Below are 72089 nucleotides of genomic sequence, written 5' to 3' on the forward strand. Positions count from 1 at the left end.
AGCTACAAAGGCTCTTCCTAGGTCTGCTCGTGGCAAACAAAGCTGGAGAGAACCTCCTGACCCAAGGTCTGGACTGAGAGTTACACAACTTGCTGTCTCAGTGCATTTGCTGATATGTGTAGTGGTCCTCAACAGGACTTTTGCTGAGAAATTCAAGAGAAAAAAAAATGTCCTTTTTCTGTTCATGTGTGGTGGTGGACCTCTTTCACAGCTGGCGGCCTGGCAGCTCCTAGAGGAGCCCAGGAGTGCCCAGACCTCTTGGTTGCAGTCTTGCGTTGAAGCAAGTCCCTTGTCGTGCCTCCAGCTTTGAGACCACTTGAGACTTTGGTGTGGTGTTTCAGGTCAGCATCACAGCACCCTTCAACTGCCTTCATGCAGATGCTACAAGTTCACCTCAACACTCCTCCCCCACTGTTCAGCTCCATCTGAGGAATGGGTTATGTCTGAGCTGTATCAGGAGTGCTAGTGCCTCAGAAATGTCCCTCTGGTCACTTTGAGCAGCCTGAATTTTACAGAGAGAACACTTCATGACCACCACCCATTGCACATTTCCTGAGGGAAATACTCTGGGGACAAAACTGACGGGCACAGTGTGCTAGGACTCCTTCTGGCCCGTAGTGAGGATGTAGTCCCTGATTAACAGGTATCAGAGAATCAATTCAGTTAGAAAATGTTTCAGAGAAATTGCAATTTTATTTTTTTATTTTGATTGAAAGACTACATTCAGTTTTCTTTCTTTGTTGATGGAGTAGAGCGTAGGATGGAGGGCCAACCCTGTTTAATTCATAAAGATCTTCAGCCATGGTGGGAAAACTCCCCCAAAGGAGAGGAACATTCCAGAGATATGGCACTTTTGTTTATGTTCTTGCACTGTTATTCATATTTCCAGTGAAAAATCCCTGCTTCCATCTCTATATATGGTTTGTAAAAAGGTACAGCTGGGGGGGAAAAAAAAAAAAAAAAAAAAAAAAAGAGTAAAAATCTGGAAGCCCACGCGTGTGACCACATGGGATGAAAGTCCCATTGCTTGCCCCAACACACCCTCTGAAAAGTGTTTCCTTCCCTCCGTGCCGGACGGAGGCGGCCAAGGAGGCCACCTCTACGCAGAGAAACTGTTCTGCTTCTCCCTGACAAATGAGGTGCTGAGGAGTGACGTGGGCGTTCCAGCCGCAGGGAGCTTCGTAGCTGCCAAGGGAAAAAGGGGTTGAAAATAAACTTCTTTCCACGTACCTGGGCTTGAAAGGGGTGCAGCGAGAGATAATGTTCTCTGTAATCCTGGTGGTGTGACACTGTTCATTTGGGTCAAGGAGGGGAAAACACAGATATTAAGGGAAAGTGGAGGGGAAAACACCAATGTCAAGGGAAGGCAAATTATTCAAACTCATGCGCTGTGGGCAGCTGGCAGTGTTGTCAGGTTTGTGGCAATGCCAGTAAAATATGAGTGCCTGATCCCAGTGAAATAAGTGGAAGATATTCCACAATTTTTGATGAAGTTTGGACTCAGGCCTCATTACACCACACTAGGGTGTGGGATTGTGGGTGTGGATGACAAAAAAAAAAAAAAAAAAGGCTTCTTTATATCTTGATAAAAGTCAGGGGGAGAGTGGCCAGCAGTCTGAGGGGCGTTGTTAGACCTGCCCGTTTGGTGAGGGTGAGGACGTATCTGGAATATGGTGCCTAGTTTTGGCAGAAGAGAGGAGAGTGGAGTGGAGGGGAGAGGAGAGGAGAGGAGAGGAGAGGAGATTTCAGTTGGAAGGTACCTAAAATCATCAGTCCAAACGTCTGACCACTTCAGGGCTGACCAAAAGCTGAAACAAATTATTAATGCTTCTTAAACACTGACAGGTTTGAGGCATTGACCACCTCTCTAGGAAGCCTGTTCCAGCGTTTGACCACCCTCTCAGTAAAGAAATGCTTCTTAATGTCCAGTGTAAACCTCCCCTGATGCAGATTTGAACCATTCTCACATGGCCTACCCCTGGATACCAGGGAGAAGAGTTCAGTACCTTCCACTCCACTTCCCATGGGGACTACAAAGATGCTCAGTGTTCTGGGAAGCATGACCTGTGAGGAGAGGTTGAGGGAGCCAGGCTGGTTTAGTTTGGCAAAGGGAAGACAAAAAGCCTTAGTAATGCCAGATAATATATCCAGGAGCTATTCACAGCCATCAACTGCATTTTAAGAACCTGATGATGGAAGTTAGGAGGACCTTTTTCACTTGGAGGGTGATACGGCACAGGAACAGGCCATGGGAGAGTATCTCAACCCTTTCCCTGGGGAGCTATCAAGACTTGGCTAGAGAAAGCCATGGCCAACCTGATCTAGTGCCAGTGACAGTCTTCATTTTAGCAGGAGGATGGGCCTGAGATGCCCAAGGATACAGTTCAGCCAGTATACATATGATTCTTTAACTCTTTCAGCCAAGGATTCAGACTAATTAGAGGGGAATGTTATTAATAATAATTTAAATAGCACCACTGTAGTCTCAAGTCGCTCACTTCTCAAATATTCTGCAAAGTGGAAAACAATCCTTAGTTATGAAGCCAAATTACTCTATTTCCTAAGCTAACTTCTGGCAGCTTTGCTTAGCTTAACTGTGAGAATTGACCAGCAGAACAATGCTTTTTCAGCATATCAGGATGTGTCTGGTTATCACTGCATAGAAGTTTATATACCAGATAACGTGCTTTGCCTGAGATTTTCTGGGGAGGCATTTTGGTGTCGTCTGAGATGCAACTGCAATGATAACAGCTGCTCAGTGTCAATAGGGAGACAGGCACTTAAAATGCCATTAAGAGAGAGCAAAGATGAGAATGAAGCAATATTGGTCAGCAGGGTAAGCAGCAACACGCGACTTTATATACGTCATTGTTTCATTTTTCTAATTCTGAAACAATGACCGTAGCAGAGATGGAGAAAGCAGAAGAAAGAGTAACAGCAGCTGCCGTGAGTCACCAGAAACATGGGTTTGGTGGAACTCTGACTGCACAGGTTGCTAGCAGCCCCACAGAGACCCATTGGTACATCTAGAGGACCTTCGGGGATCAAGTGACACTTCTTCACCTTTGGCAGCATGTGTTGGGCAGAGCTGCTGAAAAGGCAATGGGTACCTCACCCTCCTTTTGACCTCCTTTGGGGCAAGGGAGACAGAGCTTCACCGTGTGGATACTGAGATACACGTAGAGGACACGCAGTCTTCCCCAAGGATGTTAGAATTCCAGGGAGGCAGGAGGCTTCACCTGGGCTCTGTGATAGCAATTGGACTTCCCTTCCTTAGAACCCCACTTGCCAGCTATGGCTGGCAGCAGCCCAGGCACATGAGAGTGAGGACCTGGAGGGGATCCCCAGAAAGATGTGGGGATGGGTTATCACCAGCAGCACAGTGGAACTGTAGGAGATGAGGAGAGTTGGCTGGAGCAGGGGAATCCCAGTACTTCCTGCAGTGTTTTCCTACAAATCAAGGTCCCTTCAGCAGGAAAACAAGTGTGGAAAAGGCTAGTTATTTCTGGCAGCTCATCAGGGGCACTTGGGTCAGGTGAGGCAGCAAAACCACGTCTCCAGAGCTGAAATACCCTTTTGCTTTTCCCCCCTCTTTTTTGGTGGGTGCAGTGTGAGGGTGTGCTGAGTTGTGTCATGCTGCTTAGGATGGATCTGGACCCAAGGGCTGTGTGAAGTAATTTATTAAATGATGTTCAACCTTTCTTTTCTTAAAGTTTTTCTCCCAAAAGCCAGTCTTCCCTTCCTGCCAAAAACAGGCTGTTTGCTGGATTGGCCCAAGTCCTGGAGTCATTCATATCCCTGGCAAGATTCCATTCATTTTGCAATATCTAGTAGTGCCTGGCCAAATGTCGTCTTTCTGATTAAAGAGCCCAACGTCTGTGTGTTGCAGAAAGAGGCCAAGAGCAGCAGGAGACAAGTGCAGGGCTCCTTAATGTGCACAGCACAGACTTAGGCACAAAGGAAAGAAACTATGACGGGAAATGTAATAGGTCCTTGAGGTCTTGCACTAATGTTAATGAAAGTATTACCATAAAGCAACGTCAAGTGTGTGTTGTTAGCTATTCCTCTGCGTCTTTGGTTAAGGTGAAGACTCTTTTTTATTTACTATTTCAAGCCATCTGAAAAGGGGAGAAGCTGTTTCAGGGCACTGTGGTTGTGGTGGAAGGCAGCAGAAGTTAGATGGTGAACCTCACAGGCATGTCTAAACACGTGGTGAAATAGGAATGAGCAAGACCTGGGCTGTGAGGACGTCACTGTGCTGTTAGGAGATTATGTAAGTTGTTTTCTTTGATCCTGAGCAAGAAGGCAGACAGACAAAGAGAGTGTGGAAAACCTAAGACAAATTGGTTTAGCTCCTGGGCTTGTGGTCTTCCCTCTGGTGCTTCTCACCCCCCTTTTCTTTGTAAAGGAGCTCCCTGTTCAGTTTCGGAAGAAAGAGGGAGATAGTATCATCACCTCCTGCGTCACAGGATGAAGCCTGAAAAAGGGAGAACATATTTAACCAACCTATTAGGAGACTGCATAGCAATTGCTGACTCGTGTCTCATAAGAGAGATACACTCATTCTCTAATCACTTTCTGCTTTCAGTGGTACCTGGTAATGTCAAATGTTACTATATCAGGCACTACAGGTTTCTTCATTGCTTGTGTTCAAACACATCTTCTACTTGCTCAAGACTTGGTCATAGGCCTTTTTACACTACTGAGATGATCAGAGATTCCTGACCGCATCCTCTCCTGCGTGGTGTGCAGGTTGCCACGAAAGCCTTGCTGTTGAACTTGTGATAGGCTCCAATGCCTGACAAAATGTCTATAAAAATCACTGCTCGGTGTTCTACCTTGAGTGGTTTCCTCCTGTTCCTTACTCAAATGATTCACTGTGTGAATCAGAGCCTGGGGTTTTTGTTGGTTTATCTGGAAACCTACAGCATCTCTTTTAGAGCCTTGCATTGGTAATAAAGATTTGCCACTTAATCTTGTGGCTCCATTTGACCCATGGCAATCCTTGGCATTCACAGGAAACAGGGTGCAAAATATTCTTTCCTTCACACTGTGGAGACCTACAACAGTGATAGGAGAAATGCCAGCAGTCCTGAAGAAATTCTGTGGGTGGTGGCGTCTGGCTCATCAGAGGAAGGGAAAGGCACAGCTCTAGGGGTTTTCCCCTCCTCTCCATGGCCCTGATATGTCCAGTCCTGACTGTAATGAACATCAGGCTGCATGACTTCATTAGTGACTTGCCACAAACAAGCATCATGCTGAGCCTGTGTTGCAGCCAAGAATCAAATAGGAAAGTTGCTATTCTAGGTTCAGCTGCATCCTGGGTTGGGATGGTTCCATGTGGCTCTGCTGCTGGGCAGCCTGGGGACTTTGTGGGGAGAGTGTAAAAATCAAAATGAGTCTTGAGCTGGAAAACTGTGCTTGATGTCTGGTAACTGTGAAGGGAGGGGTGATTTTTTCCTTTTTGCAATTAAAAAAAAAACCCACAACAAAAGTGATGAGAGTAATGCTTGTAGTGAAGCACATGAATAAATGCATAAATGTTTGCAAGGTTTAGGGCATTCAGCAGTTCCAGGGGAAGCTGACTGGAGTCTTCTTTTCAGTGCTTATGATTGTTTAAGACCTGTAATTAATTTTTCTTAATATTTTCTAGAAAATAATTAGAAGAGGATTTGAAAAACCTTCCATTATACGATACAGATAATTATTTTCCAGCCATAAGGTTAGATTTTTTTGACTCCATCTTTCTCATTATATTGAGTCCTAACTTCTGATAGCACACATGTCAAGATTAAATTATTTCAAATAAACTGAAATATTCTGAATGTCAGAAATCATTATTAAATAGCAGCACTTTGAATAGAGGAATGCACAATAATTTAACTTTCAGCCTAAGAAGAGAAGTAGACATTTGCAAAATTAAACTTCTTTCTTTACAACACTTTTCATTATGATTTGTTCCTTGGAAGGTATCTCTTTATTTGTGGTTGAGATGCATAATCCAATATGCCATGTATGTTTAAAATGTCTCCAAAGTATCTTAAGTCTAAGCTGTCATTGTTATAAGTTCCTCTGTTGATGTCATTGCGGTAATTTTGGAGCATCTATCTGATGATGCAGAGCTCAAGTAATGTTCAGCACGTTATATTGTGGGTCAGGAAACATAAACCTCAGATAGGAAATGGGCAAATGCTTTTGTAGCTGGTCACTCATTTTGTATATATGCTTTTGGAGGATGGCGAGGGCAAGGATACAGCTCAAGCAGAGCTTGTGAAAATGGAGAGAGCCTAAAATGATTGCCCTGGACATGACAGAGCTTGGAGAGGATGCATTTACATGCATCCCAAGTCCAGCTTTGCCGTCCTGTGCTTTCAAAGCAGGGACTGAGATAAAACAGAAACAAACAAAAGGAGATAGTGTAAGATTTGGTGAGGGATGGGAAGGCAAAGTAAGCCTTAATATGGGCCAGGAAAACACCTGCCTACAGGTGAGCCTGGCTAGCCCCACTGCCTGCCTTGTAGCAGCATCAATGGTCCCAGAATCCTTCCTGGGATGGCCCCAGCCTCACACCAGGGATGGGATTTGTCACCCCCTCACCCCCCCTCCGTGGGTGTTGTTCCACCAGCATCCAACACAGTGACTGCCTGATGCTGGCACCATGTCCAAGAGAAACCCTGCCCTTAAGTTGGTGTAGGCACAACCGTACTGAGTCAGTGGCAGAGGTGGGAATGACAGGAGTATGGTATTTTTTAAAAGCCGCCATTCAAACATCAGTGAATTTCTAAGAAAGCTGTACATTCACTGTTTTGGATTCCTTGGAAAACCCCAGCCAGAATCTATCCTGAGATGTGACAAGTTAAAAGATGATTCTTTTCAATTTGCAACAAAATTTTCTTGTTTCTTTAACTCCTGCAGGAGTTCCTCCTAAGAAGAGGAAGCAGGCAGTTGTGTCCCAATGCCCTTCTACTAAAGAGTTTCTGTCTGTCTCCGTCGTTGAGACAAGGTGCCTCTCAGTTGCATGACACTTCCCGAGAAGCCGCAGAGGAAGGTGGCAGAGACTGGAACGGGCACACCACATACCAGCGGTAGGAGAGAAACATAATGGAGGAAATGGAAAGAGGAAGCTCTGGTCACTTTCCACTTTTCTTTGTTATGAAAGAAAATAGCAAAGGAAAGGACTGGAGCATATTTTCCAGGGATTTCTACGTGTTCAAGAGAGGAGTAATGGCCTCAAGTTGCGCCAGGGTAGGTTCAGGCTGGATATTAGGAAAAATTTTTTCACCGAAAGGGTTCTCAGCCATTGGAATGGGCTGCCCAGGGAGGTGGTTGAGGCACCATCCCTGGAGGTGTTCAAAAGACGGGTTGATGAAGTGCTGGGAGGTATGGTTTAGTGATGATCCTTGTTTGTTGTGTGGGTGTCTATTTTTGTCAAAGTTAGGTTGACGGTTGGACAAGATGATCTTTAAGGTCCCTTCCAACCTAGAAGATTCTGTGATTCTGTGAGTAAGAGGCTGATGTCAGGAAGAAAGTGAGGCATAGCTGGAAAAAAAGTGTGAATGTGAGTGAGGGGGAGTACTCTCGGTGTGGCTAAGTTGACTGATGCTGTTCCAGGTGCTCTTCCAAGGGGATGATTCGTAAAATACAGAAGGGACGGGTACCACCTCCTCTGAGGAGTTACACAGCCATGGATTTTCCAGAGGACTCCCATGACTATGGACTGGGTTGAAAATCATTCCTGTGTGTTGCAAATATTTGCAGTTCTCCAAGTCTCCCTTCGGAGCTTCTTCCATCACCTCCAAAGCCCCAAACCAAGTAACTGAAACCCATTTACTAGACCTCTGGTAGAAGGATAAGCCATTCTGGTTCCCTGGGGTGAAATCAGTAATATTTGCACCACCAACCCTTCCAGCAGAGGACTTGCATGAGGCACCTTGAGCAGCAACTCCCAGATTTGTTCTTCAGCACTCAGATCTTTGATTAGTGCTTTTGTGCTCTTCAGAAATAACCTGTTGTCAGCCAGGAAGCATCTACTCTGCAGCCAAGGAGAGGGACACCCCCACAGGGTGTTATTACCCACAATATAATTCTTGTAGTAACCAACAGAAATTTGGGCAGCGGGGCTGTACTGGTGGTACTGGGGAGGGTAGCATCAGGGACTGGAGCTCTCTGCTGGGCTCTCTTCCATCAGAGGGGATCCAGTGTAAAGCTCTGCAGCCAGGTCCTCCTGCCTCTGGAAAGAGCCAGATCGCCAGGATATTTTGTGTTAGTGTCTCTGGTCTTCCTGTGGTTTTGACTAGAAATTTCAGCCTGGTCATAGCAACTTCTACTGATAAGTTGTTCAATGAAACTGGTAATTCCCAGGTAAAAAAAAAAAAAAGAGAGAGAAAAAAATGTGGCTTTGTTGAAGAATTTCTAGCTTGCACTTTCTGGGACATGGGTTTTCTTTGTGAGACTGAGCCCTGCAAGCTTTGGGAAAAGAAAGGAAAAAAAAGAAATTATTTCAGTTTCTTTGAGGTGATATTCCCTTTTGCCTTTAACATAATCTATTCATTTTGATTCTCTGGTGGGCAGTCACTAATGCAGAGTTGAGAAACAGATCTTTTTCTTCCCCTTTGGAGCCTGTTCTTCCAGAAAAAAAAACCCCAAAATGTATTATGAATTACGTGAGTTTACATGTTCTGCAATACAGATTCCCACCAAACAGGGGTGTATATGCGATCTGAGTAGGCTCAGAATCTTTTAAAATCCTAGAGGATGAATCAACTGTAGCATATTAACTAAAAGCCATTAAAGGAAAAAAAAAAATCCTTGCTGGAATTTTTGCTGATGAATGGGTGCGGATTTGAGTATATTTTCCTGGATTATGTGTTGTAGTTACTGATTTACATCACATTAATTTTGTCAACTTGACAGGATTTGGGGTCATATGGTTAAAACCAGACAGTTTCTAAGAAACATTTATGATGTGTAAAGCCAGATTAGCTGAATTATCTCACAAATTAAGTAGAGCAGTGTATAACTTGGCTTTTTTTCACCCAGAATTTCACTGTTTTCTTTCATTCTTTATTTTCCTCTGTGCACAGTGTAGTTACAGATGTTTCCTACTGGTATTTACCCACTTTCCTTTGTTTTGGTGAATGGCTCAGATAGCAACAGGACATAAACCATGTGATATGGACTGTAAATTAAACAAAATCAGCTATGACACCTTACGTGAGGGACACATGAGTCATTTTTGCTTTGGCAACACATTAAGGAAAGCCAAGCAAGAGTGTGTCATTCTGATATAAAGGACATAAATTAAAAACCATTAAAAAGACAGATTTTTCTCTCTCACATTTCTGAATAATTAGTCTGGGGTTATTGCGGTTCTGGAGGCTTGTGAGTTACAAGATTTTCATCCGATCTCTGAGAGCAATGGGGCATTGATATATTGTCATGGCTTAACCCCAGCTGGCAGCTGGGACCATGCAGCCACTCTTGCAGTTCTCCCCCTTCCACCCAGAAGGGCAGACAGAAGAGGGAGAAAAGGAGGGAAAAGGGGGGAAAAAAATCAACTCAGGGATTGAGATAAAGACATTTTAATAGAACAATAGCAGAAAAAAAGAAAATACCAATAATAATAATAATGGTAAAAGAATATACAAGATAAAGTAATAGTGACAGTGGATTCCCACCCCCAGCCAACCTCATTTCTATACTGAGCATGATGTCTGTGGTACAGAATATTCCACTGCCCATTCTGTTGTTCTATCTATGCTGCTATGGGAAGCTGAAAAAAGCCCTTGACAAGTATAAACATCACCTAGTAACAACTAACACAATATGTATTATTGACATTCCTTCCATACCAAATCTGAAACACAGCAACCACTAGAAAGCTGAAACCAGGATATATACATACAGGATGTTCAGAAGAAGTGAAAAATCCCATGTCAGAGGTCCAGGTGATCTCCAGCAGTTGCTGGTGGAATGTTATGGTGCACGGGGACATGGTCTTGCCCTTTGGCCTGGCGTATCCATGCTGGCCACTGCAGATGCCAGGCTAACATCTCTTGGTTTTGACTCAAGCCAGCAAGTTTTTCTTTCCTCTGCCATACATGAACTGTCTTTACTTCATCTTTTAAAAGGATCAGTCTTCTAGCTGGCAGTGTCTAATAATTAATGCTAATGAAGTGTATCCTTAATGAATAACATTCTAGTGAATCTCCTACAATAAATCATATTTTTGTTCCATTACAGTCTTACTGGTGGTAAATCTTAGACTTCAGTAAAAGAAAAAAAAAAGACCCTTCTGAATTGTACATGGCATGTACCTCATGGGGTAGATAATTTGTAAAGCTATTTTCTGATTTCTGTGTCTTTTACAATAAGGAAGTGATTTTGTCTTATCTGCACAACATTTAATATAAGAGGACTTGTAGAATGAGTCACGTCTATTTTATTTTCTCAAACTTAGAGTTGCTATTAGTTAAACTTTAAAAAAGATTTTTTCTTAAGAAATTTTTTGATCTTTGGCTGTTCAATTCCTTTTGTCCTTTGAGTGACTTTATGTAATCCCTGAGCAAAATGTACGCTGAAGTCCTTGTTGCTTATTGAGTTTTACAACCTTTAACTTGAATTGAAGTTATTTGGAGCTCAAAAATCCCCTAATCTGTATGGTAATGAAAGATCATAGTCTAAGGAAAAGCTCAAGTGTCTCTTTAAAAATACTGACACTAGGCAAACGTACATTACTGAATTGTTCATAAAATGCCATGACCCAGAATTGCTTAGGCACCTAAACTCATGCACTGTGTCTGTTACTGCTTAAAAACACTCAAGTATTTAAGTGGCCACATATTTTAAAAGCCTCTTGCAATTAAACACCTGCTTGAAGTAAGTGTACGCTGAAGTGTTCCTCTGAGTCAGAGCAAAAGTACTGAGCACTTTCCAGGAATGAATTTCAAAACTTTAATCATCATTCAACTAAAATGTTTAAATCATTGAATCGTCATACAGACATCTTATTCTCATCTGAGAAAAACAAAAACCTACCAAGCACTGAAAGATGCTGCTAACTTTCTGCAAACTTCTCTGCATCTGTGAAGTGCAGCTCTGTTAAATTTTCAGGCCCTATAACATCGACCGATACTTGCAGCCGCCTGGATTCTGATGCCACTGACTCAAGACAAGCACAGACTCAAAGCCAGCCTTTTGCTCCAGGAATGGCTGCACAACCTCATCCCGCTGCTGAGGGTCTGAGCTGGGCATCGGGGACCAGCCCACCACCTCCATCCACTCCAAGGTGTGTTTCAGCTCACAGAATGGTTGGGGTTGGAAGGCACCTTCAGAGAACACCCAGTCCAACCCCCTGCAGAAGGGTCACCCAGAGCAGGTTGCACAGGAATGTGCCTAGGTGGGTTTTGAATATCTCCAGAGAAGGAAACTCCACACTGCCTCTAGGCAACCTGTTCTAGGGCTCTACCACCCTCAAAGTAAAGAAGTTCTTCCTCGTGTTCAGATGGAATTTCCTGTGTTCCAGCTTGTGTCTGTTGACCGTTGCTCTGTTGCCAGGCACCACTAAGAATCATAGGATCATAGAATCATCTGGGTCAGAAGTCATCTAGTCCGGCCCCCCCGCAGTCAGCAGGGACACCCCCAACTAGACCAGCTTGCCCAGGGCCTCGTCGAGCCTCACCTTGAATATCTCCAGGGATGGGGCCTCAACCACCTCCCCTGGCAACCTGTTCCAGTGCTCCACCACCCTCATAGTAAAAACTTACTCCTAATGTCTAATCTAAATCTGAAGATTTAGAAGAAAAGAGCTTGACCCCATCCTCTTGCTACCCACCCTTTAGATATTGATCAGCGTCAATCAGATCCCCTCTGTCTTCTCCAGACTGAACAGCCCCAGGTCTCTCTCTTTTGTCAGCAGAGATATGCTCCAGTCTCCTGATCATCTTCATATCCCTCCACTGGACTCTATCCAGTAGTTCCCTGTCCTTCTTGGCCTCGGGGGTCCAGAACTGGACCCAGTGCTCCAGATGTGACCTCACCAGGGCAGAGCAGAGGGGGGGGATGACCTCCTTCAACCTGCTGGCTCCCCAGGGGACCACCACAACACTTTTAACCCAGCCAGCATTTCATAAACACTTCCCAAGCTTCAGGGCCATAGTCAGTAAAAGGCCAACTAGACCCGTGCATGAGTGATGCTACAGCTGTTCCGAGGGTCCACGCTCCTGGAGAGGGGCAGATGCTTGCCCCAGTCCCCTGCCCGAGCAGGTAGTCCAAGGGGCTTCTGTGGTCCAGCATCAGGTGAAGTCACGCATAAGGAATAGGTTTGTGTTTGGGTAAGCTGCAGGCTGAGGTCTGTGTGGATGTCTACCTGGAGACACACTCTGTGCCACGGCTGAAGGTGATTAAGGACACACTTACCCCGGTGTTACCAATCAGATGTGTTTATTCAGGAAAACACCCACTCCCCAGTATTTAAACTGCAATAATTAACACAGAACTATTTAATTTTACATAACATAATTATTTTGACATTTCATATGTGTCTATTGCTGAAGCCCCCAGTGAACTGTCTCACAACACAGTCGGGTTTATACATAAGAAAAAATACCCTTTAAATATAAAGGCTTTGCTATACTGCACACAATTCTGCTTGCCAGAGGCAGAAGTTCTGCTCTTCTACCACTGTCAAGCTTGAGGAACTTGGTTGAAGCCCCTGGAATTACATTCATATAAAGTATTAAAAAATTACATAAAATTCTCATTTTTAAGCATTAAACTTACTCACCCTCTAAAGCATAAGCTTTAGAAATACCTATTTTCAGATTGCTGCATATGCCAATATTAACTCGCATCCTTGGAGTCAGAGCTTCTGTAGAGCTCATTTAACTGTTCAAACAGGGTTTTTTCCCCCCAATTTTTCACACTTCTTTGGCTCCCTCCTTCACCCTCCCTTTATTTTATATTTTATTTGCTTTTTCCCATCCATTTTTATGCAGAAATAGAGACAGAAAAATAGAAGCAAAGAGAGGAAGATGCAAAGTAGCAGAAACACACAGGAATTAAAAATATGTAAACTGGAGGGATGAAAAAAAAAAGTCAAATATTTACTAAACAGTTTTAGATGAGGAAAATGTTGCTTCAAAACCTAGAGGGATGAAAAAAAAAGTCAAATATTTACTAAACAGTTTTAGATGAGGAAAATGTTGCTTCAAAACCTAAGTATTGAACTGATGCCTAATTTCAATATTTTGCTCTCTCTCTCTCTCCACCAGCTCTGGACAAGTCCAAGCAATAGGTGTTGATGGGAATGAAAATGACCTAAGCAGAAAAATCTTACTCTTTTGCATCCATAAATCTAACAACTTAGTTGGTAATTGTGTTTTACCTTACAAATACATTCTGCTGGAGAGCCATGGGTCTCCCATTAGCCTCACGCAACCTCGGAGCACCGGCAGCATTCTGTGGGAAGCTGTGGAAAGTGTCCCTAAACTATAAATCCACAGCTTAAATGATCTTTTATTTATCTTGAATGGGATGAAGCTGTTGAGACTGAGGACTTGGTGACCGCACTGAATAAAGACTCACTCGGCAGTTGACGATGTCTGATCTAGCAGCTATTTTGGGTACCATGACTCGCCTCCTGGGAGTTCTTGCTTCACACTGGCTCTAGAGCAAAATAAGAATCCTAAATTTAGCTGCTGTGGACATGGCTGAAAGGAAATGGTGTGCCAATACTGCAGGGTATGGCACCTCAGGAAAAGCCGATGACTTTACCCATGGTGTACGTCCTCATCTTGCAACAGAGCAGGATGGATGGTGCCTGCAGCCCAGAGGAGGTGCTGAGCATGGAGGGGGTGATGCTCTGGCCCTGATGAAAAGGTCAGGCTCTGGGGGTTCACCACCTTCACTCTCCTTGGAATAACCTCAATTTCAGAATGTGCCACACTGCCTTTCTTTGGGCTCTACCCTCCTCCACCCCAAATCTTTGAGCTCCTGGGATCAGTACTGAAAAGAGAAATGGGGAATCCAAACCACTGCAGTGGAGCTACCCCAGGAGGGGAGGAGGACATTTTTCCAAGCCTTTGTGTCCATCATACTTTCTTGAAATTAAGCCTATTATAACCGTAAAAGGTCAAGGCTGAAAGATGTTTTGAGGTCACTGAGTGCAACTCCTGCTGTCGCAAGTGTTCCTTGTCAGAATTTGCATTTTTACAGTTATTCCTCCTACAGAAACTGCCTTTGCTTTGAGGTTTTTTTTTCCTTGCTATTTGCACCAAACACAAGTTGTATCACTTGCAGTTTCTAAAGACCTGTCAGTAAGGCCCAGTTAGGGGTCCCAAAAAGCCAAGGTTTCTAAGTTATTTTACTTTTTGGTTGGTTATTTGTGTTGACTAGTCCCTTTCATACTTTAACTCCAGGATAGAGCGCTTGAAAAAAAATAGAGCTGCTCGTAATTTTCATAGGTAATAACATTATGAATAATAATATTAAGTTAAGACCATGAGCAAGTGGCCAAGGATATTGCAGAATGCTGTTTGCTCTCCAAAGGAATCTGAGCACAGAGTCAGGAAGTCATCTTGCAGAAGAAGGTCAATGTTCTGTTGATGCAGGTGGGATCTTTAAAATAGATCTGCTGTGCATTTTTAGGCAGGACACAGCCCCTGGTTTGGCTCATGGCACAGTAAAGGATCTCACTCTAAGTGCCTATGATTTTTCCTCCCTGTGGGAAGCGCTGAGGAATATAAAATGAAACAAAACCAGAAGTGAAATGAATGCAAAACTCCCAAGTCCCTCAGTAAGCACTTGCATAGCCTAAATAACGAATCTGTGTCAGATAAGCCATGACCTATTTGTCAGATCTGAGCTTTGAGGAGTTTGGATTCAGGCCAATTTCATGGGACGCGTCATCAAGCCTTGAGAAGTCTAATTGCAACCCTGGTTTTGAAGTCTTCACAGCTTTGGTGAAGTTGAGATCCAGCTCTGTAATCTCTAATACTAACCGTGATCTGATTTTGGTTTGCTGCCCCCGGGTGAGCTCAGATGGAAGTGTATAGCATTGACTTGACTTCTATTAAAGTTCCTATTAAAATTTTTCTATAGCAATTAACAACGGCCGGAATTAAGCCAATAATAAGCATTTTTTCCTGTCAAACACAATTACGAGTAACGGCATGTATTAACTCCCATTGACGCTCTTTAGCCAAGCAGAAAATGGTTTAAAAGTGCAACTTTTTCAGTGTCTGAGAAGGGCCATGAAACCTCAACAGAGCAGACCTGCTTGTGAGATTGCCTATGCTTCCTGTTTCTGGTCAAGTTAGCAATCGAGCATACGCACAGAAAGCCACACATTTGCCACATCTGAGGCCAAGGGGAGGAATTTTCACAATTTCTCCATGATTTCAGTGCTTTCAGCAGTGGCTCCCCCTTTCTCGTGGCCAGATCCCCATGGTGGGGACCTAGTCTGAGATGCTCCTCAGAAGAGCTGAGGATCCTACTCCAGAAAAACTCATCTGCTGCCAGCAGTGACGAAGCTGAGACCATGGGAACAGGTCTTTCCTGAAAGTGCATTGCTGTTGATATTGCTGAAAAAACACAGCATTGTGTGAAGGATCAGCCTGGACTTATTTTCTTTTTTTTTCAGTACAGGTTTGTTGTCAAAAATGACCTGCTTCAAAAAGACTAGGAAATAAAAGAAGGAAAAAAGAATGAAAGAGCAAATTGACTTGGAGTCTGCCAGAAAGAAGGGAGGCTGCTGCTTGGCCCAGGGCCTTGTCTCAGTGAAAGCTATTTAACATTTTTATAACTGATGGCAAAATTGCACACTATTAATGGGCTCTCTTTATGGCTATAATTTATTCTTATTTCTCAGAGGCAACAGAGTAGGGGCCAGATTGCTTTATTCTGCGGTATTAAAAAGCCTGGGGCTGAGAAGCTTAGCTCTGCTTTGTCAGAATTTTCTCCATCTGCTAAAATAATAGAATAAAATGATCCTATGCAGAAAGCTGCTTTATTTTTTAAAAGAATGGTCTTTCTCTTTCAATTCAAAGCCTTCAGGAAAAGGTGGTGGGGGTGGTATGTGTGAGTAAATGCGTCTTTTCATTCATTAGCTGCCTTTTCTATATTCAGGAGCTATGATTCCTGACTGCCAGGCTTGCTAAACTTCTCAGGCATTAGTTGTGTGTATGGAAGGGAGGCAGAAAGCGGTTAGAAACCCTCTTTAGAGGGAGATTTAGAGTGCCCAGAGGGGTGAGGAGATGCCAGTAGAGGCAATGTCATAGGCAGGGTAAACTGAATCTTTTAAAAATAAATTTCTTTTCTTTAAGGGAAAAAGAAAGAAAGAAAACATGGGTTTAGTTTTCCTTTTTTTGTTTCCCCTAACCATTAATAGCAAAAGGTATCAATGGTTAATTAAACAAAGGATTTTTTGTTTTCATCAAGCAGAAAGTAGATATCTTTAGCAATGAATCACAGCAATTGCTCAGGAGTCTTTGAAAGTTTCTTGTGTATTTTGCAGTCACCAGGTCAATAGGACAAAACCTCACCGATACGTACCATGAGGTTCTGGTGACATAACACAAGTAACAAATTACTATTATTAGGGGTATTTTGAGTGTACTCACAGAAACTTGACAACTGAGCTTGAAAAATGAAACACTTACTGAGTTTCTGAAGCCAGAAACTGAATCTGAGTCTAAATGTTTTGATGTGAACAGTTTACCAAGCTCTAGTCATGTAAAAGAAAGAAGGTACAGGTATGCCAGGGGAAAAAGTCAGATACCAATGAAAATAGACCTTAGTAGGATATCGGGGATGAAGGAAAAAGAGGTAAGAGTGAACTGGTACCAGCTTTTGTAACTTTTTGGCCCCTTCCCACCCCACACTGTAAGAATTACATTTCAAGTAAATGCCTGTGTTACTGTAATTCATAGAATCACAGCACCTGAGATTACTCTTTCATCCTTCATTATCTAAGCTTTCCAGCCGGCCAAAGAAGCCCAGATCACACCTGTCCTCTGGACTGCCCAAACACCGCAGCTCTCAGCTGAGGACCAGGTCTGAAATTGTCTTTGGGAAAGTCTGGACCTCACGTGTGAATCCTGGATTTTCAGAAAGTGTAGGCACTAGAGGTGTATTTACACACCAGTGTGGTCTGGTGTCACACAGGGCACTGTCAAACAGGCAGGACAGGATTCGAGGAAAATGCATCATAAGGAACTTTGTTACATGACACAACTAGATTACTATTTAATATTTCTTATGAAAAGGTCTGGAAACCCCAAGTGAGAACAGAGGCTGAGCACTGTGCATGTACAAAGCCTCTGCCCCAAAGAGCTTAATATTTAAATAGAAAAGATGGATAAGTAGTGAAAAGGAAGACGCTTGGAAGTAGATTGCATAAATTCCGCAGCAGAATGCAGCACAGAAATACCCTGTAAGTCCCATAGCTCCTACGTCCTGTTCCAGAGTTTGACCTACCAGCCTGAGAGCTAATAATTTCATCATCTTTGCTTTCGTATAATTTGTCCAGAAACCTACTCCAGGACAGTGGTTGCATGCTACAGTCGTAAAGAAAGCCTTGATTGCAAGCTTTGACTGATACTTTTTTTGGAAAGACCACGTCAAAATACTACTCCGTAAAATTCAGTTTAAAAGATTTCCCCATCTCCTGAGGACAGGCACCTTGCCAGTGGTCCATTAGCCAAAAAGTCTCAATATTGCGTATTCTTCCCATAATCTGGTTACATTTTAAGCTGTGTTTATACAGCGTTGTTTGGAGGAACCCGTGGCAGATCTGTGGGTTATATGCTGGATAGTCCGACAACAGTCCTACCCTGAGCCAAACCAGAGGAATCTATCAGGTGTGGGTCTCGCAGTGTTTTAGGTTTCGTTCTGGGACACTCACTAAGTTCCTTGTTTACCCTAGCAGTGAGGTAAGATAGGAAATTTATAAACAAGGTGTGGCCTAGTAAAAGCAGGCTACTATTGTTCAGAGAAAGATAAGTCTGGGCAGCAGCAGGAGGTCAGAGAGCTGCTCACATTTCATCGCTATACCTCAAAACCCCAAGGATGTTTTCATTGGGAAGAGAAATTTCATTCAAGAATTCAGGATGGCTAAGTATTACTGATACTCGGTCCTCCACGTCCAGGTGTGTCAAATGGAGCTGGAACAAGGTCTTAAACGTCTTTTCTTGGCACGTTTCTGACGCGCACCATGTGGATAACGTTTGCCTCTTGACTTTGTCGTTCACCAGGAAATCTATCCTGAGGTCGGTGGGGCTGTTTGAACAGTTGGGAAAATGGAAGTTCAAGTGGCAATAGATCAAGTAGAGCCCTCGTGTCCTTATCACCAGCTCATCACTCTTGCACTGGATGTCTTCACAAATACCCTTCTCCACCAAGGTCAGTTTTGAACTTTCTCTTGGATTGGACACTAGAAAGGAAAGCAAACAAATTTTAAAACGAGCCACGGAGCTCTAAGAACCTGAATTCAGCCTTACATGACTTGCAGCAGTGTGTTTGCTGAGAAATGGAGATACCTGCTCAACGGTTTTCCTGCAGGAAGCTCCAAGAAAAGGCCCTGGCCGTACGGCTGGGAGCTCACACATGGAAGGGGGGTGTTAAAAAGTTCCAAGGACTTACACAACCCTTGGGAAGCCCAAGATGGGGAGATGCAGTAAAACAACCTCCTGCAATATTTGAAGGGAAATAATGCAGATATATATTCATGCACTTGTATGTGGAAGGCATCTGCTTATTTACTTTTCATTATCAAGTTAAAAATACACATTTATGTGATCATATAGGTGGTTTACCAAACAAACCCACATTTCAGGATAGCCAAGGAATTTTTTTCCTATAAAATACCCATTTGGTCAAAAAGCTATTTGCCACTGAAACCAGTTTGAATGATGTGAACAGCCTGCCCTGCAGCCAGCTCTGCAGTCTCTCTGGGCCAACACTTGCCCTCCACTGGGCTCCCCACTGACCTCTCATGTACGCAGCGGCTCTCTTGATCGGCACATTCTGTAGGATTCTTAAATGATCTTCGGAGGTGTTCCCTAAGGAAACAACAGATTAAGTGACCACTACGGATTTTTATTTTCTTTTTTCGCACTGTAAAAAAATGCTGTCAGCATTTGGCACCTCACTTATTTGCTGTAACAGGGGTATGGACAGCCACCACGGCAGCAGCTCCAAAGCAACAAGCAGCAGCAGCAGCTAGAAAGCCAAGAAGGAGAGCTGGTTCTCCTCAGCAGATAATATCTGATCTGCACATAGATTTCACACAGAATCACAGAATTATATGGGGTTGGAAGGGACCTCTGGATATCACCTCCTCCAACCCCCTGCCAAAGCAGGGCCACCCAGAGCAGGTTGCACAGGAACGTGTCCAGGTGGGGTTTGAATGTCTCCAGAGATGGAGACTCCACCACCTCCCTGGGCAGCCTCTGCCAGGGCTCTGCCACCCTCACAGGAAAGAAGTTCCTCTTCGTGTTTAGATGGAACTTTTATGTTCAAGTTTGTGCCCATTTCCTCTTGTCCTGTCCCTGGGCATCACTGAAAAAAGACTGGACTTATAGCAGTGCAACTTGATTGGTAAATTTAGAACAGTCTAAAGCTGTAGTTGCAGGAGAGCTGGTTCTCACTCCTCAGCAGGTAATATCTGATCTGCACATAGATTTCACACAAGAAGGAGAGCTGGTTCTCCTCAGCAGATAATATCTGATCTGCACATAGATTTCACACAGAATCACAGAATTATATGGGGTTGGAAGGGACCTCTGGATATCACCTCCTCCAACCCCCTGCCAAAGCAGGGCCACCCAGAGCAGGTTGCACAGGAACGTGTCCAGGTGGGGTTTGAATGTCTCCAGAGATGGAGACTCCACCACCTCCCTGGGCAGCCTCTGCCAGGGCTCTGCCACCCTCACAGGAAAGAAGTTCCTCTTCGTGTTTAGATGGAACTTTTATGTTCAAGTTTGTGCCCATTTCCTCTTGTCCTGTCCCTGGGCATCACTGAAAAAAGACTGGACTTATAGCAGTGCAACTTGATTGGTAAATTTAGAACAGTCTAAAGCTGTAGTAGATTGCAGCTACCAGTCCAAAAGATGGTATTTCTTATTCTCCTTCTTACAAATAGAAACTATGAGCCGGTAAGCTTAATTGAAACAAATTATTTGCGTGGTGAAATTACAGACAGAAGCTTTTAAACGTTTAAGTGGAACGTACTTCTGAAAATGCCTCTTGAAACCATGCTCTGCTCTCTGATGGTTAAAACATGGATGTTGCCTGGGCTTTGGGGGAGGTTGTTGGCTGTCCAAGCTGCCAGCTGGAGGAGCCGGGGCAGCTTTGCTCCTGCCTGCGCCTCTCCCTGCATAGCCACAGCGGCAGGGAAGGGGTCGCACCCCTCTGGCACCTCGGTTCAGTGCAAAAAGCAGCTGTGTGTCACGGGAATGCCCCCAAGATCCAAGCTCCGGGGCGGGGAGATGCCGGGGCTGCCCCTCCGCTGGGCGCCCGGCGGCGGCTCCGTCCCGCGGTGTGCGGGGACGGCTCCCTCCCGCGGCCGCGTCCCGCACCGCATCCCCGCACCGCATCCCCGCACTGCATCCCGGTGTCCCATCCCCTGCATCCCGGCATCGCATCCCTGCACCGCATCCCAGCACTGCATCCCAGCACAACATCCCCAGATGGCATCCCTGGCCCTGTATCCCGGTGTCCCATCTCCTGCATCCCAGCACCTCATCCCGGCACTGCATCCCAGCACAGCATCCCCAGACACTGCATCCAGGTGTCCCATCACCTGCATCCCTGGCCCTGCATCCCCGTGTCCCATCCCCTGCATCACGGCAATGCATCCCAGCACCGCATCCCGGCACTGCATCCCAGCAAAGCATCCCCAGACACTGCATCCCGGTGTCCCATCTTTTGCATCCCAGGCCCTGCATCCCAGTGCCCCATCCCCTGCATCCCGGCATCGCATCCCAGCACCACATCCCAGCACTGCATCCCAGCACAGCATCCCCAGATGGCATCCCTGGCCCTGCATCCTGGTGTTCCATCACCTGCATCCCAGGCCCTGCATCCTCATGTCCCATCTCCTGCATCCCGGCATTGGACCCCAGCACAGCATCCCTGGAAAACATCCCTGGCCCTGCATCTCAGTGTCCCGTCTTCTGCATCCCAGCACCTCATCCCAGCACTGCATCCCCAGACACTGCATCCCAGTGTCCCATCTTTTGCATCCCAGGCCCTGCATCCCAGTGTCCCATCCCCTGCATCGCATCCTGGCACCACATCCCAGCACTGCATCCCCACACAGCATCCCCAGACACTACATTCCGGTGTCCCATCTTTTGCATCCCAGGCCCTGCATCCCAGTGTCCCATCTCCTGCATCCTGGAACCACATCCCAGCACAGCATCCTCTGGCCCTGCATCCCAGTGTCCCATCCCCTGCATCCCAGGCCCTGCATCCCGGTGTCCCATCTCCCACATCCTGGCATCACATCCCAGCACTGCATCCCCAGACAGCATCCCAGGCACCACATCCCAGTGTCCTGCCTCCTGCATCCTGGGACCACGTAGCAGAAGCATCCCGGGCCCTGCATCCAGGCTCTGTATCACTGTGTCCCATCTCCTGCATCCTGGAACCACATCCCAGCACAGCATCCTCTGGCCCTGCATCCCAGTGTCCCATCCCCTGCATCCCAGGCCCTGCATCCCGGTGTCCCATCTCCCACATCCTGGCATCACATCCCAGCACTGCATCCCCAGACAGCATCCCAGGCACCACATCCCAGTGTCCTGCCTCCTGCATCCTGGGAGCACGTAGCAGAAGCATCCCAAGCCCTGCATCCAGGCTCTGTATCACTGTGTCCCATCTCCTGCATCCCAGCACCCATATCCCAGGCCCCATATCCCCACACTGCATCCTGGTGTCCCGTCTTTTGCATCCCAGCACCACATCCTGGGATGGCATCCCAGACCCTGCATCCCAGAACAGTATCCCAGGCCCTGCATTCCAGCACTGCATCCTGGTGTCCCATATCCTGTGTCTCACCACTCTATCCTGAGACAGCATCCCAGGCCCTGCTGCATCCCAGGCCTCATATCCCAGCACTGCATCCTGGTGTCCCGTCTCCTCCATCCTGGTAGCATGTCCCAGAACAACATCCCAGGCCCTGCATCCAGGCACTGCATCCCGGTATCCCATCTTTTGCATCCCAGCACTACATCCTGGGATGACATCCCAGAACAGTATCCCAGGCCCTGCATTCCAGCACTGCATCCTGGTGTCCCATATCCTGTGTCTCACCACTCTATCCTGAGACAGCATCCCAGGCCCTGCATCCGGGCACTGCATCTGGATCCCCATATCCCAGCTCCTGCATCCCACACCCTGCGTCCCGCTGCTTCCCCTTGCATTTCACCTCCTTTCCAGCCACTTTTCACCTTCCCATCTGCTCTGTGCAAGCTTTTCCTCCTCTCATTTTTTGGGTGTTTAGCAAACAGCACTGATTATTCCTCCTTTCACTTGTGATTGTAAAGAGCAGAGTTTGTACTTGCCGTGTGCAGCCCACAGGTATATGAATACACAGACAAGATATAGATTCTGGAAAATGGTGTATATCCCAGGGGATATACAGGCAGGTTGTCATGGTTTCAGCTGGGATGGGGTTGACTTTCTTGCTGGCAGCTGGTGTAGTGCTGGGTTTTGGATTTGGGATGAGAATAGCATTGGTAGCGCACTGATGTTTTTGAATGTTGCTGAACAGTCAAGCCCTTTTCTGCCTCTCACATCACCCCGACAGCAAGGGTTAGGGGTGCACAAAAAGTTGGGAGGGGATACAACCAGGAGAGCTGACCCAAACTGACCAAAGGGATATTCCCTTTGTCCCAGCCTTTGTCTTCCCAAGTCACCATTACGCGTGATGGAGCCCTGCTTTCCTGGAGATGGCTGGACACCTGCCTGCCTATGGGAAGCTGTGAATTAATTCCTTGTTTTGCTTTGCTTGCATGTGTGGTTTTTGCTCTACCTATTAAACTCTCTTTATCTCAAACCACAAGTTTTTCCTCACTTTTACTTTTCTGATTCTCTTCCCCACCTCAGTTAGGAGTGAGTGAGTGTGGGTTTAAACCACGACACAGGTGAATGGTTATTTCCCACTACATTGCATCTCCTTTTTTACATCTCCTGGCCCTGCTGCAACTATGGAAGGGATGTGCATAGGAGCTCTGTTTTATTCTACAGCTGAACACCAGGAATTAACTGTGAAGGAATTTCAGTAAAGCCTTACCAAAGTATACAGATCACTTAAGTTTTCCTATGACTCGGTGTATAAAATTGGTATAAGAGTCACCCACCCTACAAGGGGCTCTGAAGGACCAGGTATTATACAAAATTAACTTCTACTAAATCTTGATGCCACTCTGTGATATCAGATGAAATATTTCTTGTTTCTTACATGAACAAGAAGGAGTTGCTAAATGCATAGTGAGACACAGCTCTTAAGTCTCACAGAATTCCCAAAACTAAGGGTACAAAAAAGAGATTCAACTCTCCAGACCCTTTTGCAGCTCCTGTGTGGCCTGGTTTCTAAGAGGTCCTTGGTCAAGAGGGTGGATAAATCAGGGAGACTTGGTCCCACACACAGATGCCCATGGTTGGTGATTGCACCCGTTGCACTCACTGTTGGAGAAGGAAGCTGTGGGTATCTTGAAAGAATCGCAATCTTTCTCTGATTTCTGTAGTTGAAACACTTTTGAGGGAAGGAGAGGCTCACTGCGCTCCAGGAATGAGTAAGTCATGTATCAAAGTCCCTTGGCTGCACTGGAAATCCCCAAAAGAAATACCAAAGCCTACTTTCCTGATATTTAGTCACATCAATATAGTGTTTTAGTGAGTACACAGACACTACAGAGGTGTGGAGATATGACATAGGATAGGACAAAAACCCTTCTGGCCCTTATTTAAAATTAAAGCTGTTAACGATGGTGGCAACACCTTCTGGTAATGTACAGTCAGTGCCCTGAGCCCACTCACATCCCAGGTGTCCTGCGAGAAGGCAGAGTGTTTTCACAGAAACGCAGTGGCATTTAGGGGGTTTACCCTCTAAAGCAGAAAATCCCCTGCTGCTCAAGCAGGGTTTGGAAGCTGCAGCCCTGCAGCATCTGCTGAGCCAGCATCACCGTCACAAACAGCCTGGTGCTGCCAGGAGCCCCATCACTCTCGAGCTGTCTCAGGATATTCCTGGCATCTCTCAAAACCTGCCCCCCCTCACCGAGCTAGCTGCACTTTGCATTTCCAAAGCTCCACTTGCATTTGTTGATGTCAGCAAGTTTTGTGTGTGTGCGTGTGTTTGAACTATTTATTTGGTGATATCAGCTGTGTTTCTGAGAAGGCAAGTTATGGAAAAAAAAATAATGGTTTTATAGAGACATTTCCGGTTCTCGCTCTGCTGAGGCAGCTTGTAACTGTTTTCTAGTTTTATTTCTCAAGTTAATTATTTTATCTGAAACATTTTCAGCGGAAGCCAGGAGAGGCTGAAATGACTAGAGTTTCAGGACTGATCGATGGATGTGTTCAATCACATCACCTAATTGGTTTTGCACTAGTGACAGTGTAAATCAGAAGTAATCCCACTGAAGTCAATAGGATTATATGAGTTTAAAATTCTGTGAGAAGGAGGAAAACCAAAGCCACATTTTTGGGACTATGTACCAAGGAGACCACACTGGTTTCATTGTCTGGTCTGATACACCATGGCTGTAGATCAGGCTGCTTTAAGGAAAGGTGCTGATAAGGAAGGAGTTTTAATAGGAAGCCATTTAGTCTATTCTGTCCTAAAGAAGCCACCAGGAAATAATTCACTTTTCTCTGCCTTTTACCATAGGAAGAGCATCCAGAGGATTCAGCCCTGAGGAATCACGGAATGCTATGGGGTTGGAAGGAACCTCTGGAGATCATCTCCTGCAACCCCCTGCCAGAGCAGGTTCCACCCAGAGCAGGTCCCACAGGAACGTGTCCAGGTGGGTTTGAATGTCTCCAGGGAAGGAGACTTCACCACCTCTCTGGGCAGCCTCTGCCAGGGCTCTGCCACGCTCACAGGAAAGAAATTCCTCCTCATGTTCCTCCTGGTATTTAGATGGAACTTCTCATGTTCCAGCTTGTGCCCATTACCTCTTGTCCTGTCAGTGGGCACCACTGAGAAAAGCCTGGCCCCATCCTCCTGACACCCGCCCTTGAAGTATTTATAGGCATTGATCAGATCCCCCCCTCACTCTTCGCTTCTCCAGACTAAAAAGACCCAAGTCCCTCAGCCTTTCCTCGTAAGAGAGATGTTCTAGGTCCCTCATCATCTTTGTAACCCTAGAAATGAGACTTGGAGGAGCTGCAGCCTCACTGACACAGCTTCCACCTGTGGTGCAAAATGAAATGAGCCTCATCAAAACACAATCGGACCCTGTCCAGCCAGGAGGAACCCAAGGGCTGTGGGACATGTGGACATATGTGTTGCTACCAGCCAGGTCCAAGGAGATGTGACTCTGCCTGGGGAACTGTCCTCACTGCTGACTGCCTCAGTTTCCCCACCACTGAGATGGGTATAACAGGAGCCTGGACAATGGGCAGTGAAAGCAGGAAAGTGGCATGCCAGAGTGCCAAGTGCTGTTGTCCAGACACAGAAAACCCCTCAAATGGGGTTTCTGAAGCACATCCTGGTACCAGTCACCTCTTACAGGGAGGTTCCTCTGCAGTGTGCATGGCGTTATGGCCAGCTGGGGGCTGAGTGTGGACAGGCACAAGAGCAGGACAAAAACCCAAACTTATTTTACCAAGTAAAGAAGTATGAGCAGGCAACAAACAGCTTTCAATTCCTCCGTACTCCCCAGAGTTAAGTGCTTATAAAATTAGGCAAGGTGATCTCGTACATCCCTGTCAGCATACTAGAGTTAGCAGAACTTGCCTAATTGTATTTCTCAACAGCCACTATCTGAAGCCCCTTTAACTCTCTCCTCCCAGCTAAGTGCCCTGCAAGCAGCTGGTACTGATGGTCTGTCCCAGCTGAGTGATGCTGTGACAAGTGCCAGCTGGGTGACGTCCTCTCCTGGGCTCTGTGGCAGAGCTGGGCTCTGCTCCTGGCTGTGCACATGCACCGAGTGCCTTTGGTCCTCCAGAGCCCAAAGTCCTGTGCATTGCAAGGGGACTGAACTCAATGTTACCTCCTTCCAAAAATACAAACTTCAGAATTATCCGTTTCTTTCCTCCCAATTTAGGAAGAATCTCTTATGAACTCATCACGGCTCACATGACTACTGCAGAGCTCGTAGAGTTGGAGGCCAAAATAATTCAAGACAGTATAGCACAGGTCACATAATTTCATGAGCTATTCACAGAATCACAGAATCTTCTAGGTTGGAAGGGACCTTAAAGATCATCTTGTCCAACCGTCAACCTGACTGACAAAAATAGACACCCACACAACAAACAAGGAGCATCATGCCTAAACCAGACCTCCCAGCACTACATCAACCCGTCTTTTGAACACCTCCAGGGATGGTGCCTCAACCACCTCCCTGGGCAGCCCATTCCAATGGCTGAGAACCCTTTCAGTGAAAAAATTTTTCCTAATATCCAGCCTGAACCTACCCTGGCGCAACTTGAGGCCATTTCCTCTTGTCCTGCTGTGTTTTAAGTATTGGAGAGACAGAAAATTTAACTTTCAGCATTCTGTAGCAATACCGATCATCTCGTTATTAATTAAACAAGCAACCAGCCCCCGTTATGACTAACTGGAATCTGTCTAGCTGCAGTTTCCTCCGGATGCTTGCCTAGGAGGATGCCTGTGCACTCTTTCTAACATTTGCAAGCCCAGACTTGCCAATGTTTTTCTAACTGCAAAACCCAGCCCATCTGCCCTGACCCAGGAGCAGATGGAACCTTACACAGTTTCACGTATGTGCACATCAACGCATACATGTGCTGAAGCTGAGAAGGCAAAAATCTCTATGGTCTTAACGGGAAATATCCATTTCTGAAGAACCCACCATCATGGGATGTGTGACTAACAGCCCAGCGATTTCATTAGTGTTGCAGTGGGACAATTCCAGGCTGGAAGAGACTAGATTTAGCTGCAGAAGGTCAAACCACACTCAGAGAGAGTGCTGCAAATCTGGAAAGATTCGTTTGCTTCACTGGCTTCAGGGTGATTTACTCTAAGGTAGCAAGGATGTGAATGTCACCTGTATTATATTAATTTCTCGGAGCCAGATTTTTATTTGGGAACCTATTTCCCATTGAAACTGTGAATGGGGCACTGGATTTCCTTTCCTGGTCTGTCCATCAACTGCTAACAGATCTTACTGCCAGGCAAAAATATCTATAAACAGTGTGTGCGTGTGTATGTATCCCCAGTTTTTTCCCTATATAAATGAGAAGAGATTTTGGTATCATATCTTTGCAGTTCAAAATAACAAGAAAAGCCATCAGTCCAGGATGACATTATTTATGGGGAAATGAGAGGACACCACTGAGGTGTTGAGGGTTGGCCCTCTCTAGACATTGGCAGGTCATAAGGTTCTCTCTGACTCCCTCTAAAAAATGAATCTAACAATTCATGGGTCTCTCTGGCCCACGCCAGGATGTGATTCGATATTTATGAAATGTGGATGAGTTTCCACAGAGAAATATTTCCAATGAGAGAATATTTCACAAAGATTTAGTTCACGATGAATTTAATTCTTTGCCCCTGTTGCTCAGGTGCTCCACCAGTGGCACAAGTGTTTTGGGGAGACTGATATAATTTTTCACACAAACATTTAATTAGCTGACATGCCGTCAGCTACAGCTTGCAGATTCCTGCAGACCCACCCATTGAGGACTGACAGCCGAGTCAGGGACGTAAACCTTCTATAAATCTGCTGTTTAGCTAATAATAGAACATAATCTCATTGGAAATCTAAATGAAATCATCGTGTTTCCCCTGGTTTAATATTACAAAATTAATTCAGAGAAGTAGCCGTGTCTGGGCCACTGTCCATTTGCATTACAACACAGCCCCTGCCCGAGTCCCAGCCGTTCCCACCAGCACAGTCCTGTGTCCCCCAGTAGCACCTCCCAGATGTTTTGCACAAGCAGGCACCTTCACCCTCCCCGTCGGTACCAACACGGGGCTGGAGCAGAGCTGACCACCAACCTGGCAAGTCGGCAACACTCATTTTTTTCCCTTCTTGCCCATTTTTACAACTCGGGGCTTCAAAGCCCTGGTGTGTGTTCATGGTGGGTGTTCCCATCTAAAAAAAATACGCCCAAATTACATCATCTGGGCTCTCTGAGAGGCCGTCACGGAGCCAAATCTAAATCCACAGCAACTTCAGCCTCACCACGCTCCCCGTCCTGAAATGTTTCTGGTGTTTCTGTTTCTTGCAGCAGGATGGGACCTCGCAGTGGTGGCTGCAACTCCCTGCTTAGAAGTCAGCGAGCGATGCCTGGCAGCGTGTGACAGAGCTCCCTGCCGAGGGGCCCTCAGCAAATTACCCCCTGGGATATATTAATCAATTAGCCCCGCTTTATGCATTTAAAGAGATAAATAAAAGGCCATTGTAATTCGCTTACACTTTAATGCTCCATTACCCTGCCAGAGGCGCACAATAGAGACCGATGGGGGATGAGGGGTGGGCTGAGAGAGCACTCACACCCTTGGGAAACAGCTCTCAGCAGCCCTTCCTGCCTCCTGGGCCTTCTCTGCCATTGCCTCCTTTGTCTTTGGCTAATGGCATCATCTCAGATTTAGCACCAGAATTCAGAGCCAGAGGGTGCCTGTAATTGATATTGACCCAAAGACAGAAAGGTTTCTGGATAATGAAAGGGGCATCTCCCGGGTTCCTGGAGAGAGGGCACTGCTCCTGCCTGGCACCTGCCAGCTATTGATGAGGAGAAAAAGCAGTTGGCACAGGTTGCCTGATATGACATTTAAAAAAAAATATAATATATATATGGATTACACTTTTGGGTTAGTGAGGCCTCTCCTCCCTGCCCTGGGAACGCTTGATATGACATTTAAAAAAAATAATAATAATATATATATGGATTACACTTTTGGGTTAGTGAGACCTCTCCTTCCTGCCCTGGGAATGCCAGTGCTGCTCATGCTTTGCCTGGACCCCACACCAGCAGCTTTCACTACCTCTTCCTAACTGCTGGTAAAACTCAGCCATGGAAACCAGCACAGTTCTGGCATCTCTGAGATTACGCTGTTTGACAGGAGCAGAGGTTCTGCTCTGGGGCCATACAGCCTCACAACCTCTGGGGACTGTCCATCATCTTGGGGGACCATGGGTGACCGTCAGGAAGGGTGATGTTTTGCAGCCCGTTAGGTTTGCAAAGCTCCGTTTTGGACACCTTTTGGGACATGAACTGAAGTGGGGCTGTGATGTGACTGTCCAAATGCCCTTAGCCAAATCTGCCTTGTATGTTCAGACCCTGCTTTATTTCTGAGGAACTTCAGGTACAAAATAAAGCACTAGAGGACTTAAGAAACACATAGACTCAAGGAGCAACTTAGGTTGAGAGAGAGAAAGCAATATGTGCTTAGGATGCCCTAGTGAACATCTCTAAATGTTTCCTAGAAGAAAATCTCTCTAGGAATTGTAAAACATTAAAAAAAATGTAAAAATATAAGATGGTTAGGCAAGATGGGTATTTCTCAGGAAAGAGAGTCATGTGCAGGTACTACTTTGAGACCTTTGGGCTGAAAAAAGCCCAATACGGAAGAATCTCATATTCAAAAGTTATCCAAGATAGAGTATGTGTTGCCCAAATGCTGCATTACATCACCTGTGTGCAAAAACGTAGCTGCAGAAAAAATGGCTACATGATTAGGACTCTATGGACCTTGAACTTCAATTTCCCATTCTGCCAGTGTTTCTAGATGAACACTGTGCTTCGTTTTCCCCCTCAGTAGAGTGGGAGGTGATGGTATCTCCTGTCCTCCAGGACTGTCTATGAACTTTTGCAAGAAGACAAAATACCTGATGTTAAGGGTCATGTAACCAGGGAGGCGATGTCAATGAAATAAATTGTTCTCCTCCTGATTTATGCTAAGGAAAAGCAGAATTTTGGTACGCTGTCTCTGCTAGTCTAGTTAGACAGTTTTTTCCATTTTGGGCTCCCTGTTCTTATACTCTGCCTGTCTTAATTCCTCCATCTGTGCCTCTTGCTGCTGTTCTCCATTTACCCCTTCCTTTTCCCCACAAACCAGTAAGAAACACATGACTCCCGCAGAGGAGTGCGGGAGGAGTTTCAGTTATTTTGAAATATGTGCCAACAGGGTCTTGTGAAGACAGGGCAGTTACACCCACATGTGCAAGAGCCAGCCCTTAACAGAAGACCTAACAGTCAGAGTGATGTTCACATCCTCTGGCAAAAAGGCTCTTCTGCAGAGACACCTCAGGGCAGATTCAGATATACTTGTTATTTCCTCAGCCATGCGCTGGTTTCCGGAGATACTGAGTAATTTGAAAGCTTTTTCAAGCTTTTTTCTTCTTCTCCTTTTTTTTTTTTTCCCCACTACCTTGACTTTTCAGCAGGAAGAGACTTTATGTGAAATGTTTAGCCAGACAACTGGCTTATTTGGGATCCTGGGCAATATTCACACTACAGATGAGACGTGTGGCATGTATAGTCAGTTCAGGTGTCTTACCTGTCCTGATGATAGGTTTTGCGACGCTCTCTGTGGCAGGACCAGCTGCCTGAAAGAGAAGCGAGAGAAGGGATGGTTATTCTGGGAGCAGACACATATTCAAGTACAACCCTGCTTTAAAAGTGGATCTTAGGAGTCTCCATTGCATGCCATTAAGGGAATACACAGCCTGATGCACAGGGAGCCAGCACTGGGCACTCCAGAGCCTATGGCTCCTATGGAGGCTCACAGGTCAGAGAGGGATTGCTGTGGAGCTCCAGGAAGCTCTCTGCATTCAGTATCATCTTCAGTCATCCCTCATCCTTCATCACTGCCCTTTTTTTTCTAACACGGAAAATCTACATTTCTGACACAGCCAGCAACTCTCAGTGCTATAAGAAATATGTGCGGCTTTTGTTGGTGGTGTTTTGGAAGCAGAAGCCCTGAAAAACCTCACTCTGTGGCCCGCAAAGCTTGGAAAGAGTAGGACAGAGTGGGACTGGGCATCCTTGAGAGCCAGTGCCCATCTGCGGGAAGGCAGTGGCTGGATGAAAATAGGAGCAGTAGAGACCCAACACGGGTCTGAGAGTGACAGTGTTGTCCTGCTTCACATCTCCTCTGACTTCATGCTGGGATGTAAACCAATGGTCAGAATGTCATGGCAACTCGTCGTCAATCAACATGGCATGAAAACTGACCAGGAAATGTGCTCCCAGCATTACGTCGTAGACTTCACCTGTGGTCTTGCTTCTGTTTTATCTCTCTGCCATCCAGAGATAAAACCCCGAAGCCTGTGCCTGTTTGCATATTACTTCCACGCAAGTAAAGTCACTGACAGCTCTCAAACACCCAGCAATGCCCTCGAGGAGCAAACAAATTCTCCCAACACCCAAGGAGAATTACTGAGAGTGCTTCAGTGTTGGGGATGCTATGTCCCTTCACTCACACCCACCGGGACTCCCATGGGGATTTTGATATCAGGGAGTGGGTTTTGCTCAGGCTAGCCTAAACCAGCTTCTCTTATTTGCATGCTAATTACCTGGGCTAATTGTGGGCTAATCAGTCCAGGACCAATTTAACATGTTCAATGAGAAAGAAGTTGGAAGATGGTACCAGCTTTGGCAGAACATCTAATAATCCCCCGGGAGAAAGGAGGCAAACCATGCATGTGGTGGGAGGTAACTTCATCCACAGTGGTCTTAAAACATAAACACTTTATTCTGGGTGTAAATAGGATAATGTGTGGTGTGGGGAGAAGGAGGATGGTTAACAGTGAGAGAAGTCATGTTGTGTCTGTTTGTGGTATTTAAAGTTCTAGACTTAAATGTTTAAGATTACTTTTAATTAAACTTCGGCCTAATGTGGCCATGTTTTCAACCACGGCTGAAGCTGTGTCTGATCCCAGCAAAATGATGTTATCCTCTGGTCTGATGCCAAAATGCTGTGTCCTGCAGCCAGAGATGGTAAAGGTGCTTCATGATGTGGGTAATTGTAATATCTGATTTGTTTGTTTTCTCTCCCCACACTTGTGTAAGACAGGGGAGAAGTTATCTGTTGAGACAAAGTGTTTCTGCAGGTGATCTTCCTAACCTGTGCAGGAAGGTTTCTGGGTTAGGAGCTGAATGGGATTCTAGAGACGTAGTTTGAAAAATCAGGCATTTCCAAACTTTTTGGTCCTTTACACAACATTCTCCCTCCCAAGCTCTCATGGATCCTAGGCGGTCACATCATCAAATGTGGGACTGAGAACACAGTCTCAGCTGAAAACACTCCCAAGGACCATCTGCCACCTGGACCCTTGCACTGGGCTGTCCCTCTTGCACACACTTGAGGTGCAGGGAAGCATTACTTTCTAGTGCAATGGATGAGCAGTTCTGCTCTCTGCGGAGAATTAAAGGCATTTTTGCACTTGATTTTGGGGAACAAGGTGATGCTCTGTCCCCAGCCAGATTATGCTAAATGAAATCAGGCAGCAGATCCACTGTACCCTGTGGAGAAGTGTTTGGTAAAGGGATTGAGACATTATCAGCAGTGAGGTGTTCACCTTGCATCCCTCCCTCAGGCACAGCGTGCAGGACAAGGCTGATGGCTCACAGCTTGCTGTGTAATCTGGGCAGCAGAAACAAAATTAAAATGTACTAATGTATTGTGTTCTCACCTGAGTCGTCTCCCAGTGAGTGAAACCAGCAGATACTAATGCAATTTATTTTAGTGACAATTGAGTAGATATTCAAATAAAACTTTAGAGCTTGCTTTGAAATATTACTGGCACTACTTCTTTCTTTTCTAACAGCAAAAATATTGCACCTAATGTTGTAATTTGGAATGCAAAGAGGCACACAGCAGGAGCCCAAAAAGATTAAATTCTACACCTCAGGAAGAATTCATGGCAACGAATTTCACCCTTTATGGAGTGATCTGGGTGCTGATGATGAAAAATCTTGGTCTTTTCTCAGCAAGCAGAATAATTTGAGTTTGCTTCATTAGAGAAAATAATAATCAGGTGTCAGTGAAAGTAATTTCTTTCTTCTTTCCTTTAATCATTTCAGAATAAATTTTCCCAAGCTATACAGGTTGGTGACGCTAGAGGGTCATTCTAGTGTCCTTTGTCAGAACTGTGAGCAGTGATTAAAGCAGAGGTCTCTGAAGTGTGTATCCGCCTCTCGAAAGTCCAAGAAAACACAACTTGAAACCATTGTCCCCCAGAAACTGGCCTGGGGTCAGCTTAACTGGGTGCAGGGCTCTTCCAAGAGCTTGTCCACACAGTGGCTCTGCAGGGATGAGATTTTTGGACTTCACAGAATCATAGAATGGTTTGGGTTGGAAGGGATCTTAAAGATCATCAAGTTCCAACCCACCAGACCAGGCTGTTCAGAGCCTCGTCCAACTTGGCCTTGAACCCCTACAGGGATGGGGCAGCCACAGCTTCTCTGGGCTACCCAGGCAAGGGTCTCACCACCCTTGGAGGACTTCTGTCCTCCAAGGAAGTTTTGCAGTTGGAAAAAGAGCCTCAAGGTCTGGTTTCTGTTCAGCCTCAAACCGTCATTGCCCATCTCTTGTTGAGGGGGAAGGAAGGCAGTGGCACTTTAGGTAGCTGTCTCTGAGTTGCCAAGAGGCAAAGGTGGAAACTAGATGTGAAAACTCCAGAAAGTGGACTGCAGTCCCCGCAGCTGGTCTGACAATGAGCATCACATGAAACTGAGCCCCGTGTGAAATTCAGTTTTTCCACTACTGACAAAACCTATTAAAGTGACGCCTCTAGACAACAGGTGGCTTTCATTGTACAGAATAGCCATGGCAAGACTTGGAACAGCGCAGTTTTCTTCTGAAATGCCTCAGTATTTTCCCTGTGGTCTTCAGTGAGTGGGAGATCTGTTTTCAGGGGCTATTTTCAGTGCTTTATTTTTTAAAAAAAAAATTTTGTCAGGGTTGTCCACCAGAGGGGGCCAGTAGGCACCGATAGGGGTAGCCCGTGACGAAATTATTTTTAAGCAAACACCAATGCCTGAATAGATGTAGGGACATGCTAGGTGCTGTAGGAGCGATTTCTGGGGGTTTTACGTTTTTGACTCCAGCATTTTTGAAGACTGGATTAGCAGATATAAATACCTGTGCTGACTCTTATCATTTGCCACGCTGGTGCCTTAACTCCGCTGAAAAGATTTGTCCACTCAGTTTAGAGCTTAAAAATGGGAAGTCTACAAAATCCAGAGCATTGATGGACCATCCCAGATTACGGACTTTGGACATTCACACAGAATTTGTTCTTAGAGGTAGGTGGCCTAGGTGTCCGGTACAGCATACCTACAGCATAAGATCTGCCAGGGTCTGCGTGTCTTAAAATCACATTTTTCTAGTCCTTTCTGTCCCATGCCCTTTCACTGATTTTACATATATCTCTCTACATATGTAAAAATCTATGTATATATGTATATATGCACATAACCAGCAGCAGTGAAACGCAGCAGGAAGAAAGGTGTTTTCAGCATTCCTACGACAGTGTTAAGAGTAAAAAATGAAGGCTACAGACCACCACACAGTGACTTTTCTTATTCCAGAGAAAAATAAAGTCACTTGTGAAAGATTGAGACAAGTGAATGGCCTGAAGCCAAGGATTTCTGCAGATGAAAGCTGAAGAAATGAACCGACTTCAGCACTGCATGTAGTTAGTTCCAAAGAACGCAATTTAGTTACAAAAAAATGACAATTTCCTCACAGTGGTGGCTGCAACTCCCTGCTTAGAAGTCAGCGAGCGATGCCTGGCAGCGTGTGACAGAGCTCCCTGCCGAGGGGCCCTCAGCAAATTACCCCCTGGGATATATTAATCAATTAGCCCCGCTTTATGCATTTAAAGAGATAAATAAAAGGCCATTGTAATTCGCTTACACTTTAATGCTCCATTACCCTGCCAGAGGCGCACAATAGAGACCGATGGGGGATGAGGGGTGGGCTGAGAGAGCACTCACACCCTTGGGAAACAGCTCTCAGCAGCCCTTCCTGCCTCCTGGGCCTTCTCTGCCATTGCCTCCTTTGTCTTTGGCTAATGGCATCATCTCAGATTTAGCACCAGAATTCAGAGCCAGAGGGTGCCTGTAATTGATATTGACCCAAAGACAGAAAGGTTTCTGGATAATGAAAGGGGCATCTCCCGGGTTCCTGGAGAGAGGGCACTGCTCCTGCCTGGCACCTGCCAGCTATTGATGAGGAGAAAAAGCAGTTGGCACAGGTTGCTTGATATGACATTTAAAAAAAATAATAATAATATATATATGGATTACACTTTTGGGTTAGTGAGACCTCTCCTTCCTGCCCTGGGAATGCCAGTGCTGCTCATGCTTTGCCTGGACCCCACACCAGCAGCTTTCACTACCTCTTCCTAACTGCTGGTAAAACTCAGCCATGGAAACCAGCACAGTTCTGGCATCTCTGAGATTACGCTGTTTGACAGGAGCAGAGGTTCTGCTCTGGGGCCATACAGCCTCACAACCTCTGGGGACTGTCCATCATCTTGGGGGACCATGGGTGACCGTCAGGAAGGGTGATGTTTTGCAGCCCGTTAGGTTTGCAAAGCTCCATTTTGGACACCTTTTGGGACATGAACTGAAGTGGGGCTGTGATGTGACTGTCCAAATGCCCTTAGCCAAATCTGCCTTGTATGTTCAGACCCTGCTTTATTTCTGAGGAACTTCAGGTACAAAATAAAGCACTAGAGGACTTAAGAAACACATAGACTCAAGGAGCAACTTAGGTTGAGAGAGAGAAAGCAATATGTGCTTAGGATGCCCTAGTGAACATCTCTAAATGTTTCCTAGAAGAAAATCTCTCTAGGAATTGTAAAACATTAAAAAAAATGTAAAAATATAAGATGGTTAGGCAAGATGGGTATTTCTCAGGAAAGAGAGTCATGTGCAGGTACTACTTTGAGACCTTTGGGCTGAAAAAAGCCCAATACGGAAGAATCTCATATTCAAAAGTTATCCAAGATAGAGTATGTGTTGCCCAAATGCTGCATTACATCACCTGTGTGCAAAAACGTAGCTGCAGAAAAAATGGCTACATGATTAGGACTCTATGGACCTTGAACTTCAATTTCCCATTCTGCCAGTGTTTCTAGATGAACACTGTGCTTCGTTTTCCCCCTCAGTAGAGTGGGAGGTGATGGTATCTCCTGTCCTCCAGGACTGTCTATGAACTTTTGCAAGAAGACAAAATACCTGATGTTAAGGGTCATGTAACCAGGGAGGCGATGTCAATGAAATAAATTGTTCTCCTCCTGATTTATGCTAAGGCAAAGCAGAACTTTGGTAGACTGTCTCTGCTAGTCTAGTTAGACAGTTTTTTCCATTTTGGGCTCCCTGTTCTTATACTCTGCCTGTCTTAATTCCTCCATCTGTGCCTCTTGCTGCTGTTCTCCATTTACCTCTTCCTTTTCCCCACAAACCAGTAGGAAACACATGACTGCTCCAGGCCGGAGGAGTGCAGGAGGAGTTTCAGTTATTTTGAAATATGTGCCAACACGGTCTTGTGAAGACAGGGCAGTTACACCCACATGTGCAAGAGCCAGCCCTTAACAGAAGACCTAACAGTCAGAGTGATGTTCACATCCTCTGGCAAAAAGGCTCTTCTGCAGAGACACCTCAGGGCAGATTCAGATATACTTGTTATTTCCTCAGCCATGCGCTGGTTTCCGGAGATACTGAGTAATTTGAAAGGCCAACAGGGTCTTGTGAAGACAGGGCAGTTACACCCACATGTGCAAGAGCCAGCCCTTAACAGAAGACCTAACAGTCAGAGTGATGTTCACATCCTCTGGCAAAAAGGCTCTTCTGCAGAGACACCTCAGGGCAGATTCAGATATACTTGTTATTTCCTCAGCCATGCGCTGGTTTCCGGAGATACTGAGTAATTTGAAAGCTTTTTCAAGCTTTTTTCTTCTTCTCCTTTTTTTTTTTTTCCCCACTACCTTGACTTTTCAGCAGGAAGAGACTTTATGTGAAATGTTTAGCCAGACAACTGGCTTATTTGGGATCCTGGGCAATATTCACACTACAGATGAGACGTGTGGCATGTATAGTCAGTTCAGGTGTCTTACCTGTCCTGATGATAGGTTTTGCGACGCTCTCTGTGGCAGGACCAGCTGCCTGAAAGAGAAGCGAGAGAAGGGATGGTTATTCTGGGAGCAGACACATATTCAAGTACAACCCTGCTTTAAAAGTGGATCTTAGGAGTCTCCATTGCATGCCATTAAGGGAATACACAGCCTGATGCACAGGGAGCCAGCACTGGGCACTCCAGAGCCTATGGCTCCTATGGAGGCTCACAGGTCAGAGAGGGATTGCTGTGGAGCTCCAGGAAGCTCTCTGCATTCAGTATCATCTTCAGTCATCCCTCATCCTTCATCACTGCCCTTTTTTTTCTAACACGGAAAATCTACATTTCTGACACAGCCAGCAACTCTCAGTGCTATAAGAAATATGTGCGGCTTTTGTTGGTGGTGTTTTGGAAGCAGAAGCCCTGAAAAACCTCACTCTGTGGCCCGCAAAGCTTGGAAAGAGTAGGACAGAGTGGGACTGGGCATCCTTGAGAGCCAGTGCCCATCTGCGGGAAGGCAGTGGCTGGATGAAAATAGGAGCAGTAGAGACCCAACACGGGTCTGAGAGTGACAGTGTTGTCCTGCTTCACATCTCCTCTGACTTCATGCTGGGATGTAAACCAATGGTCAGAATGTCATGGCAACTCGTCGTCAATCAACATGGCATGAAAACTGACCAGGAAATGTGCTCCCAGCATTACGTCGTAGACTTCACCTGTGGTCTTGCTTCTGTTTTATCTCTCTGCCATCCAGAGATAAAACCCCGAAGCCTGTGCCTGTTTGCATATTACTTCCACGCAAGTAAAGTCACTGACAGCTCTCAAACACCCAGCAATGCCCTCGAGGAGCAAACAAATTCTCCCAACACCCAAGGAGAATTACTGAGAGTGCTTCAGTGTTGGGGATGCTATGTCCCTTCACTCACACCCACCGGGACTCCCATGGGGATTTTGATATCAGGGAGTGGGTTTTGCTCAGGCTAGCCTAAACCAGCTTCTCTTATTTGCATGCTAATTACCTGGGCTAATTGTGGGCTAATCAGTCCAGGACCAATTTAACATGTTCAATGAGAAAGAAGTTGGAAGATGGTACCAGCTTTGGCAGAACATCTAATAATCCCCCGGGAGAAAGGAGGCAAACCATGCATGTGGTGGGAGGTAACTTCATCCACAGTGGTCTTAAAACATAAACACTTTATTCTGGGTGTAAATAGGATAATGTGTGGTGTGGGGAGAAGGAGGATGGTTAACAGTGAGAGAAGTCATGTTGTGTCTGTTTGTGGTATTTAAAGTTCTAGACTTAAATGTTTAAGATTACTTTTAATTAAACTTCGGCCTAATGTGGCCATGTTTTCAACCACGGCTGAAGCTGTGTCTGATTCCAGCAAAATGATGTTATCCTCTGGTCTGATGCCAAAATGCTGTGTCCTGCAGCCAGAGATGGTAAAGGTGCTTCATGATGTGGGTAATTGTAATATCTGATTTGTTTGTTTTCTCTCCCCACACTTGTGTAAGACAGGGGAGAAGTTATCTGTTGAGACAAAGTGTTTCTGCAGGTGATCTTCCTAACCTGTGCAGGAAGGTTTCTGGGTTAGGAGCTGAATGGGATTCTAGAGACGTAGTTTGAAAAATCAGGCATTTCCAAACTTTTTGGTCCTTTACACAACATTCTCCCTCCCAAGCTCTCATGGATCCTAGGCGGTCACATCATCAAATGTGGGACTGAGAACACAGTCTCAGCTGAAAACACTCCCAAGGACCATCTGCCACCTGGACCCTTGCACTGGGCTGTCCCTCTTGCACACACTTGAGGTGCAGGGAAGCATTACTTTCTAGTGCAATGGATGAGCAGTTCTGCTCTCTGCGGAGAATTAAAGGCATTTTTGCACTTGATTTTGGGGAACAAGGTGATGCTCTGTCCCCAGCCAGATTATGCTAAATGAAATCAGGCAGCAGATCCACTGTACCCTGTGGAGAAGTGTTTGGTAAAGGGATTGAGACATTATCAGCAGTGAGGTGTTCACCTTGCATCCCTCCCTCAGGCACAGCGTGCAGGACAAGGCTGATGGCTCACAGCTTGCTGTGTAATCTGGGCAGCAGAAACAAAATTAAAATGTACTAATGTATTGTGTTCTCACCTGAGTCGTCTCCCAGTGAGTGAAACCAGCAGATACTAATGCAATTTATTTTAGTGACAATTGAGTAGATATTCAAATAAAACTTTAGAGCTTGCTTTGAAATATTACTGGCACTACTTCTTTCTTTTCTAACAGCAAAAATATTGCACCTAATGTTGTAATTTGGAATGCAAAGAGGCACACAGCAGGAGCCCAAAAAGATTAAATTCTACACCTCAGGAAGAATTCATGACAACGAATTTCACCCTTTATGGAGTGATCTGGGTGCTGATGATGAAAAATCTTGGTCTTTTCTCAGCAAGCAGAATAATTTGAGTTTGCTTCATTAGAGAAAATAATAATCAGGTGTCAGTGAAAGTAATTTCTTTCTTCTTTCCTTTAATCATTTCAGAATAAATTTTCCCAAGCTATACAGGTTGGTGACGCTAGAGGGTCATTCTAGTGTCCTTTGTCAGAACTGTGAGCAGTGATTAAAGCAGAGGTCTCTGAAGTGTGTATCCGCCTCTCGAAAGTCCAAGAAAACACAACTTGAAACCATTGTCCCCCAGAAACTGGCCTGGGGTCAGCTTAACTGGGTGCAGGGCTCTTCCAAGAGCTTGTCCACACAGTGGCTCTGCAGGGATGAGATTTTTGGACTTCACAGAATCATAGAATGGTTTGGGTTGGAAGGGATCTTAAAGATCATCAAGTTCCAACCCACCAGACCAGGCTGTTCAGAGCCTCGTCCAACTTGGCCTTGAACCCCTACAGGGATGGGGCAGCCACAGCTTCTCTGGGCTACCCAGGCAAGGGTCTCACCACCCTTGGAGGACTTCTGTCCTCCAAGGAAGTTTTGCAGTTGGAAAAAGAGCCTCAAGGTCTGGTTTCTGTTCAGCCTCAAACCGTCATTGCCCATCTCTTGTTGAGGGGGAAGGAAGGCAGTGGCACTTTAGGTAGCTGTCTCTGAGTTGCCAAGAGGCAAAGGTGGAAACTAGATGTGAAAACTCCAGAAAGTGGACTGCAGTCCCCGCAGCTGGTCTGACAATGAGCATCACATGAAACTGAGCCCCGTGTGAAATTCAGTTTTTCCACTACTGACAAAACCTATTAAAGTGACGCCTCTAGACAACAGGTGGCTTTCATTGTACAGAATAGCCATGGCAAGACTTGGAACAGGGCAGTTTTCTTCTGAAATGCCTCAGTATTTTCCCTGTGGTCTTCAGTGAGTGGGAGATCTGTTTTCAGGGGCTATTTTCAGTGCTTTATTTAAAAAAAAAAAAATTTTGTCAGGGTTGTCCACCAGAGGGGGCCAGTGGGCACCGATAGGGGTAGCCCGTGACGAAATTATTTTTAAGCAAACACCAATGCCTGAATAGATGTAGGGACTTGGAAGGTGCTGTAGGAGCGATTTCTGAGGGTTTTACGTTTTTGACTCCAGCATTTTTGAAGACTGGATTAGCAGATATAAATACCCGTGCTGACTCTTATCATTTGCCACGCTGGTGCCTTAACTCCGCTGAAAAGATTTGTCCACTCAGTTTAGAGCTTAAAAATGGGAAGTCTACAAAATCCAGAGCATTGATGGACCATCCCAGATTACGGACTTTGGACATTCACACAGAATTTGTTCTTAGAGGTAGGTGGCCTAGGTGTCCGGTACAGCATACCTACAGCATAAGATCTGCCAGGGTCTGCGTGTCTTAAAATCACATTTTTCTAGTCCTTTCTGTCCCATGCCCTTTCACTGATTTTACATATATCTCTCTACATATGTAAAAATCTATGTATATATGTATATATGCACATAACCAGCAGCAGTGAAACGCAGCAGGAAGAAAGGTGTTTTCAGCATTCCTACGACAGTGTTAAGAGTAAAAAATGAAGGCTACAGACCACCACACAGTGACTTTTCTTATTCCAGAGAAAAATAAAGTCACTTGTGAAAGATTGAGACAAGTGAATGGCCTGAAGCCAAGGATTTCTGCAGATGAAAGCTGAAGAAATGAACCGACTTCAGCACTGCATGTAGTTAGTTCCAAAGAACGCAATTTAGTTACAAAAAAATGACAATTTCCAGGCCTGACACTAATGTGCTGTGCCACCCTTCTTGAAAACAAGTCGTAAAGGAAATTTCTTGGGGTGTTGGAAAATGTTGGGGGAGGGGATAATGTGTATTAGAAGTGGTGCTAAATTCAGAGGAGCAGCTTTGGAATCTCAGTTGCTTTTTTTTTGTTTTGGTCTTTAATGTTGGATTTCCCTTATTCAGAGCACCCAGATTTTGGGTGATGCAAATGCCTTGTTTCTACGCAGTTTGATTTTCCCTTTCCATTGCATCTTCCTTCATCTTATACTAGGCAAGTGTGAACTCATCAAAAGGGTCACAAGCAGCCAACTTCCATGTACCTGCAATGAGGCTAGAGGACTGTGATATCTGCTTGCCACCAGAAGCCTCCTCTTAATACAGTGGGACCCAAGGTACAGGTCACAAGGCCTGTATTGTTCCTAAGACCCTCTAGCACTCCTTTGAACAGGGAAAAATAAAAATTTCTCTCTCAGCTTAGCATAGGGAGGGCATGAAGTTGCCACCGTTGCCCTAGTCGTCAAGGATCACTCCCATAATCCAGCTGACAACATCTGGAGAGAAAACCAGATCATCCCAAGAGGGTGATCATACAAAACATCAGCCCTCTCTTGAGAAGTTACAAAGGAAATAATTGAGTCAACTAATGATGCTCTACTGCCTAAAGCAACAGGACTCAACAAACACAGGGCTCCAAGTACAAGAACCCTCCAGGCCTCCTGGAGCTGCTGAAATCAATACCACAAGATGCTCAGCCCAGCCACAACTCTATTTTTACCATTTGTGCCTAACCTTATGCTGAATGTGTGACCGTGAGCTAAAGTGTTTTTGGAGCAAGACCTGTTCCCTGGTCTGGAAATTCAAGACCAGTCATGGATGGAGAATGACTATGCTGCCTTTGAACTGAGGGTCTTTCAGCTTCCTGAGAACAAGAACAGAAGCTATGCTTTTACTGCCAAATTCCTCTCACAGCATAAAATTTTTGCTTGATTTTATTTGTGTTTCTCACACACCTCGGCTTCCGACTTTCTCCTTCAGCCAAGCCCATTTTGAAAGCAGCTGCAATAATGTCATTACTCTTTTAAATGAAAACCTTGACTCTTCCAGTAATATTGTTCCTCTGGCAAAGAGTGTAACTGTGTTTACCCTGATGGAGAGGTAATTTAATGCTTACTTTCATAATAAGTACAAATGAATGCATCATTATATAGGAAAGCTGTTGCAATTCTGTAATTATCCAGGCTGTTATTTTAAAGATCTCCCTTAATGTCCCTCTATTTTTCACTTGAAAACTCCCATGTCTCATTCTAACTGTGCCCAAACTGCTTCTTTTTTGGAAGAATGCTGATTTCAGGTAAATGACTCCTCCCTGGTGCAGCTTAAAGATGTATCACTCAAGCCTTCATGGTTTAATTTCTGGATAATGTGCATACACAAACACACAAATTGCACAGGGTAAATTTAGTAAGAGAAAATATTGAGCTGAAAGATTTTGTTGTTCATGGCCAACTTCCTCCAGTAGCCCCGTGTTGGTGCTTTCATTCTATGCATAGCAGTGGAGGCACTTCAGCAGTTAGATTTGTGCAATAAGATTTCAAAGCCTATAAAACTTCTAACCTGTCATTTCAGCCCAGTAAAGTTCATGGCAACGTTCCTGGTAAGATTAGAAATGCAGTTTTTATATTCACCACCACTTGTACCTCTGCCCCAGCTGTAAATGTCTCACTGATTCCCCATTCAACCCCAGATCCATTTGAGAGCAATCATCTTTATTTTTAGAAGGAAAAAATGTCTGTAGGCAGAAAGAGCAGTTGTTTTTGTCAAACCTTGCCCACTTATATCCTTCAGTCACCGTTGCTGTAACTCTACTTTTGCCTTAAAAATCACCCCCAAGCAGAGAACTGACACACAAAGAGAGCAACCATGAGCTACTTTGCCCCCATCCAGAGCTCTGGGTACTTCAAGAGAGCTCTGCTTCACCTCATCATGGTACATTCCAGAGGCAGCACACCACAGAGTCACACATGGTGGTGTCTTGTGCTATGTCCATTACTAAAATTTATCAGTACTTCAGAGGAACACATGCAGACACTGACAGACAAGACCAGACCGTCTTGGACAGTGGTCACTCTTCGTAGTAGCAACAAGAGACACATATAAACCCAGGGAGCAAACACTGAGGCACTGATCTATCTTTCCACCTCTCCTCCTGACTAGTTAGGGCAGAGGGTGGATTGCATCTTGGATTATGAGCTTTCCACTTTCATTTACAGAGTAGAAATTGTGCTCTAGAAGTTAAGGCTGCCATGAAGAAAGGTCTTCTTTATTGGAAAATTCTATCACCTCTCTCTTTGTTTCATCTTTTCCTCCCCTAATTCTTATGTGTTCTTTTATAACAGGAGGCAGCATCTGATTTTCTGGCCACAGGATATTTTCTGGAAAGCAGTAGCTTTTAAAAAAAAAAAAAAAAAAGAAAAGACTAAAAAAGAAGAAAGAAGAAGTTAATGAATAAAGTAAGAAATTGCTTACCGTCCTCTGAACAACTAAGACCATGATGGTGGCTATTGCAAAGACGAGTAATGTGACAAGGGCAGCGATGATGAAATACAAACACTTTTTGTTAGTGGCTCCAAGCCTCCTTGAAACGGTGTCTTCACTCATATGCATGGCTGATTCATGAGAGTCCTTCGCCTGAAAAAGTGTTTGCTCTTGTGCCGAGCACATTCTTATATAGCTCTCAGGGTACGCTCTGTATCTCCCCTTGATCAGGTTCAAGTTGCAGCCCATCTCTGCTCCTGGCAGGATTTTCCCCCTTCATCCTGGCTCATGTGATCTGGAAAAAAAACTTCATCACTTGTAGTACAAAGAAAGAGGGACCTGGGGGCGTGAAGCAGGACGCAGCTGTGAAGAGGGGAAGGAGCCTCATGTTCTCGATCAGGGATTTCGCCACGGCAGTCTTGTCTGCTGCAGCGGAGGTTTCTGATGTCAGAAGGTGAATAGTTACCAAGATCTGTCCTCCCTGTGCACCCCCCCACCCCGTCACTGCCTTTCTGTGAAACGGAGAGCTATGCAAATTCTGTTTCGTTTTATGCTCAGTGCAGTTATAACTGGGTTTGGTACAGTGAACCACCCCGGAGCTTTGCCTTCCTGCCACACAGAGCAGCTTCTTCTCAGTCCCAGCAGCGTCCTAGAGCCCCGATCCCCAGAGACCTGCCCTCAGAGGTGACCTGAGGCTTTGAGTTTGTGAAGGTCTGGAGACGTTGGGTGAGATTTTGGTTGAAGTATTTCCCAGAAATGTGTCAGGAAGACATCTTCGACGCAGGAGGCAAGCTCTGGGCAGAGGCATGGAAAGAAAGCGGTCACACTGAAAGTGGCTGCTGAAAGCATGATGTTAGGATGTGGCTGCATTCACCTTCCTGCCGTGGCTTTTTTTTTGCAGCTAGAGAACTAATGCTTGTTTCTGTCCTGTCCTCTGTCCAAGCCATGAGGTTTCTCACAGAAGCTAAATGTGGAAAAACTTTCCTGTGAGGGTGGCAGAGCCCCTGGAACAGGCTGCCCAGGGAAGGTGTAGAGTCTCCTCTGGAGATACTCCAAACCTGCCTGAATGCATTCCTGTTCTGCTCTGGGTGACCCTGCTTTGGCAGGGGGTTGGACAAGATGATCTCCAAAGGTTTCTTCCAACCTCTGCCAGTCTGTGTAATTCTAAGATTTATTCAGCTGGAAATATTCCTACTTCACTCTAGTGTGAAAGGACCAGCCTTTCCTAACCCTGCATTTTTTGTGAGACAACTGTGCTTTTTGGCCAGTCCAGCTGTGAAGACAATTTAGGTGTTTCTGAAAATTTTCAGTCAGATGTGTGTCCTCTTTTGATTCATATCAATGGAACCAGTTAACTCATGTAACATGATCAAAATTACTCTGAGTATTATTTGTCTCAGCTATTCCCGGTTTGGAGATACAAGGACATCAGAGAGGCTGAACAGGTTCTTATCAATGATTCCTCTAGCTCGCTATCTTTCCTTCAGTAGAGAGCAGCAAGAGATGTCTTGGGAAGAATATCAGAACACAAATAGAAGGTAGAGTTATTTATTGAATTTAATTCTCCAGTTTTCTCCTGTTGAGCTTGTGGGACTCCCAAACCAGAGGTAATAGCTTTCTATTTTAATCCAATTCTTCTTTACACCCCTGACACTAAAGGGTCTTGGCATCTTACTACTATCTTTTAATAAAATCACTAGAGCACAGCACTACAAAACCCTCTATAGATTTCTAAAATAGTGTTTTTTCAGAGCATCTCTTATCGCCGTGGAAACAGGCACAATCTATTTTAATGAGAGACAAAGGGAAGCAGCTTCCTCTCCTTAAGGGTGAGACAATAGGGTAACACGCTTGGTCAGGGCTTCCTCAGGAAATCTGTTGCTCAGGCTTGACAGGCTGGATGAGATGGGCCCTCACCTGCTGGGTCCCGCCTGGTCAATGCAAAACCTTGGACAACCACTTGGAGCAGTGATTCTCAGTCACCCTGGTTTTTACTGGAAATTAAATGAGATTTGCAAGGGAAAGGTTTCCACAGTCTTGCCTGTGAAAGTGCATTTGGCCCCTAAAGTCCTGCAGAAGGGCAAACCCACCTTCTGAAAAGCAGACCATGGAGGTCCCCTGACACCGTCGTTGCTCCCCAACCCTCCTTGACAATGTGGCAATTCTGAAATGTGGAAACCTCAAACTACCAAGATCTCTCAGTGACTGGCAACATCTACTGTGCTTGAAAAGCAATTGAACATCTCTTGCTTGTGGCTAAGCAGATACATACCTCAGCAAGGAAAATGATTTTCAAGAGAGTAATGATGGTGTAGTTTTAAGAACGTCACATCATGCTTGGTGTCATGAGGAGGGCACGGTCTTCTGTGAGCTTGTATAGGTTTTGTGGTTGCACATGGATGTGCATGGTTAGCTCTTCAAACTGTAAAACACGTGTGTTGAACTTACTTATAAGTCAACAAATAGATACAGTAGTGGTGGTGACTATAAAAGAAGAAGACATCCGTGAAGGTCAGTGAGGGGAAACGGGGCAGATGCATCCCCTGTGTAAAAAGGTGCAATCCAGATTAAATTTGGCCTGTTGCTTTCTAAGCTAAATTTGTTTAGCCCACTCATACAGCTGTGGACACCCATAGAGTTCAGTGAGTGGGAAATGTGCTGGGAGGGTTACACAATAATCTACAGGAGCACAGAGAACCCACTCACCCAGTGACATCAGGCAAGACAGCAAAAAGGCAAAGACCTGAGATTGCTCCAGGTGACAGCAGGATCTGTGAATGATTCCCCTTTAGCGATGAAATACCTTGAAATGTAGAAGTGAAATACTGCTCAGCGGAGAGAGCTCTACTGTTAAGGCAGACAGTAATTTTTAAACAGGATGATGCTGAAGAATGAAGGGATGCTTCCAAAGCTTGGCCTTTGGCAGTAAATAAACCCCTGCACCTCCCTCTTAAGCAGGGGGTACTGGGGCTGTATACCCTGGCTTGTAGGTGGTGATGCACTTTGAAACGAAACGTTGGTGCAAATGCTCTGTTACCCTGTAGTTCCTAACAACATCACTTTACAAACTCTCTGACACTGTCATCTGCCTGATCATGCCTGATTGCCAGAGCACAGCTCACTGTTTTCATGCCTTCTGGCCAACACTGCATCAGTTCACACCGATTCCGGTTCAGGCGGCTCAATAGCAGGTGCTTACCCTATATTTGCATTGTCACATGCTGCGTGCTCCGCAGCGAAGATCTTTGCATAAAAGGACATAGTGGGAGAAAACAAATGAACCACAAAACCAGCAGTTCTAATTCTTTCTTGGTAGACTCTTTTGACTCCTCTTTAGCAGAAAATTGCAAAATATCCCAGCTGCTTGTTAATATTTATTTATCTACACCTCTGCTGCGAGGAAATAAACTTGCTAAGAACTGAAAACCCATCCACGTGGCCAATGGAAATTCACCCTTGACTGAAGTCTGTAAGAACTGAAAACTTTTCTGAGAGATGTTAATGGCCAATTCTTCAGAGATTCAGCCACCACTGAAATCCAGCGGGGTGGAGTGTATAGGTGCTTTCAGAAGTTTCTGGTTTTATCCTTAAAGGGAACCAAGTGCATTTCTCATCAAAACCACCACTCACATTTGCACCCAGGCAGTTTGCTACCAGACCATTGCTCTTAGCTTTTCAAGATCTAAAAGGGCTCAGAGAAGATGGATGTATACTTTATTATCCCAAGCGATTCCTAGTACCCCCTAATCAGGGATCTTAGATAGCAAAGATGCTATTTGGCTTCTTATCTTCAAAGAGAGACCCCACTACAGATAGAGGTATCTGACTTCAGCTGAGTTGCACCTGAGTGCACACATATAAACATGTAAGCACATGCAGGCACTTGTAAATCACTTGATATGGAAATGCAAAATCAGTAAATTGAGGTTACCGCAAAACGCCATTAGCGCTCAAGGTATGAATCACCTTGTTGTCGGTGGTTTTTAAGTTTTCTCCGATGAATCACTCTCTCATGTTGCACTTCAGCATTATGTTTGTACTCCACACCTCAGCCCGAGCCAAGGGAGATGGGTGCCTGGGCCAGGGCTGACAAAGCTTTTTGTTGGGGTTTTTTTAAATTATATTTATTATAGTGTGTAAATGACGCTCCAGTATCTCACTCCTAACACTGTTGCAATGGTATTGTTGGCTGCTGCCATAAAACGGTCTTTTGAGGGAGATGCTGTGTGTATCTCATCCAAGCCTTCTGCTCCTGAAACATATGGGGAAGGTTTCCAGGAACAGCAATGTTCTTTTCTCATTTTGTTTCTCAAATAAAATTACCGAATAAAAATAGACATCAGACAGGAGGAAAATAAGATGAAAAAAGAAAGATTAGAGCTGCCATTGTGCAGCATTATCTCCTTGGGAAGCTTCATAGTGTTTATTCATACTGTGCAACTGTCTTTCTTGTTCAAAAAAATTACATCATTCAGTCTTGTAAGGCAATAGAAAAACAGGTATATTAAATTAGCTGAAAATTGGCTATAGGGGGAAAACCACCTTTTCATACTGTGAGTGATGTGTACCATCCATCTCTTTTGAAATGCAGGTAGAAACCAGAGGCATTAAGATAGATAATAAAATGCAATAATAAAACAGTACAAATGAAACAGTTATAAAAATGCAATAACTTCTACTGATATGTCAGTGGAATGTGCATTTGCTCAGTACGAGTTACTGGCTGCCCAAACGGTAACACTTCTTCACATAAAACATCTTCCCCAAAGAAGGGAGTTGCCTGATTTGCTGGAAAATCTTTGGTACCCCATGTAACATCTTCCCCAAAGAAGGGATTGCCTGATTTGCTGGAAAATCTTTGGTACCCTTCAGTAGCACTTGCTGCTAAGAGGCAATCCAAGTGGACAAGCTCTTTTCTGGGTACTAAACTCCTTTGTACTCTGATTAATGACTTTGGAGTGAGATGAAGAAGATAATACAAGAATCATAAAATGGGAAGAAACAGGATAATTAATAACATAGCCTAAATAAAAAAAAATCACAACTATTTAGAATGTGATTTTCAGGCATGTCTAGAGATTTCAGACACCTGAAATTCCAGTTATTCTGTTACAAAGCACTGGAAGGTTCTTCATTTCCAGCACGGTTCTCATTAATTCCGGAAAACCAGGCCATTTCAGGGTGATTCAAGCAGCACAATAAAAAATTCAGCCACTCAGAAATATATTCAGACTCTGGGGTCTAAATTCAAAAGAAAGAGGATCCTATCACTTTAAAGTTCATTAAGAGTTAAAAAAAGGACATTTATTGAAATATAGAAAGAAAAGAGGATCCTATCACTTTAAAGTTCATTAAGAGTTAAAAAAAGGACATTTATTGAAGCTAATTAAGAGGGGAAAAAGGGACATTTAGACTTGAGTATGGGTCTTAAAGTCTCTGGACACACCTGAAAATCTTGGCCTAAGCAAATCCTCAGCAGGAGGAAGGTCTAATAAATGAATTATCATAAGTGATGAAATCCACAGAAATGTAGGGAATGGCTCCATTTCATCGTGCTGGACTGCACATGAGGTCTGCAGACAACACACCGTGGCCATGTGTTGTATGAGGGGCAGTGGCACTGAAACCCGATGTATCGATAGGGATAGCAGAGAAATGCAGCACTGAGGTCAGGGTATCATAGAAAAGGATCTTACAGTCAACATGTGTAGGACATTTACAGATGTTAAGTCAAGAAAAGGCCTTTAGAGCATATAATCTGGCACGCTACTCAGAAAAAGGTCATTTGGTTTTACCCAGAAAACCTGGAAGATAGTAATGCTGATGAGCCAGACAAAGAAACATCTTTGAGGTCTGGGTTGTGGGACATGACTGGACTTGAGTAGTGTTTTGTATCTGCATGTGGCCCTCCCACCCTACCCAAAGAAGAGTGTGAGGTATGTAGACATCTGGGGATGCAGATGAGCAAAGGTTTTGGAAACGATGACAGCGCCTTCTTAGATGGAAAGGGGAACTCAGGTGTCTTTGGAGAAATAGATATAAGGGTCTAGGTTAGGAAAGGCATTGCTCTGGACATGTTAGGATGCAATAATAAGTATTTTCCTGTGTGGGAAAATGGAATTTTTAGTAATTGGCCACGGTAAGAAGTGGAATCCTGAACTAAAGACTAGTTGGTCTTATTTATGTCCAAAGCTATTATTTGTGTTCCCTGTGCATTAGAAGTGTGTTGAAAGCTTTTGATTGAACAGAGATGCATGATCTGGAGGTCAGATGGAAAATAATGAAACCTTCATAGGGACCCAATCCTCTCTGTTTAAACTTCACGAGAAGAGCAGAATTACGTCATGAATGAATTTAAAAGGCAGCATAATGTACCCTGATTAGAAATAAAGACCACATGAAAGAATGGTGTTCTACATTTGACAGCTACTAAATCTCCCTGTGTCTTATAAAGAGGGAAATATACAGCCTGCTCAGTGTGGCATTCACACACTAAACCCTGTCGGGAAATAATATGAGAACCAGCAAAAAGCCAAAATCACAACTAGCTCGAAATGCAGTCTATACATCACAGGAAGAGCAGGAATGTAGGGTGAAAGTATATTTATAATTCTGGCAAGCTGAAAGGCTTCACCTTTCTCAAAATAATAGAGCTCCATCAGTCAACTTCTCAGGGAAGAAACTGTGAAATAGTTTATTTTTTCCATCCCTATAGGGCAAGGAAGGAAAGAGTTTGCAAAATTTCTGTTGTGGCATATGTGAGAGTGTTAGCTGCCTTTAGTACCAGAGCTGCCTCAGGTCACCTCACAGTCTGGGATGGTTTATCCTCACAGCACCTATTTAAGGTAGGCCAGTGTTGATGTTTCTCCTCCATCTCCCTGTTAAAGACAAGTAATGAAGCATCAGAAGCTGGAAGTGCCTCTATACAGGCTCAGTGGTTAAATACAGATGTGCACTCGAGTCTGGGGACCCTCTTCAGGTGTTGGTGCCCACAAAGCTCCCTGAAGAGGTCCTCAGGCCTCTACAGTGTTGGTGTGACATGGCCCAGGAGAAAAGCTGCAGCCAAGGACATCTGAACTTAAGTGATCTGCCAAAAGCCACACAAAAAATTGATGGTAAAAAAAGGAAATAAACCCTATCTCCTCAGGGAGACATTCTGCAGATGTGGAACTGGTAGAAATCCTAAGAATGAGGCAAGAATGATGTTTCAAAAACCCTTAAATTATGAAAGTCATCTGGAGTTTTTTTTTTCATGGCAATTAGCCCAAGGTCAGCTTGAAACTACTGGTAGCTTTTGGATATGAGCTTAGGCCTGGGACACCTGCAAGCAGTAGCTGCTTTCTAGTCTCCCATAGTTATAGTTAAAGACAAAATTGACCATACAAAAAGCTGTAAGTTCCCTCCTTGGAGCAGTGTAATGGTTGGCTGCTATCAACATCTCTGCACAGAGCTGTTCAGATCCCAGCCCTATGCAATTTACAATTATGCTAATTTGCAGTTGTGCTAATTTACAACTCTGGATGAGCATTTTTCTGCAGTTAATTTTCAGGGTTGCTTGGCTGCTCGCAATCTCTACTTATTGGCAAGGGGCAAGTTTGTTATAAATATGTTGTATGAAATGCTCCTTGCCTCCCCAGGCCAATTCTGAAGGCAGGCATAGGTGCTTTCTTGGTAAGTGATTCATCCTGGCTTAAAATAGTTAAGTGGGATGAGTCAGTTTGATGATGTTTATGTCCCCAACCTATATACAGAGGAATTATAGAAACAGCCTAGACAACTCCAGGGAAGAGTGGTAACGGTGGGATAAGGAAATCGAGGCATCACTGTGTCACACAAGAGCTGCAACTGGCAGGGCATGATCGCCTCTGGAAAAACTGGCTGTCTATTTACGTAAGCCAGAGAAAATGTATAAGTCACAGGAGAATGAAAAAGCAAAGTCAAAATATTCAGCCTTGAGTGACAGTCCTTCTTTGTCCCTACAAAGGTAAACATCAGGCAAAATACTGCATCTGCCAGTATTTTCACTAGAACAGTTGCTCTAAAAATATCCAAAGCTTTTATCAAAGCTGTATTTCTCATCCACAAGAAGGACATATCCACCATGAATCCTGCTTTGTTTGCCCTCCGTGGAATTAAATTTGGTGTTTCTGTCTTTGATTCCAATCACAATGTACAAAAGCTCTGTGCACTTCCATTGATATTCATAGCATTTCTACTTCGACTTCTCTTGAATTAATGTAACCCAGGAACCTTAGCAATGTCAGTCTCAATTTATGCAGGCTTATGCTGAAAAATTTAATCTTGTCCGTTCTTGAATTCCAACCCCCATTCCACCCCTGAATTCCTTTATTTCTTTCTTTGATGCCTTTATGCAAATGTCTTAGTACTTCCTTGGGCATTCAATACACAGCAGGTTTTTCTGATGGAAAAGCAGGTTTTTTCACCCTGCCCAGAAGAGTTGGACACTGAGAAGCCTGAGGGATAATCAAGAGAACCCATCAACATGAGCCTCTGTACCAAACAGCAGGTGTTTTTCTGGCAATACTACTGCTCTGTACTTTTTCTCCAGGCCTTTCCATGCTGGAGGCCTACGAGCCTACACGTGGATTTCCAGCTGATTAGAGCAAAACAGAAGAAATGCCACAGGGTCAGGCTCAGCCACGCATTCGAAGGTTCTACCTTGAAAACGGAAGTACTTGGGCACCTGTGTGTTCCCACAGCAGCTTGGGAAGTCACAAGTAGCCAAAGATTCATGGGGTCCACCAAAGAGTGGCCATGGTTGGGCGAGTCAGCAGCAAACACCATGCAGAACAACTCCTAGTGGTGTTAAACTCAATTAGCAAACCTGACCTGCGGTTTCATGCAAACCCTTTTTCCTTCTTTTAGACTATATGGGTTCATGCCCCCTAAATTTCGCTCTCAGTTTCAGGTATGAATGAATTCAAAATCTTTAGGTAAAATTCAGCTAGAAGAAACTAACTAGTTTGGACTAGTTTCAGTACAAACCTAAGCAAAACCACAGAATTGCTCATGGTTTCCAGACCAAACCATACATTTCACCTAGTTTTTTGGGGTTTCATTATGAAAGTTTCATGGAGTCTGAAAAAAAATATAAGCATGAAGTTTAAGCACTCTGAATTGCTGTCTATACACTTTTGTCTACTGGGAATATAATGGTTGACAACGCAAGTCTTTGCTCTCCGAGGCCTGGTTGCAAGAAGAAAGGTCTCTGCACTGTATGAAACCCCAGTTGGCTTAAAGTGAAAATAGATTGGTTTATGGTCTTCCTTTGCTCCTGAGCTTTGGGCTTGGTTTTGGCCCTTGTATGGGTCATGTTAGTATAGATTTGAACTTGAATACATACCTGGAAGACAAAAATCAAGGCTTCTTTTTGTCATGGTGGGAAATCTATGGACAGTGCAGGCTTGGCATATGCACATCTACATCTTTTATATGTCAGTGTTTAAAGAGACGGGGAAAATACTAAGGCTCTAGTGTTGTTCTTTCTTACTGATCAGTAGCGGCTTCTTCCACTAGAGAATAAAACTTGGATCATTTCTAAGTCAGGCCAGAGAACTCATCAAGCAATTCCTAGCTCAGTCTACTCATAAGCATGTGAGTGTGGTGCAGCGAGGGCTATGCACAAAAAAGATAGCTTCAGCCTTGAATTCATGACAGTCAAATAGTAGGCAAATGAAAACAGGACTGAGATAAAGGATGAGCAGTAATAGAGATATATTATACTGTAGAAAATTTGTCTTGGAATATAATGCATTTTTAGTGATATATAAGCAAATGTGTGTATTTTTCCTGGATGCATTTCCAAAGGCTGTGTCTCACCTACTGAGCCAATTCTGTCATCCAGGATACATCACTACTAACTGTCTTGCTGAATTCCTTAGAAATTACCTTATTGAGCACAACTGAACCAGGAAACTCGATTAGACCAGAAGATTTCATTTTAAAAGACACCTAGCTTTCATTTCAAAGACTTCAAGTCATGATGGACCTGCCATTTCTTTCAAGAAGTCATGCCAATATTTAACTAACTTCAGTCTCTCAGATTTGCTTCTCTTTCCTATTGGATTTACAGAGTCAGACAGAAAGATAGAAAAGAGGAAATCTTTGGGGTTTTCTTTCACCTCATCTGTCATCCAGTCTCATTTCCATTAATCAAAGCTTTCTTTTTCTTAACTTAAATTCACACAGATCCACGTTCAAATCATCTTCATGCCTCACTTTATTTAAATAAATAAACCTAATTGGTCAAATTTCTCTCATTAAAGGCATTCTGTAGACCCCAAATCATTTGCTCACTCTGGCTACTGCAAGCGTTTGGCAGGGAAAATCTGTAACAGAGCACGTTCCTCAGAACATGCAGGATGGGAAACTGCAAACTGCAGCTTCAAACGGTGCTTCGAATGCAAATAAACACAGCAAACAACTGAAAGTCAGAGGTACCCACTCAAAAGCAAAAGTATCCCATTTTCTCTGTTAAGGGTAATTAGTTTCAGGACGTGTCTTGACAAGATGTTTTGGTTGGTTTTGGTTTGGTTTAGCTGTTTTCTAGAGGGGTTTGGCTGTGGGTAAAACTCAAAGGAAACCAAAGGAAACTTGGTTTCAGGTCTGAGCTCTGCCACAACCATCCCACCAGGCCAGTGCCATGTCACTGGCCATGTCCCACCATCCCCAGCAGCTCCAGGAGGAAAGTGGCACCCTTACCTGGGTGGGAGCTGGGCAAACACATGGCCTCCCCATCTGTCCGCATCCCTGGGAAGAGGTGGATCATTTTGGACGACATGGTAATGACTTTGCCTTGAGTTTCTTAGGCCAAAGGCTGAAGGGACGAGGGTGGGAGGGGACCTAGTGACTGCAAGAGAAGGTTGAATTTGCCTGTTTCTTCTGTGAAAGCTTTGGGAAGAGACATGTTTGAATCCACCATCGAGCAGAAGGACCAGCTAATGCCCTTGGGTCTGTTGTAACACACCAGTCTCCAACCTTTTTCAACCCAGAGGTCAAATCCTTTTACAAGAAAGATCTACCTGATCTCTACGATTTTACAGACAGCAAAACTGAGGCAGAGAATGGAGAAGTCACTAACAGAGCAGAGATGCCCCATGCCTTTCCAAAGCCTTTGTGTCATAGATACAAACATGGACAAGTGAGATCCATGGAGCTACGGTGAGTTTCTACCCTGAACTCAGTTTGCAGAAACACCATCACAGGCCAATGGAAAGCTCCATGGGCGCTTGTAGGTTGTCCCTGCCATCCCAACTGGGCCAGGAAAGTTTATTCACACGAAGCCAGGCCAAGGCAAGGAATGACGGATGGAGTTTGGTGAAGGTAATGAGAAAGAGGAGGTGGTGGTGTAGGTTGTGAGAGAAGATGAAACAGCTTTGACACAAGCAGAGGAAACTTCATATTTGGAATTTCAAAAACTCGACTCAACATTTCTGCCGTAGCAGATAAACATCTATCTGCTTTATTACTGGGAATCATCATTTTCTGTTTATAAATAGAAAAAGCATGTTACCTCATGTTATTTCCTCTGGGGTTTTTTTGGGGCTGGATATATGTGGGTGGTAAACAGGTCGCAAAGCAGTTGTTGTTATTATTAGTCAATATGAAGAAGAGGAGGGCAGGGGCTGAGGCTGCAATGTACCAGATACGGGTTAGCCACAAGCCAAATATAGGTCATTCACTCATCTTCAGTGAAGGAGGGACAGCACAGCCCAACCACTAATCTGTGCCTGCGATTGGTGTTGCGTTGCGATACTATCTTTATTCCTACGAGCATTTTTCTTACCAAAAGACAACTTAGACAGAGGCACAAAGACCTCAAAGTCTAAAAACTAGCAACGAGACATAAAAGCATCGATAAGGAGCCAGACGGGGTTATCAGTGCACTTGTTTTAAGAGAGCTTTTTCGCCTTGACAAAGCCTCGCTCGGGTGACGGTAACAGTAAGCAATGGAAACATGCGGTCTGGGTGGCTGCACACACATGCGGCACGGCGCCCGTGTGAGTCTGCACTCTGAGCAGCCCATACAAAGCCTGAGAGGAAGCAAAAGCACGGAACGATGGTTGTCTGGTCTTTAATGCTCTGTTTTCCAGCCCGATGTGCATGAACTGCCCTTTGCTGGCCTGGAGCACCCTCGGTGGTGGGCAGCAAAGCCTGTCGGTGCTGGTGCACCAAGGATGGTCCTGGAGGGAGTCGGTCTGGCTTTGGGGAGAGGGAAAGGGAGGACCAGCAGGAGCAGAGACTCTGGAGAGGGGGGTCCTGGGGCACCCACAGGCGTTTCTGCATGCCCAGCTGTGCTCCGGGCGTGGGGGAGAGCCTCAGTGATAGCTGGTAGCAAGATGCAAGTTCAGCATTTTGGGAATAGAGTGATTTCATTTTTCTATAAAGATGACGTTTTGTTTTGGAACATTTCATTTGATAGTACTTTGTTTATTCAATATAGTTATATAGCTGGAAACTATGGGAAAAATCAAGCCCTTTGATCTCCGTTTGCTACACTTTGGTGGTGGAGAAAGGGACTTTTGCCTTGTGACACATTTCTAGGATATTTTTTTCTGAATATAGGTTATTATTAAACTGCAGCATTACAACCCAAATACAAAAGCTCGTTCCTGCTCAAATATTTGCATGACCAGTGGTTCTCCAGTGATAGCTAACTCTGTCAGCACTTTTTATTCAGTAATTCAGGAAGACTTCTCTTACTGCCCATCTAACAAATTTCATAACACTTTGAAAACGGATTGGTTTCCTTTGCTTCCTGAAGAGACACCTCAGTGCACCAAGTACTGGATGATGGTGCACAAAGACATGGGGAGAGGGGTCAGGGACTGGCAGACAGGCAAGGCAGGTGGAATATAGGAAGAGGTTGAAGGAGAAGTACGGAGCTGTAGCAATAGGTGAGAGGCTGGATGGCTGAAAGATTAAATCATTGAGTCTGTGGGAATGAAAAGGATGTTCTTCATGAAAACAAGTCTGTAATGACACGGCCTAGAGCCAGGGCTCCCTAATTCTGTCACCATTAAATCTCAGTTGGAAACACTGTCAAATGCACCGGGCTTCCCTGGAAAGGGAGTGTAGGGCCACCAACAAAGGGTTATGACTACTCACAATGCAGCCACACCTAAGAGATGAACTGCTGCACTACCAGTGACTCTATTAAAACAAGAAGTGACTGGGCTGCCTCGTTAGAGGGGGAGCAGCTTCTGCCCTTCTTGCTGCAGCGCTTGAGAGAGGGGCAGAGGGCTGGAGGTGGGGTGATGGGACAGCCATGGGATGAGCATCAAGGTAGGGATGTGGGGGCAAACCACGGGTGAAGAAACTGTATGGGTATGGTCCAGAGCTGGACAGGATATTTACATATATGATTGGAGGACAGAAGAGGAACAGATAATAGGAGGTGACTGGGATAAAGTGGGGACAGTGGAGGCTGTGGACCTGAGCTGACACAGGGGTGATAGGCAGGGGCTGGACGGTACAACCGGTGGTGAGTCACTATGTAGGCAGAGGATGTGGTGCATGGCTCAGAGGAGCGGGGAAGACCCAGCCCCTCTGCTCTGGAGAAGAACCAGCAGCAGCAGGGGGGGACAGCCTGGGGCACAGCTTGGCCAGGCTCCATGGGACCTGGGCATGAGGAGCAGGCAGTGGCCACTGGGGATGGAGACAGGCAGAGATCGGGCAGCTCCTCCAGTGAGTCCTCCAGCAGAGCAGCAGACAGACACTGGTGACTGCGCTTTATTTCGTACGGGAAATCGGTGGTTTGGGTACCATTTTTCTCATTAAAACCAGTGGCTGGGATGGCAGTTTTCCACACCAAGGGGAATTTTCTATAGGCCACCTCTGAGGCTTTTTATCTCTCTTTTTTATTAGAATGTTAAAAACTAAATATTTAGCCTGACGTACAGCTGACGGTGCAGCATAAAAGGAAGGGAAACCAGCTGGGTGGAAAGCAAAATGACAGAGCACATGATGGACCTGCAAATCAAAGCACATCCCATTCATAAGGAGACTGCAAAGTCTGATAAGCTAAACCCTGGTTTAACCGAATGCAGGAGTTGAATGGCAATAAATCTGTTAGATTAATTGAAAGAAGGTAGAGGAAGAGGTTCAAGTTACCACGGAAGACAGTCCTAGACGGTTGCACAGCCCACGGCCTGTGCTTTCAACACTCCTACGGTGGAATCGGTTGTGATAGCCATCTCTCTGAGCAAAGAGCTGGCTTCCATGAAATGCTGTGGCTCTAAAGCTGGGAGAAAATGGTTCGATGAATCATCAGTTCATTGGAAAAAGCACTTCCAGTTTGGCCAAGCCAGTTCATGAATTTGAGTTGAGTTTTGCTGAATGGTTGATGCAAAACCACAAGTGCTGAAATCCTTTGGAAGTGCTGAAACACTGGAATTAAGATTAAACAGTGGTTTGGACACATCTAAGATTAATTGCTTTTACACTTCTGATAGGTTTGGTTCTTGCCAAAACATGGGCTTGGTGATGGAGACCTTGTTCATCATCCATTAACTGACTAAGGTATTAATGCACACCATAACAACTGCAGATAGGATCTCCCTCTCTGAGTAATTCAGGCCACAGATTTGAACAATCTTATCCCATCTCAATAAAACATTATTATTAAATATCACGCATAAGCCATCATACCAAACAATGAATGAAATGATAGTTAAATACCTGGTAATAATTTCCTGAAAGCTGCAAAATTCCCTCCCTGGGACTCACTTTTACAGGATGATTACCTACTAGATAAGTCTGGTAGTTCAAACACTTATGACCTGGACCTTGCAGGAGAACAACAACCCTTTCAATATTAGTTGGATAAGGAGAGAGTCGTAGTTTTATTTTCGTGCCAGGAACAGCAGCAGCAATAGGCACTAGGAAGGTGTGCTCCATACGTACAATAAAATTCTTCTGGAGCTAGCGGATGCAGATTGTCAAGAGCCACTTAATGAAACATCAAATAGGTCACCACCCGCTGTCTTTGGCCACTGCAATGAATCACAGCACTGTAATGAGTCAGCCCAAATCCCCATTTAGCCCGATACACCACCTGCAAGCACAGTAATTAAGTACAAGATGCTTTGGGCGAGAGTATAAGCAACAGGCAAAATATAACGGGCATTCACCTGTGTTAGCTAATTCCCATTTGAGTCCACTTACACACTGTGACAATGAGATCCATAATTTAATCATGCAATCTATAAAGCAAATGTTCTTTTCATTTATTTTAAATGCTTTGAAGGGTTTATTTTCCTGGGGTGCCCCTTAGGCTTGTTAGATAAAGAACTGAATTAATCTCTGTCTCGCTGCCTCCATGCACTCCGTATTTCATCGTGCTCTTTCTTCTCTCCTCTCAGGGACGGTGGTGAAGCCAGAACCTGTTGCATCCTCCAACCCTCCCTGTACTGTCCCCTCTGCCTGGTCCTCTTCCAGACCTTCCAGCTCCCCGCAGGAGGCAGCATCTACAATACCAAAAAGTGCCTTTTCTAGTACATGATAATGTTGCCCAAACACTTGTTGGAAAAAAAAAATAATAGCCAAGAGCATCAACTCTATTGCACAGGACTTTCTCTGTGATCAGACCTTGGTACCGAGAAATCACAGCTGCAGCCTTCTGGGTGCAGGGGATGGATGTTGGAGGAGCTTTCCCTTAATCAAAAGGACCCCTAGACCTGTGCTCCAGCGTTAGGGCACACAGACTGGGCTGGGAGAGCACCAAGAACCTGTTTATTTGGTGGCCGCTGGCTTTGGAGGACACGAGAGAGGTGTCACCCAGCTTTAGACATCGGCACTGGGACTTACCTGCATATTGTGCTCTTTATTTTCCAATCAAGAGGGAGAAATACTTTTCAGAAGGAGTTTGTCTAACATTTTATATCTGTCTGCTTTGTGATTCCTCCTCGGGCAGCAGCTCTCTCTCGGCAGTGACTCAGATGCTGATTCCTTCTGCTGAGGGGGCTCCATCTCTGAGACACTTGAATGTCTGGGCAAACAGAGAGCCCGGCTGTACCAGGGAGAGCTGCCTGAAGTCTCAGACCACGGGAAAGAATAAGGAAAATAAAAATCAAGGTGTGCTCTTTAATATGAGCTCTGTGGGGCAGGCAGAGCTGAAAGGTTGTGACCCCAGGAACAGCCCCCAGCAGCCACTAATGGTGATTGCTTTTGCTGAGGGGGCTCCGTCTCTGAGACACTTGAATGTCTGGGCAAACAGAGAGCCCAGCTGTACCAGGGAGAGCTGCCTGAAGTCTCAGACCACGGGAAAGAATAAGGAAAATAAAAATCAAGGTGTGCCAGAGAGCCCGGCTGTACCAGGGAGAGCTGCCTGAAGTCTCAGACCACGGGAAAGAATAAGGAAAATAAAAATCAAGGTGTGCTCTTTAATATGAGCTCTGTGGGGCAGGCAGAGCTGAAAGGTTGTGACCCCAGGAACAGCCCCCAGCAGCCACTAATGAAACCCCACGAGACAACAAGTGAAAGGAGTTCTGTGCTGCTGTTTTGACGTGGAGGAAAAGGCATTAAAACTGGGAATGGTGAAAAGGAAAGGTGTCACTGTGGGTTCCTGGGTGGAAGCAGAACTCTCTGCCTGTCCCCATGGGATGACTGGAGCTACCAGCCCCATCCTCTGCAGGAGGAGCCAGGAGGGATGGAGCCTTCCTGGGGACTTGTCTCCAATCAAGGGAAAGCACTGAACATCTCTGCTTTGCCTTGAGAGGTTTAGCCAAGAGCAGGAAATCCCAAGCTGGTAAAAATTATGAAGAAAAATAAATAATAATTTAAAAAATATTTACTGGTTAAAAGAGCTGAGGCAGGTTTTTGGGTTTGTTTTCCTTTCAGCTAATGCCAGGTCAGTTGTTCTTTTGATCTGTATTAGTCCCCCCATCCCGACTGAGGCAGGCACAGTGAAAACACACTTGAGACGAGCTGAGAGATATCTGGTGTGGTTTTGTATGGTTTCCTGAGAATCGGGGGACATTTCTTGTTTTGCAATTTTACAGAAACCCACAAGTGTGCCTGAGTGCCTTAAAGACCTAATAAACAGGTAGGTGTTGTGAAAGGTTAGCCAGGGACAAGAAAAAATGGTAGCACTGCTGGGGTTGGCTCCTCTGGTGGCCCCTGGCAGCAAACCTGCTCTGAGGTTGCTGGTAGGTGCAGCGAGGACACCATGCCAAGGGATTTTGACATTAGCAATGAGGCAGATGGCTATGAAGCTGCAAGAAAAATGCGGTTAGTTTTACTAGCACCTGTGGCAAATTCCTCTCAGAGGTCCTCCCACAAGGCTTGTGTTGTACAAGATGATGCAGAAGGAACAGGAGGAAGGAGATGGTTGTGTCATATGTTCCCCCGGGGCTCGCTATTTAAAAAAAAAAAAAAAAAGAAAGAGCTTTAGAGGTTTTTTTTTTCTTCTTTCACAGGGGACATTCAGTGGAAACTATTACAGAGGCATCATTGGAAGGGGCCAGGCAGCCTCGTCTGTGTGCTGAGCTCATCCCCATCCCTGCGCCTTGAGGAGGAGGGAGCCAAGGATGGGAGTGGGCGCTCGGAGGATCAAAGCCATGGGGATGGCCGCTGGGGGAGGAAGGTGATGATGCTTTTGGCACGGGCAGTGACTTCCTGCATGTATGGAACCAGGCATTTAGTGCCTCTGTGCTTGGGTTTTGACGTGGGTACAACGGAAAGCCTCAGGAGCCAGGAGGGCTGTTGTGGGGGCTGCTGTCTCTTGATGTGTTTGAGAGTTTCTAATAGAAAGTGCTTTCTATGAGATTTCTCTATGAGAAGAAGAATTTAATGTAAGAAAAGGTTAGGTTAAAGTGCAGAATGGCAGTAAGTAACTCTTATTTTGCCCTCTTCCCCATGCCCACGTGTCCCTGGCTACAGAATTATACAAGCAGATGTATAAGGAAAGCCTTCTTCCGTAAGTGGTCACCTAAGAAGAAAGCAAGAAAGCTACAGAATCAATGACACTAGATGATTAACCAACCAAAGCACTGCTCTTCCCCCAACCACCACACCGCACAATGGGTTTTCACTTTCTCCCAATGGCCTTGAAAACATCCTCATCCTGAGGAGCAGATGTTTGCTTCTGCAGAGCTGATGTTTCTGTACCTCGTTCTACAGAAAGGTAAGCTTTCTGTGCAGAAAGGTGCTCAGAAGGGAAGGCACTTCTGGACAACTTCTGACATACCTCTCTCTTGGTAGATGGTTAAGAAGCATTGACACGCTGTGATCTCTTACACAAAAACATAGGAAGCATCTCACGGAAGGACAATGATGTGAAAAATAATCTTGTGAGAACTACGTGTGTAGACCTCAACTCAGTAAATTAGAAATAACTCCAGTGGCATTTATTGCTGTACAACCAGCTAGAACCACCATAAGCACTTAAATAAGAGCTGCCAGATGTGAAAACTGATCAAAAATTATCAGATATGGACGATAGCTCGAGGTTCCCTGGTTTTTGAAGTCCAACTTGATAAACTTCGTACCAATTTGCTGAGTACCTTCAGCCCCACTGCTGGTCACGGGGAAGGTCCTGCAGCAAAGCTTGGCTGAAGAAAGAAGCCTTGAAATCTCCCACCTTGGCCAAGTGGAAATGAAGGCTCCCAAAGTCACAGGTGATGTCCAAAGAGCGGTCACATTGGCTGAAGTGAGAGGCCTTTCTGCCTGACTTGGACCTACCCACACAGGTTGTAGGTTAAAGGCTGTCAACAGCTCTAAACCATAAAAAAGGGAATAATCCACAAGGCAAATTGAAGAGTACAGTGCCAAAACTGCAGTAATACCTGCTTGTACATACCTGTGGTTCAAAGAGAGGGCTGTTTGCTGTAATTCCATTGAAATAAGCTGTGGGAATTTGAGGGGAGGAATTTCCCTTTCTGGCAGTTTATCTGGCACCTTACCCACAACTGGGCCAACACAGCAATGTCTTTGGGGCCATGGTGCCAACTCGCAGCACCACTGAGGTGCAAAGCTTTTGTTAGAAACAGATGTATTTTGTTTGTTTTTTTTTTAAGAGTGTTTGTTTTCAGTGCTCTATTTTTTTCCAGGAAGAGATAGCTGAATCTCAGAACTGATGCACTCCAAACTCTTAAATGCTGGCACTGCTCAATAGCTGCTTGCTCAGTGGAGAATATTCTTCCTTATATAGGCCTTTCAGAAACTAGGTCAGAGGATTAACACGAGTACTGGTTGCTAAAAATCCTCTTTGACAGCCTGCCTTCCTTTATTATTTTCTCACTTTGCCCATCGCAGAGGCCAATGCCTGCCAGCTTCTCTATTGATTTCTCCTGGGGTGAGCTCTGATGGCCACGGACGGGATCTCCACTCCCTGCCTCCGCCGCACACCCTGCAGACAGCCTCAACCCCTTTGGCATCTTTGACCCCGGACATCGGTCGTCTTCCCAGGAAGGAGAGGTTGGTTTTCAGAGAAACGTGGCAGCACCTCACCAGCCTGAGCCGTTGGTTGATTTGTCAGTGGAAAAACATCTGAAACATCTGAAGACAGAGGCCCTGGTGTGCGGAGGGATGGCGTGCTCAGGACACGCTGCCTTCATTTTCCAGAGGTCCTCTTCTGAGAAGAGGGCAGCCGGGCTAAATGCCAGGCAGGGTGTTAGATTTTGACACTAACACCTAAAAAGCTCCATCTCCTCATTTGGAGTTTCTAGGAAATGCTGCATGGCAAATAACAACAGTTATTGTGAGGCCTTCTGTGAAATGTTTGCACTGAAACTCCACGGAATATTCTTGCTTCTTTTTTTTTCCTTTTGTTAACTCTGAAGGATCACACACAACACATTAGTGCTGATGGGACATTTCTTTCCATGCTGTTTACAGGAGATTGCATCTTTCTGTGAGACATACGTACACATATATATATAAAAGATATACCCACACATATTCATATATGCAGATCATCAATAAAAGATTTTAAAACTACCATCATACACCTACCTGTGCGAAATACAAGTGATTTCCTTGCAACAACAGTACATACTGTTATCACATATTCACTTTTAATCTGATTCCTGTATGCACATCCATAAAATAAGATTCTGGGTAAGGGTTTTCAAATCTCTAGATGGCCACTTAGCACAGTGAGCTTTGTTCCAGGAATGCTAAATGCAGAACAGCCCCCAAAAATCTGCTCTACCTTCAGCACTTGGAAAATCTGACCACCTGGGAGGGAGCAAAGCCCTCACAGTAAGTTCTGGGTTTGCAGTTAATCATGCAGCTTTCAGCTGAAAAATAAATCAGCTGATGTTTCTTTGGCCAGTAATATATGCAGAGCTCAGAGGTTTTTTTGTTACAGAAACCTTAAACTCTCATCATGCCTTGTTTGCTTTGCAGTTGGAATAAAAAGCGCTTGTCAGCCACGTGTATCCTTTCTGCTCTTCCTTCTCCAGATCCATGGTGTAACCAAGTGTACACACAAGTTACCACTTTTTGTTTGGGCACTGACTGTTCAGATACCTGAGCGTGGTGGTGATTTGGTTTTTTGCTCTGTTATAACTCAGACAGCCCATCAGTTGTAGCTGCCTTTGGTTTTGTTGCCTTTCTGATAGCGCCGAAGGAATATCCTCATTTTTACTGCATCCCATTTAGATGAAAAGTTGGGCTCTTGTCTCAGAGGTGCTGTGTGTCTCCATTTTTGCTGCACCGTGAAGTTCCCTGGGCACCCACACAGGTAACACAACCAGGTGGTGTTTATTCAGTGTTCAAGATGAAGAAAAAACCTTCTCCAGAACCCAGGGTACTGCAAAGCCTCCCAAATCAATGCTTTATTGAGATGGGAATTTTGATGAGTTGCCAAACTGTAGCAAGGAGAGAAGCTCTAAAGGCACAGATCATTAAAATCCTTCCCCGGGAGAAGCAAAACTTTCCAGCAAGGAGCATTAAACAAAGCTGGAAGTACATGGTTACTTTTCCTCCACATTGATTATGCTCCCCACCTGCTCAGGCCTCAGGCACACAAAGCAAGCTCTGATCTGGGATGAATCTGTCCCAGGACAGAGACACCTCTTTGGTTCTCCCTTCCTTTTCTTTTTCTGTAAAGTACTTTGAAGCATGTACATAAGTGAATGAACTGATCGCTACAGAAATCAGAGAACTCCTACTCATAAACACACCATGAGAAGAAAGACAAACGCGCTTTGATCACACCCTGATGGAGGAGTGGAAGGGAGTATCCATCAAATTGTTTTGGAGCAGTGGAGATTTCTGCAGGTAGTGTGGGGCTGGTGGCACTCAGCAGCCACAGGCAGCTGCTGTCACCTCACCAGGGCTGATGCTGAGATCCTGCTGCCATCTGAAACCTCAGTGGTTTCTGCTCCCTTCCTAAGCTGCAGGAAGTAATACCAAAATTTATGCTGAGCTGGTAGCACCTTGGGGTGTCTCTACCAGCGATGCTCAGCTGAACACCTCCCAGCCTTGCAATGATTATATACATAGAATCAGAGAAGCACAGAATGGTTTGGGTTGGAAGGGACCTGAAAGCCCACCCAGTGCCACCCCCTGCCCTGGGCAGGGACACCTCCCACCAGACCAGGTTGCTCCAAGCCCCGTCCAACCAACGTGTGCACTCTGTTAGGTGTGTACACATACACACACACACACACACACTCTCGTGTACCCTGAATACACCCTAGTACAGATGGGTATTTGTGGGTAAAATATATACAGACATGGATCATTTCTCTATATGCATAGGTATATACACATATGCGTGCACACCTATATACATGCATATCCCCTGTTGAAGTAGAGCTCACTCACTGATGACTGAAGGTATTTGGCAGCCCACAGCTCAGCATCACTTAGACTGCCAGCAGGAGGAGGGCAGGCAGGGTGCAGGACACCAACCCAGCCCCAAAAATCACTGGGGAGAACCTTCACCTTCCCTCAAACCCCCACCAGCCCGTGCCAGGCAAACAGGAAAGAAAAGCTGAAGCGACTGCAGCCTGTAGCACCAGTGGTGCAGAAGTGACCAGGGCTGTGTCACCTAAAATGACTTATTACATCCTCCAGCACACGGGGTTTTACCAAGGGAGTTTCCTGTCTGAAGCCTTCCCCTGGTCGGCCTGACGGCGGTTGTAAAGCAGCACAGCTAAAGGGCACTTGCAGACACACACACACACACACACACAGTTCCATCTGCACTTTACACTCTATACACACAGCAATCCTGTTTCCCCAGCTCTCCTGCTACGGTGTGGAAGCCCACCTCATCAAAGAGCTGGTTTTCAGCTCCACAGACAAGGGAGATGATAAGGGTTTGGGATGGGGGAGATGGTTTGAGGTGAAGCAGGGCTTAGAATTGTGGTTTTGCTCAGGAGAACTGAAATTTTTTTATCTGAGAGTCTTTAGCCCATTTCAGTGGGAAGAGCACAAAGCAGTGGCTGGAGCTGTGAGGGCTTGGAAAGCCTTTTGGAAAGCAAAGATCAGGCTGGTCAGATGCAATCACAAATGTGAAATCAGGGTATATCATAGAATCATGGAAAGGTTCGGGTTGGAAGGGACCTTAAAGCCCATTCAGTGCCACCCCCTGCCCTGGGCAGGGACACCTCCCACCAGACCAGGTTGCTCCAAGCCCCCTCCAACCTGGCCTTGAACCCCTGAACCCACAGCTTCTCTGGGCAACCTGGGCCAGTGTCTCACCACCCTCATAGCAAAGAATTCCTTCCTAATATCTCATCTAAATATCCCCTATTTCAGTTTAAAACCATTCCCCCTTGTCCTATTGCTCCACTCCCCCCGAGGTATCCATGTATTCGAGTATAACCATGGCTGGAATATATCCACACACAGGGCTTCAGAGGCAGCTCCTTTGGGCTGATGGAGGACTACCAAAACACAGAGCTGCCACCTGCACCATGGTCTGATGGACTTCTTATTAAAAAAACACCTACAATTCCTTTGACTGCTGTGCCAGCACTGCAGCAGGGTGTGTTATTTCCAGGTAGTCTGGTTGCTATAAGGTAGAGGATGCACTCAAAACATATAAAAACTGGCATCTCGGGAGTCTAAGCTCATTTTTACTATTTATTTTCTGGGGAAAAGTCCAACAATTCAGGGTATGCACATACTCGAATATGATGGATTTTATTTGTTTTATTTCGGTTTATCTATCTCAGTCAGTTACACTTCTTGGGTCTGTCATAACAGACTTGAAACATCTCAGTGGGGTTTCCGTTCAAAACCTTTTTCTAGGGAAAATAGTTTTTTTTTTTTTCTTGGCTAAGTACCTTCTTTACAAGCAGCATCCTATCTGCATGGAAACCTAGAATATCTTGTGAATAAAAAAACCTTCTTTACAAGCAGCGTCCTATCTGTGTGGAAACCTAGAATATCTTGTGAATAAAAAAGTCCCAGCTCTTCCTAAAGATATGACTTGGTTTGATGAAAAAGTGGAAATTATCTCTGAGAATAAATCTGGCTTGTCGGGCTCTAGTGACATGGCCAGGAATTTTTTTCTTCCACTTGGACAAGAAACAGTCTTTTTCACGCTATTTTTCCTCTCTCTTTGCCAGTTACAGAAGTAGAAGGACAAGGTGTTTGGTAAAGTAAAAGTAAAGAGGCGGGGGAAGGGAGTGGAGGAAATGAGAACTTTCAGTCCTGAAAGTAGTTTCAGTTTAAGCAGTGGACAGAATTTCAGGTTAGCTGTTGTTTTTAACCCTTTCTACACAGCCCCAAAGGAGGGGGATGCCTTTGGCAAAGGGAGCCACAAAAGTGGCAGTGAAAGGTGTTATCTGTTCGGAAACCATCCCTGCCTTGTTTTGTTCCCTCCTAATCTGCCGATCTCTCTTGGTCTCTTTCTCTCTTTCCTCTTTGCAGCATATAATTTACAGTAAAAACACAGGAAGCTGAACGATTTCCTCTGAGGAAAGTACCTGACAAAGAGGTGAACGAGTGAAATCATAAGGCCCTTTGACTTCATCGCTACCCTGGATCCTTCATGGTTTCAGGCGGAGACGTTATCTCACAACGAGAAGCCTTTGAAGTGGTTTTGCCAGTTCGTGGCAGGCGAGTGGTACCTGGGGCTTGGCTTTTTCCCTGTGGCAATCCCAGCACTGGGAGTCCTGAATTTGTGAATAACAGCAGCTATTAGTTACCTGGCCTGTCACACACCAAAAAAAACCCAAACCAACCTCTTAACCCTTAAGACATTGTGACCAGTGGTCCTTCTGCACACAGTGGGAGGGCTCTGGAGGCTCCTCTCCATGTCCTGGGGCTGCCAAGCTGGCTCTTGGGAGCTGCAGTGGGGGCAGCTGGGCAGGGGGAGGCAGTTTGCAAGCTCCTGTCTGTGTGGCACAGCCACAGTGTGGCACTGCCAAAGGTGCCCTTTCAAATCTGTCCCCCCTACTCCTCCCCGCAGGCTGCTGAGAAGCCAAGTTGGGGAAGCAAAACATGACCACCAAGGAGTGTGACCCAGGTCTCCTACATGGCAAGACCCCCTTGGAGAAGCGCAGCCCAAACTTGTGCTTCAGGACTTGAGGTCCTGAAGAGGGACTTTTACCCTAAAAAAAAAATCCCTTATACTCAATGTCACCTAAAAGGGCACAAGTGAGTAACTCTTCAGATATCATCTCACTGAGACCATGAGTTCCCCACACTTTAAAAGTGACTAAAACTGAAGTGGGGGTTTCAGTGTTCATATGTCTAAATGTAGGAGTAGAAGGGATGAAAGACAGACAGAGATTGTATATTTGGATAGAACATCAGCTTCTTTGTTTAACTATAATGTAATAACTTCCTCTTTCTTTTCCAACTCCTACTACCTCCAGAAAGCCATTTTAAATTAAAGAGGTGTTGAAATGTTTACATGTGGTTATATTTTCCTGCTCCGTCCTCCACTCGGGATGTCATTTCCACTGCAAAATGAAATAGGACTGATTCATTCTGCAGAAGGAGCATGATTGATACGAGCCCGGACGGAGACTCATTCTCAGCCCTGTGGAAATTCCTCACCAAAGCTGCTAGTCAAGTGAAAACCTCTTCACCGTGCAACCGTCAGGGTTGTGTTGCTGCTCCTAAACTTCTTGGGCTGGAGCCAGGAAGAGCTTGTCAGAGGATGACCCAGAAAACCAGAGCTGTTCTTACACTGTCTTTTTTTTTTTTCTGAGAATTCTCTTTCCTTCTCACCTGAACCAGCTGCTTCTTCGCCACAGAGAGGTCATGTTATTTTCTAGATTAAAGGCTGGATTAAGATGTGTTTTTTTTACACCGAGGCTGTCAGCCTTCCAAGAACAAAGATCACATGTGTGGCTCTTGCTGCTATTTGCTTGCAGCATCTTGGTGACAAACCACACCTTGTTTATCCAGACAAACATATGTTGTGCCCACACAAAGCTGCTGCGGTGCTACAGGCTGAGATTTCTTTACCTGCCGGGGAAATACCAAGAAAAAGACAGCTGAACAAAGACTAGAGTCTGGAGGGTTTCTGGGCAGACTTTTTTCAAAGAATCCTGAGCAGGGGATGTCCCCACCTGGAGCTCTAAAGCTGCTGAAGGGTTCATGTCGTCTTCTTTTTTTTTTTTTTAATTTTATATAGGTGGTTTTTTTCCCCCACTTCGCATAAAATACATTTTATCTTTTTGCCTGATCATTTTGTCAAGAACCTGTATTTATAATATTACCTGAAGGTCTCTCTTATCTGCTCATTCCTTCTAGTTTGCCTGTGGCTCCTGACGGGCTGCAGGGAACCAGCAGCAACCAGCCAAGCAATCTCAGCATCTCAGCAACCCCAGCTCTGTTCCAGGGGCCTGTGTCCTCTCATCCACATCCCTGGAAGGCAGAAGTGTGAGACTGATGCCACCACCTTGCCATTTTCTGGGTGAAGGATCAAGCTGCAGCTTATTGATGACACCTGAACAGCAGCTTTCCTTTCTACAAATCAAGGTCTGAAAGGGAAAGTTCATTAGGTTAAGCACAAAGAGCGCTTAAAAGAATGAGAAGACAAAAAGAAAAGGAAAAAGAAATAAAATTAAAAATAAATAAAAAAAAGAAATAAAGAAATAGATCCTGCTCCTGCAGTGTTTAACAGTCCTCAGAGTGAAAGTGGCAGCTGTGAGAAGGGTTTTCAAGGCTGCAGTTTTGGATTCAGGTAGTGAAGGCTGAGACCAAATGGGTAGAGGGGGCAGCCACTGGATCCCTCTATACCCAACTCTTAGTTTTACACACTCTAACCCCCAATTATGCCCAACCACTCTTAAAGCAAAGCAAGTTAAACTGGTAATTTTGAATGAAGTGACATCCTTATACAGGAAAGATGGAAAATAGAAGTTGTCTTCCGTTACAGATCACTGCAATAGTTTTGGTTCCTTACTCACTAATGCAGGCTCAGGCAAGATACCCTGGTTTTGTGGTTATGTTTAACCCAGAAATAGGTGAGATCAATTCCCTTGATTAATGGATAAAATGGGATAGCATCAGGAGAAGGTAAGGGAGCTGCACCCAGGGATGGTGAAGCAAGAGGGTGTTCTCCTGGGGTAAAACTGAGCTGGCATCAAGGTCTCCATCTGGTCCAGGTGAATGGAGGAATTCAAAGTACTGGTCACCCCCCACATCCCACTGGAGAGCTCTGGCCACTCGGTCAGTGTGGCTGCACACTCATGTCTGCGTTCAGAAAAAAACCATCATTTAGTAGTCCAAGTCCCACAGAAAGCCGGAGGATTTAATAAGCTAAAAGCTGCCATCAATTTAAGCCTCAATCCCCCCAAATTACCTACCCAGCTGCCTTTTGCCCAGCTGGCTTGAGGCACTTACCTCACCCAAAACTTAAGAAATCCAAGCCTTGGATCTCACTATAGGACTGTGGTGTGAACAAGGGTCCCTGCAGTAGACTGTGCATTGGCTGAAGGAGGGAGGACAGGTACAGCAGCACTGGAGAAGATCCTTGCTCGTCTACATGTCTCAAAAATACCCCTTATGGATACAGTCCTAACCCCATAAATCCCACTCACTTCCCCAAATATCTCCCTCAGTGCCTTTGAGACCTTGGGTCTTGCTACCTAAATATTTTTGAAGCCCTTCCTCACCCACCCCCTTGAAGCTCCTAAGCTGCTTCATCACATTAACTATTAACACCAGGACTAAGGTGACTTCTGTTTTTTTTAAGTTGACAAAGCAATCAGACAGCAACTCTTTCACCCCTGGCAGGTTTATTGGTTTGCAAAACTGAGGGTGTTTTTAAGCTATTCTCACCAGTTACAACCAGGAGAGGTGGGACAGAAAAGCCAGAAAGTTACTATCCCTTACAGTCACCCGTGGTGGAGATGTTTGGTACCAAGTCAAGCTTGTGTCAGCTCTGAAGGGTGTTCTGGCATCTGTTACTTCAAGGATTTTCCAGTTCCCCTCTCGCAGCAGTAATCATGAAAAATATGAAGCAGGGCATCCGTCAGCGAGTAATTACAGGAAATATCATCTCTCTTCTGTGCAGTTGCATTCGCATCATTTCTGGAGTGAGGTACAAACCTGTGCCCGTCTCCGGCAGCCCTGTCTGCATCTGCCAAGTTAAATGACATCACAGCCAGGCAGAGTCAGCTTTGGGATGTTACTAGAAAAGAGGAAATAATTTCATGAGCGGCAAGTCTTCCTCTGCATGTCTGCAAACAGACTGCAAGAGCTTCCAAGTCCCCAGTTACACAGATTTAGTGCCATTTCCTAATAACTCCAAAAGCATCTAGAGAGCGGAGCATATTTCTTAATTACTGGATTTAGTCTCTTTTGTACTGTCAATCATTTGCTCTGACAAACGCCAAAGAAGGGCTATTAATTACAGAGGATTAATTTAATATAGTGCTGCAGCTCAGACCCTTGCCAGTGCTCTGGAAGGTGAGAGGACGCTTGTGTTTCCTGTGCAAAATAAACAATATTCACTGGCATAAATTCAATTGGAGGGGGGAAGAAATAAATAAATTCAAAGTATCCATGAAGAAAAAAAACCAGGAGTTCCTTTTTGGTGTGTCCTTTTGCTGTGACCTACCTCCCGCAAGCCAAAAATCAGCTTTTTCTCACAGGTGTCCTTGCAAAGCTCCTGCTGCGTGGCCATAGGTTTTATTACATGCCA

The 72089-nt window shown here is 45.0% G+C and overlaps 1 protein-coding gene across 1 annotated transcript; it reads right to left on the bottom strand.

The window, feature by feature from the left end:
* Positions 1-12836: 12836 nt before the first annotated feature.
* On the bottom strand, positions 12837-44423 carry TNFSF8 (tumor necrosis factor superfamily member 8). The gene is made up of 4 exons (XM_014952327.1): positions 43994-44423; positions 37269-37317; positions 18987-19058; positions 12837-18430 (listed from the first exon to the last, which is right to left on the bottom strand). Exons 1-4 carry the CDS (start codon positions 44249-44251, stop codon positions 18033-18035), a joined length of 777 nt encoding a protein of 258 aa, XP_014807813.1. The 5' UTR covers positions 44252-44423; the 3' UTR covers positions 12837-18032.
* Positions 44424-72089: the final 27666 nt, after the last annotated feature.

Source organism: Calidris pugnax, unplaced genomic scaffold, assembly GCF_001431845.1.
Source record: "Calidris pugnax isolate Ruff unplaced genomic scaffold, ASM143184v1 scaffold135, whole genome shotgun sequence".
In the NCBI taxonomy this organism is placed as follows: domain Eukaryota; kingdom Metazoa; phylum Chordata; class Aves; order Charadriiformes; family Scolopacidae; genus Calidris; species Calidris pugnax.

What these genes read in the sequence shown, in the direction of transcription:
- TNFSF8 (XM_014952327.1), bottom strand. Translation starts at nt 44,251, where the DNA reads ATGGGCTGCAACTTGAACCTGATCAAGGGGAGATACAGAGCGTACCCT. An exon ending in TCTTAGTTGTTCAGAGGACG is followed by an intron (nt 37,318 to 43,993) that starts GTAAGCAATTTC and finishes CTTCTCTTTCAG; the next exon opens with GCAGCTGGTCCTGCCACAGA. An exon ending in AGCCGCTGCGTACATGAGAG is followed by an intron (nt 18,431 to 18,986) that starts GTCAGTGGGGAG and finishes TTTCCTTTCTAG; the next exon opens with TGTCCAATCCAAGAGAAAGT.